This window comes from Bubalus kerabau, chromosome 3 (assembly GCF_029407905.1).
Source record: "Bubalus kerabau isolate K-KA32 ecotype Philippines breed swamp buffalo chromosome 3, PCC_UOA_SB_1v2, whole genome shotgun sequence".
In the NCBI taxonomy this organism is placed as follows: domain Eukaryota; kingdom Metazoa; phylum Chordata; class Mammalia; order Artiodactyla; family Bovidae; genus Bubalus; species Bubalus kerabau.
Window position 1 is genome coordinate 28,892,003 of NC_073626.1, and position 64,286 is coordinate 28,956,288.

General features: G+C 43.4%; 1 protein-coding gene and 1 long non-coding RNA gene across 3 annotated transcripts; one reads left to right on the top strand and one right to left on the bottom strand.

The window, feature by feature from the left end:
- Positions 1 to 33,794: 33,794 nt before the first annotated feature.
- On the bottom strand, positions 33,795 to 58,483 carry TFAP2B (transcription factor AP-2 beta). 2 transcript variants are annotated; one of them, XM_055571238.1, is made up of 7 exons: positions 58,388 to 58,483; positions 53,653 to 54,111; positions 48,823 to 48,883; positions 40,908 to 41,127; positions 39,257 to 39,375; positions 36,994 to 37,135; positions 33,795 to 34,099 (listed from the first exon to the last, which is right to left on the bottom strand). In XM_055571238.1, the coding sequence occupies exons 1-7, from the start codon at positions 58,466 to 58,468 to the stop codon at positions 33,799 to 33,801; spliced, it is 1,383 nt and encodes a 460-aa protein (XP_055427213.1). In that variant the 5' UTR covers positions 58,469 to 58,483; the 3' UTR covers positions 33,795 to 33,798. The 2 variants fall into 2 exon arrangements, with proteins under 2 accessions (XP_055427213.1, XP_055427214.1); XM_055571239.1 differs by lacking the exon at positions 58,388 to 58,483 and adding an exon at positions 55,306 to 55,347.
- LOC129645817 (uncharacterized) lies at positions 41,127 to 47,234 on the top strand. Its single transcript, XR_008711512.1, has 2 exons — positions 41,127 to 44,081; positions 44,481 to 47,234. It is a non-coding gene; the product is annotated as an uncharacterized LOC129645817 (long non-coding RNA).
- Positions 58,484 to 64,286: the final 5,803 nt, after the last annotated feature.

The window sequence follows — 64,286 nt, forward strand, 5'->3', positions numbered from 1 at the left end:
ATAATCTAGAGGGGTGAGACTGGGCGGGAGGTGGGAGGGAGATTCAAGAGGCAGAGGACATATGTACACCTATGGTTAATTCATGTTGATGTATGACAGAAATCAAACCAATATTGTAAACCAATCATCAATCAATTAAAAATAATAAATATTTTTTAAAAATAAAGCATTTTTAATCTTACATACAGTACCTTAAAAAGTACAGTAATACAGTACAGCAGCTGGCATACAGGGGCCAGCATCAAACAAACAGGCAGGAAGAGTTACTGACTGGAGAAAGGAGAGGGGGTGGGGAGATGGTAGAGGTGAAGGGTCACTGGCAATAGGAGACGGAAACCAAGCTGCCATTTCACTCAGGCCTGACTTTGGTAGAACACGTGTTCACATCTTTGAAAGTTCGCAACTTGAAGGTAGGGCACTGACTGTGAAACAGAGGACCACTGCAGGACTTAGAACAAAGAAGGATCACTATCTGACTTATATTTCAAAAGAGCCACTCTGACTGCTGTACTGAAAATAGATCCCGAGAGGCAAGAGTAGATACAGGCAGCCAGAGGAGGCCACTGCAGGAATTCAGGTAAAAGACGGCAGTGCCTTGGACCAAAGTCACAGCATTAGTGTTGGTAAGAGGGGTTAGAGTCTAAGTATATTTGGAGGTTGGAGCAAACAAGGTCTCCTGTTCTTCTCAGAGTCTTTGATGCTGCTAAAAGTCAAAGACCCAAAACATCTTGCAAGGACTCTGCCCAGGAAGGCTACCTGGCGGACTACAGAAGCGCCTAGCTAGAGGACAAGAGGTCAGTCTTAAAATGGCACCTACACAACACTCCCAGAGGGGACTCTTGAAAGAACTCATGGGCCCCTGTAGGAGAGTGACTGCATCAGACTCTTGAAGTGACAGAGGGTATCCAGCATCCAAGAGAGTCTGTAGCCACAGGACTCATGAATTAAAAGGCATCTGCCCCTCACCTATCATCCCTTCCGTCAGCTCCACAGAAGTCAGAAACAGTGTAAGGAATGGAGAAAGACAAATGGATAAACAAGGTGGAACAACAGTAGAAGAAAACAATTTCTGGATCGGTCCTGAATTGGAAGGCAGTCTTGTAGGTCTGAGCTCTTAACCTGCGGAATCTGATGCTATCTCTGGGTCGTGTCAGAAGTGAACTGAATCGATTGGAATTCTCCAACACCTTGCTGGTGTCTGAAATTGTGTGCGTATGGTGGGGGTGGGGGGGACACAGAGGGAACCCTTCTCCCTGCAGAAACTGATCTTAGAACTTAATGGTATTCTGTTGTAGCAGCCTGAGCTGATTAAGGCAGACATCAATCAAAAGCATCTATTATAGAGAATGTGACTTTCTAGATGTGTGACCATGGGCAAATTATTTACTTTCTCTGTTCTGAAATTTTCTCATTTGTAAAGTAGGAAGAGTAATAGCACCCACTGGACAGGTTAAAATAATTAGCACATGAAAGTGCTTAATAGTAATTATTATGGCTCATGGTAATTATCGAGGATGTGTTAGTTGTTATTGGTCTTAATATATTATGTATATAAACAACTTTTTTAGTAAACCTGGTTGAATTGATAAAGGGTATGAATAAAAATGCTTTCACGCCTTCCACCATTGTTTTCAAACATGCCCTGATAAAGGCCATCAGCCTTTTCACCCATTAGTAGTGGTCCTGGTTATGAGATTACTGTCATTGCCTCACAATGCTTGTGTTCAAGGAACTTATTTTACTCAATAATGATCCCAAAGTGCAAAAGTGGTGATGCCAGCAATTTAGATGTGCCAAAGAGAAGCCCTAACGTGCTTCCCTTAAGTGAAAAAGTGAAAGTTCTCTACTTAATAAGGAAAGTAAAAAAAAAAAAAAATGTATGCTGCTCTATGGTACAAAATAATTTTCTATCCATGAAATTGTGAAGAAGGAAAAAGAAATTCATGCTAGCTTTGCTGTTACACCTCAAGCCATCACACCTCAAAGTTACAGCCAGAATATCTGGTAAGTACTTAGTTAAGATGAAAAAGGCATGAAATTTATAAAAAGAGAGAGACCACATTCACATAATTTTTATTACAATAAATTGTTATAATTGTTCTACTTTATTATTATTGTTGTGCTTAAATTAAACTTCATCAGAGGTACATATGTACAGGGAAAAATATAGTGTATGTTTCAGGTATCTACTAGCAGTCTTGGAACACATCTCATATGGTTAAGGGGAAAGTACTACATATATCTATATGTATTTGGTCATCTAATATTTAGATGCCCAAATGATCAAACATATATTTCTTACAAATCACAATACTGGCACTATAGACAGGGTGGTTTATGAACAACAGAAATGTATTTCTCACGGTCCTTAAGGCTGGAAATCCAAGATCATGACAGACTCAGTGCATGGTGAGAACCCAGTTTGTGGTTTGCAAGTGGCCTTCTTCTGGCTACCTTCACATAGTAGAGGAGACAAGGGAGTTCTCTAGGGTCTGTTTTATAATGGCATTAATCCCATTCATGAGGGCTCAACCCTCATGACCTAATCACCTCCCAAAGTTGCCACCTCCAAATACAGGTAGAGGGAGGGAACATTTTCATTCTATAGCAACACCTCCAGCATACTTGTTTGACTCAAACAATGCTTTTTGTCTGTTTTCATTTGAATGACTTTAAACTAGGTATGACTTTTCAGGTCAGCACAGTCCCATCACTCCTGACTGCCTCACGTGCCTGCCCACTTCATTAATTTACATTACCTACCAAGTTCATGGACTTCCCTGGTGGCTTAGAAGGCAAAGACTCTGCCCGCAATATGCAAGACCGAGGTTCCATCCCTGGGTTGGGAAGATCCTCTGGAGAAGGGAGTGGCAACCCACTCGATTCCTGGGTTGGGAAGATACACTGGAGAAAGGTTAGGCTATGCACTCCAGTATTCTGGCCTGGAAAATTCCATGGACTGTATAGTCCATGGGATCGCAAAGAGTCAGACATGACTGAGCAACTTTCACTTTCACCAGCACTCTTGCCTGGAGAATCCCATGGAGAGAGGAGCATAGCAGGCTACAGTACATGAGGTCACAAAGACAGACACAACTGAGTGACTAACAGTTTCACTTTGACCAAGTTCATAGAGATTTTTGGGTCTGCAACTCCTGCCAATCAATCTAATCTCATTCCTGTCCCTGACCCTCATCCTTTAACCAATGACTATATCCATCTTTCTTAATCTGGTACATTCTCCATAGCCTCTTTTCTAGGTCAACTGTCATACTCAAATCTAGCTCAAGTCCTAGCTTGAAGCCTTCCCAGGTTAATGTCAGTGAACAATAGTTTTTCACATCCTTTGCATTCCAATGGCACTTGCTAGCTGTGGATTATCCGCTTGCTCAGATGCTTCATTAAAGTATACCTTGTCTCTCCTTCTTCCTAAGCAAAGCGTTAAGTGTAGTGTGATTGCTTGTTTGATATTTCGGCTTTGCTAGTCTATAGTCCCCAGTTATTCAATCAAATGCTGATTATTGCAAAGGGATTTTGCAGATGTATTTGACATCCCTAAACAACTGACTTTAAGTAAAGAAAGTACGCTGGAAAATCTGTTAGGAAATGGGTCTGAGTTAACCATTTGGGAGGCCTGAAAATAGGAGTTAAAGATTCAGAGATAGAGTAATTGAGTCTGCCTATGGACACAGCTCTGGCCTATGTCCACTGAGTACCACCCTGACCATAATCTTTCCTTCATGACTGCCTCCCCTGCAGATTCTGAAATTGCTTAAGTCAACCTTCACAATCATGCAGGCCAATTCTTTATATTACACACACACACACTCATCCTACTAATTCTATTTCTCTGTGTGAATCCTGATACACACAGAAAATGTAAAGAACCATCTCTTCTTTTTTAAACTCCCACCATATGTAACATACAAACACATATACACTTAAACTCCTATTTAGGAACCCATTTGATACCACTGAATAAACCTAACACATTTAAATTGTGACAAGTATCACATGCACAGAAAAATATGTAAGATAAACTAGATAAACAAACGCTGAGTAATAGAAAAAAATATAGGAGTAAGCCATTAAATCACAAACCACTTGGGAAAAAAAATTTTTTTAATAAAGTCACTGAGTAAGACTTGAAAATGGGCTGGTAGTGATAGGGGGCTTCCCTGGTGGCTCAGATGGTAAAGAATCTGCTTGCAATGCAGGAGCCCCAGGCTCAATCCCTGGGTCAGAAAGATCCTCTGGATAAGGGAATGGCTACCCACTCCAGTATTTGTGCCTAGAGAACTCCATAGACAGAGGAGCTTGGCAGGCTACAGTCCATGGAGTCACAAAGAGTCAGACACTTCTGAATGACTAACACTTTCACTTTCACTCTAGTAGTGCTACCAGTTTGAAGAGGCCTTACAAATAGCTGAGAAAAGAAATGAAAGGCAAAGGAGAAAAAGAAAGATATACCCATTTGACTGCAGAGTTCCAAAGAATAGCAAGGAGAGATAGGAAAGCCTTCCTAAGTGAACAATCCAAAGAAATCCTGAATATTCATTGGAAGGACTGATGCTGAAGCTGAAACTCCAGTACTTTGGCCACCTTATGGGAAGAGCCAACTCAATGGAAAAGACCCTGATGCTGGGAAAGATTGAAGGCAGGAGGAGAAGGGGACATCAGAGGGCAGATGGTTGGATGGCATCACAGACTCAATGGAGGTGAGTTTAAGCGAGCTCCAGGAGATGGTGAAGGACAGGGAGGCCTGGTGTGCTGCAGTCCATGAGGTCACAAAGAGTCGGACATGACTGAGCGACTGAACAACAACAACAAAACCAGTAGAGGATGAAATGAGAAAAATGTGTATATCCATGTTATTTATTTGAAAAATTTTAAATAATTAAAATGCAACAAAACACATATTTTATCTATCTAGGTTCCTGACTTTTTAGTTCATTCCACCAAGCTGTCATTGTGATGGCAATAATTGATGTTTACCATTTCAATATTAAAGTTTTTTCACTAAGAGTATTAGATATGAATGACTTTGATTTGTGATTTTACCCCCAACACTGTTCTTTTAGAATGCATGACATGATTATTTATGAAATGGGAATTGAAAACTCCCTTAAAATCCATAAGCATGTATTTATGCAGTCCTTAAAATTTAGTTATGTAGGCTGCCTAAGCACTAAATTCGAACATTCAAATATAAGCAATTACATATATATATATATATATAGTAATGGTCCCATAAATGAAGGAATTGCAAGGAGCAGGGAAGGAACAGTGAATATAGAAGTTCAAGGTTACAACTTTATGGATATCCCACCATCTACAGAGTATAGACATTTTTTAAATATTCTAAAGCTTCCAGTTAGCCAGGCAATGACTCAGAATTGGCATACATCATTACTAAAACCAGAGGATATGCTTTTGGTTTGAAAATTCGTTTCTTGTGTCAGTTAAAATTCAGAAACACATTTGCTACTCCATGCCAACCTCATTCTACGGCACCACTATAATTTAAAATTATTTTAATCAAATGAAACTATGTGCATCAAGCTTAACTTTTCACCAAGTTCAGTTCAGTCACTCATTCGTGTCTGACTCTTTGCGTTCCCACAGACTGCAGCACGCCAGGCTTCCCTGTCCTTCACCAACTCCTGGAGTTTATTCAAACTCATGTCCATACAGTTGGTGATGCCATCCAACCATCTCATCCTCTGTTGTCCCCTTCTCCTCCTGCCTTCAGTCTTTCCAAGCATCAGGGTCTTTTCCAATGAGTCAGTTCTTCACATCAGGTGGCCAAAGTATTGGAGTTTCAGCTTCAGCATCAGTCCTTCCAATGAATATTCAGGACTGATTTCCTTTAGGATGGACTGGTTGGACCTCCTTGCAGTCCAAGGGACTCTCAAGAGTCTTCTCCAACACTACAGTTCAAAAGCATCAATTCCTTTTTTTCTTTTTTGTAAATTAATTTATTTATTTTAATTAGAGGCTAATTACTTTACAATATTGTAGTGGTTTTTGCCATACATTCACATAAATCAGCTATGAGTGTACATGTGTCCCCTATCCTGAACCCCCCTCCCACCAAAAGCATCAATTCTTCAGTGTTCAGCTTTCTTTATAGTCCAACTCTCACATCCATACATGACTACTGGAAAAACCATAGCTTTGACTAGACAGACCTTTGTTGGCAAAGCAATGTCTCTGCTTTTTAATATGCTGTCTAGTTTGGTCATAGCTTTTCTTCCAAGGAGCAAGCATCTTTAAATTTCATGGCTGCAGTCACCATCTACAGTGATTTTGGAGCCCAAGAAAATAAAGTCTGTCACTGTTTCCATTGTTTCCCCATCTATTTGTCATAAAATGACAGGACCAGATGTCATGATCTTAGTTTTCTGAATGTTGAGTTTTAAGCCAACTTTTTCACTCTCTTCACTTTCATCAAGAGGCTCTAAAGTTCTTCTTCACTTTCTGCCATAAGGGTGGTGTCATCTGCATATCTGAGCTTGTTGATATTTCTCCCGGCAATCTTGATTCCAGCTTGTGCTTCGTCCAGCCCAACATTTCTCATGATGTACCCTGCATATAAGTTAAATAAGCAGGTAACAATATACAGCCTTGATGTTTGCTGGCATATTGAGTGAAGCACTTCACCAAGTTATAAACCCTGAATGCAAGATGTTGTAGAATGGAAATATTGATACTGCACCAGGGAAAGAAGAGGCAGTCTTATATTATTTTAGGAGCTACAGAAAGAGCTCCTACCCTAAAATATTAAATTTAAGTTCAAATTTGATTTAGCAAACATATAAGTGTCTATTATTTACCAGATTCTGAGTTGACAAATATGAATAAACACCACTGTTGCCCTCAAGACAGTCACTGTGTAATGGAAACAACAGCCATGAAACGTGTGATAAGTATAATAATAGAGATCTATACAGAGGATTTTAGGGCCAGAAAAAAGGGTCTCCTAACCTTCTGGAAAGGACAGGAGTATCTAGGATGACTTCCTAATGAGGTTACCCCCAAGCTGAGTCTCAGAAGATGAGCTGAGATAACCAGTAAAGAGCAGAGATGACAGCCTTACAAAGGGGGCCTCCGGAGTACAGCAAAGAGCGGAGCCAGCATTCTGGGTTTAGGTTACCATCCATAACTCAGGGTTGTTGGAGCCTACGGAGCAAGAATAGGAGGGGCAAAGGGTAATAATACCAATACACTGATTTAAGTCCATAGTGGACTATACATCTGATGAGTAACAAAGACTTTCTAGACCGAGTAGCTGTATTTGGCATCTGAGAGTGTGGAGAAAGGGAAAACCATACCAAAGAGAAGCTTAAGACATTAAAGACAAACATTGCTCCTTTGTAATTTTGGTTAGGCAGATCCTAAGCAGTTGTAGAGACAGATAAACAACTTCCCCACTAACATCAAAAAACCCCATCCACAGATGGTTAAGCTTGCCTACAACATAAACAACGAAGCCACAAACACACTCAGACAATCTCAAAAATATTGGCAATGTTATGATTAATCAAAACATTATTTTGACAGCTGTATTCATTCTCATTACAGAAAAAATGTCCAAGGCGTATAACATCTCACATACTCTATAATGACACATATCTCCCTAGAAATTAGGTTTGCTAATTGTTTTCCATGTAAACAAACAAAAACAATGACAATGCACATACCAAGTAATGCTTTCCTCCAAGAGACATTAACTGTTACATTATGTCTAATAGCCTGGGAATTAGCCCAGACAGGACATAATGACATTACAGTCTTTATAAAAGATGCCATTAGAGATCAAAACTATGCCCAATAACTAAAAATGTGTGATAGTTTTACTCTTACCTATCTGCTAACTATCCTCTAGCGAGGTGGGTTTTGCATAAACATTTGATTATCATAAGGAAAATATGCAATATAAGCGAGCACTACAGCCTTACATTTAAGAGATAAAGGCCTTGGGAATCAGCTAGACCTGGATTAAAATTTGTTTTCAGTCTCTAATAGCCCTGTGACCTAAAGAGATAGACCAAACTTCCCTTCGTAAACCTGGAAAATAATGAAAGAGAGACATTTCACAAGGTCCCTCAAAAGCCCCGGCAGGATGAGGCCCACATCATCCCTGGGTAACCAAACTGTAATGCAATCTACTGCATTCTTGGGGCTTCCCTGGTGGCTCAGCTGATAAAGAATCTGCCTGCAATGTGGGAGGTTTGACACCCAAGTTGGGCAGATCCCCTGGAGAAGGGAACAGCTACCCACTCCAGTATTCTGGCCTGGAGAACTCTGTAGACTGTATAGTCCAAGGGGTCGCAAAGAGTCGGACACGACTGACCCACTTTCACTTTCACTGCATTCTTGAGTTCACTCTCCCAGTTCCCTACATTGGCCTTCCCCAGTGGCTTAGTGATAAGGAATCCTGCTGCAATGCGGGAGCCGCAGGAGACGTGGTTCCATCCCTGGGTTGGGAAGATCCCCTAGAGAAGGGCATGGCAAACCACTCCAGTATTCTTGCCTGGAGAATCCCATGGATAGACGAACCTGGTGGGCTAGTCATGGGGTCGCAAAGAGTCGGACACAACTGAAGTGACTTAGCAAGCAAAGTACACACGTTGCGTATATTAAATCCTTCTCCTGAACTCTGGATCCTTATGATGAAAATGCCCAAATAAAAGACCGCCACCCAAATGCCACCCAAACATCTGTCACAGGCTCTGCTCTCAGGGGAACCCAGGACAGTACCCTAAGGTGACTAAAGCTTAGCTTAGGACCTTAACTGTAAGAGTGAAGTCAGAAGTTTGCAGTTTCTCACCAAATCAGACAGTTTCCCGAGGAAACAGGGTCATTCTATGACTGGCTGGAAAGGAGAGCGCAATTCTGGATTAGAGACTTCTTATTCCTTTCAGGGTATTTCTTTTCCTCCAGACATTTTGTAGGGGCCAGGAAGAGCCTCTTCCAGCAGCACCTCCAGGCATTCTCATCCCCGCTGCTCCCCACAAGGGGTGTTCAGGAAACACGCAGCCTCCCAGACATGCGTGCCCCTCAAAGTACACGGCAATTACCACTCCACAGGCAACTTCAGATCCATGGGGTAGGGAGCTAGAGGGCACACACTGCTCTCTCACCTCTCGGATGCACACGGTTGTGATCACGATCGGTTCCATTACGCACCCTTTGGCTTTTCTGTCTTCCTGATTTCTCACCTCAGAGTCCCCCGCTCCTTTTCCTTGGGTTCACTTCCCCAGAGAATGACCTCAATCAAGTCCTTTCTCAGTCTCTTTAAGGGAGATCTAGGCTAAAGAAGGAGAAGGCAATGGCAACCCACTCCAGTACTCTTGCCTGGAAAACCCCATGGATGGAGGAGCCTAGTGGCCTGCAGTCCATGGGGTTGCTAAGAGTAGGACATGACTGAGTGACTTCACTTTCATCTTTCACTTTCATACATTGGAGAAGGAAATGGCAACCCACTCCAGTGTTCTTGCCTGGAGAATCTCAGGGACGGGGGAGCCTGGTGGGCTGCCATCTATGGGGTCGCACAGAGTCGGATACGACTGAAGCAACTTAGCAGCAGCAGCAGGCTAAGGAAATAAATGTCTGTCAGTGGATTGGAGGGCAGCAAACACACCATGGGAGCAAGTCGTGGCCTTAGGTTGTCCTGGGGGAGATGGAGGGGATTTGACCTGTTGGTTGGTTGGAGCCCTAAATGGACAGGCCCATGAAGTGTCATTATTTCTTTAAAATACATAGCAAAAAGCCACATATAGCAAAAATCACAAATTCATTTCAAGCACAGCATGGGAACCATATTCAAACAGTTTATAATCGAATTATGTCAGCCAGATTTATACTGAAGGCCTCCAGTCTTCATCTATGTTAGGGGCAATCTGTTGACCAAAGTAAAAAAGTCCCATCATAGGTAGCTTTAATTTGGAAAACACGTGCCTGCCTCAGTGAGATGTCATCCATCCCACCAATCACCACATCAAACCCCTACCCAGAGGCCTGTGTTTAAAAGGAGGAAACAAAAAACATAAAATTTAAAAAGAAATGGTACCAATATAATTCTATAGATATTATAGTTTGTACATAGTTTTATGTATTTATAGTTATTAATATAAAAATTAAAGACTAATAAAATCTTTAATTAAACAAATTAGACAACAGAGTGAAGTTTAAATACAGAAAAAGTACAAAAAAGGTTATAGTTTAGCAGGTAGTGGGTTCTATGTTAACCCTCCAAACCATTCATTGAAGGCCACTTGGAAAGAGTAACCTTGCTGTATAACCAACAAGAGTTGAGTTAGTTTACACTCAGCACAGAGATATGTGGCCTGAGTAGTAAAAGTAGAAGAGGCAGGTGCTAATAAGAAACAAAACAGGTGGGAGACATTAGGGGCCCTGCCCATGAACTTGGGAGTACCAAACTTCAGAGCCAAATACAGCTGCATTGCTTACACACTACTAGAGTCAACTACTGTAGAGGGAACACAACCCTGTTAATGTGAGTACAGTTCTTACTCGGGCAAGGAGGGATCCGAGTAGGGGGATCTTGCTAAACTACCAATGATTTGAATCCTGTAATTTGCCAGGCATTGTGCCAAGTAATTTATGCTGCCTACTCACTAAACTGTTCAGAATATTTCTATTAAGTAAATATTATAAACCCATTTTGCAGATGAGAAAGTTGAAGCATGTGTTTTATGCACTTTTTTCCAAGATCTAACAATTAGTAAGTGGTAGAGCCTGACATGCCTCTCTGACTCCAGGGTCACTGTTCTTTTACACTACCCAATGCTGCTCATCTTTCTTTTTGTGTGAGTCAGAACAAATTATTGCCAAACTTTTAATCTACAGTTTTCATTTCCGGAGAAGGACGGTTTTTTTTTTCTCTACAAGATGCCTTAAGTGTTATATGTAACATCTTAGCTAGCTTAGGAACAGAAGAACAATTCTTGTCGGTTCCAATACTGACACCAACGTTAAGAAATGTAGGCTGTCTTTCAGAATTGAATTACGCAGAAACTGTCTACAATAGGTCTTACTTGACTTTTGAATATAAAAAATTTGAAATTAGAGAATTACAATTTTTAATTTTATAAATTAAAGAAACTCTTTGAAGAGGAATTAATAGCCAGGGCTGAAATCTTTCCTTGAAAAGAGAAAAAGCAAACACAGAAAAGAGAAGAGCCACTTCCAGAGAGAAACTAAGCAGGGAAGGATGCTTAAGCACCAAGTCTTCAACACTTCCGACTCTAAGACCACTCTCCAGAAGATAATATGGAGAACTGTGGCCATATCTCTTCTGAGACCACTCTGCATCTTACTGCTCAGCTTCTTCCCTTTATAAAAATGTCTCAGCTTGTCTTTGAAATACATGATGTCAAGATGCTATTCTGTCTTTTCTCTTGCCTTTTCTCTGAACAGCAGTCCATAATTACTCCCTCTACCACCACCCATAAACCCCTAGAATGTCTGCATGTATAATATATCATGCATGTGTTCAACAGAATATGGTTTTTTCTGCAGAGACAAAGTCTTGGAAATCTGACAAAGTCTTCAAGTTTCTATAACAGAATTTTAAGTACAGTATCTTTTTTTTCTACATTTAACATCGACCCCAGGCATCCTTCTGTGGCTTTAAAGTCTACAGAATTATTATTCAATTTACATTCTTTGGGTTACATGAACGCAGTTCCTTGCAGGCATTGTGGTTGGCTTGTCCTGAGATACTCGACTTGCTTTTTCCCCATTTCTCTTGCAAACTTAGTCAAGATTTTAAAAGTCATTTTGATTAGAATTGGGGATGTCATGTCTCATGGAGTGCCTCGCCCATGGTCTGGAGTTTCAAAGAATATGCACCATCGCCTGCATCACCAGAAGCTACTCTGCTTAGGGTGTTGACCACTTGGGAAAGCTCTAGGTAGAGAAGAATCTACCACAATAGTAATACAGTGTGAAAAGTGAAAAGTGAAGGTGTTAGTCTCTGTCATGTCTGACTCTTTGTGACCCCATGGATTGTGACCCACCAAGGCTCCTCTGGTCATGGAATTCTCCAGGCAAGAATACTAGAATGGGTAGCCATTCTCTTCTCCAGGGAATCTTCCTGACCCAGGGATCAAACCTGGGTCTCCTGCATTGCAGGTAGATTCTTTACCACCTGAAGCATCAGGGAATATAGCATGAAGTTATTTGCAAAAAAATATATATTACCAGATAAATACCTACCATGGCTTTCAGGGTAGATTAGCACTGTATGCCATTTAAAGAAAGAAAACCACTTTGTAATAGGAAAATTATTTTTATATCTCTAATCTCACCTGCTGCATTTCCCTTCCATTCTGCTGATAATTTCATACACTTTTATGAAGAGCAATTCCAGACTCCATTATTGTTTCAAGCTCTGACAATCTTGTAGAAAATGAAAAACTGCCATAACCTTCCCGCCTGCTCATAAAGACTTCGAAGAGGTGGCTCAGACCAGAGAATCTTCCAACTTAGGGTAAATTTTTTATTCTTTTACATAAATCCCCCAGGCAGGAAAAAGGAAGAAGTATTTCAAACCCAATTCCAAATATTTCACTTGGAATCACTCCCTGAGAAGAATGGAGCAGCTGCCAATTAGCATATCTGTAGATCTTCTGAACAAACTCAGTAATATTTTCATTAATAAGTTGACAGAACAGAGCCCCCAGCTGTCACCTGGGTACATACCCCAACAGGAGAACTAAAAAGTTAAATCAAATAAAGAAGGTCAGATGATTATTATTTCTTAAAATGCCTTTGTAAGGCATAGAGAGGCAGGGTGCACAGTCCAACTGGTCAAACCCAGCTCTCACATTTTATAGGTGAAGAAACTAAGGCCTGAGGAAGTTAGTAGAGCTTTACCAGGTCAAGTAGCTACTTAGTGACAGAGCCAGAAGTATCTTGACCACTAATCTAGTGTTCTTCTCACACTGACAGAAAAAATCTCTGATGTGCTGTTTACCTATTTTCATAGCTTAGAGAGATAACACAGCAATTTGTTCTGGTTTTTTCAAAAGCTCCATATCTAGTTATCACATATCATGGTTCTTTCTGATGTTCATTGAAACAACTGTTATGTTGTGCTCAGCATGTGTACTCAGTTGTGTCTGACTCTTTGCAACCCTGTGGACTCTAGCCCGCCACGTTCCTCTGTTCATGGAATTTTCCAGGCAAGAATACTGGAGTAGGTTGCCATTTCCTACTCCAGGGGATCTTTCCAACCCAGAGATCGAACCTAGGTCTCCTGTGTCTCCTGCATTGGCAGGTAGATTCTATACCACTGTGCCACCTGGTAAGCCCCCATAAAATAAACATGTTTTTGTCCCATTTCCTTTTTCATTTTTATCCAAAATATATTAGGATGGTTTTCTACTCATGTGATTCAGGATACTTTCAGTGTCTTTTACCCTAGCTAGTCATAAAATGGTCCTCTCTGGAGTTGCCCAGGGCACAGTGAATGGCCAAAGCTCCCTACTTCCAGAATGCCCCATGACAACAGGGAGAAACCAACAAACCAGAGTATTCACGTGGCTCTTTCAGGTACCCTCAAAAATAGTACCAGCTTTAAACTCTGGTATTCCTAGGACATCTGAAACTTGGGTTGAGATCAAAACAAGCCAGTAACCAGGGGTGGTCTTTCTGAGCCCCTTACATGAGCCAGGGAGTTAGGCACAAGCTGGTGAGATACAACGTCTGAGGTACAATTTACCCATATTAGAAGGAAACATTGATTTGGGCCCCAGGTTAAAAAGTAAAGGGATTTCTCAGAGAGTGTCTTAGCTCAGTCAGATACAGCCAAAAATATCATGGATGGCTGTATGGCTTTATAAACAACAGAAATTTAGTTCTGGAGGCTAGAAATCCAAACTGGATGCCAGCATGGTCAGGTTCTGGTGAGATTCTTTTTTGTGTTTCAGGCTCCTGGCTTCTCCTTATATTCTCGGAGAGCAGAGAGGGGAAGCAAGTTCTCTCTCATCACATGTATAAAGGCACTAATTCCATTCATAAGGTCTCTACTCTCACAATCCCATGTAATCCCAATATCTGTCAAAGACTTCACTTCCGAATAATATCACTGGGGGTGTAGATAGAGTTACAATAAATGAATCTGGGAAGTGGAGATACACAAATGTTCAGTCCACAGAGGGAATGTTCACTCAGTTATGCATAATACAATGTGAAAGTTAAAATGCTTCTGATGAACTTCACCTTATTAGTCACTTAAGTTCTTTAGGGGAAAAGGAAAATCTCAGGAATTTAATTATCCGTTTCAGGAAAAGAATGTAGTATTTCTTTGGGTTTCAGTAGATTTCTGTTTGCCCTCTGCACTTCAGTTTTAAAACATGGCCAGATACATCATTATTAGCAACTTCAATCGTATGAAATTGCCCATCATCTGCTCCAATTTTAAATGCTCTTACATGTCAGCATAGACAGAACTTTTTATCAATAGAAGTTTTCCTTTCTTTTTTTAAATGCATTTGTACCTCTAGGACAGAATCTCTAACATATTCTATGAATCCCATAGAATTAAAATACGATATGGCCATTACCAAAATCTAGAAAAAGGAAATAACATTGCACAAAATTTCAACCATTTGACCATGATATGTATTTTCAGATTTAAAAAAATTGTATCTGTGAATTCTAATAGTTTCCAAATTACCCTTTGATGACAGACTTCAGAGACTGAATCAATTGGGTTTTAGTAGGAGTAGGTACTGAGATGCTGTGTTAACAGGAAGAGTAAAGTGGTCCCTTCTTTTAACAACATCCTCTCCTTTTAACTTAGTGCCAAATAAACACAACTCCTGGAATGAAGATTTAATAGGGGAAAAAAAAGGAAAAATTTCTCAACAAATAATAGCAGCAGCACTTAAAGCACATGAGGAATTAAGATACATCTCTGCCACCAGATTAGTAATGAATAAATAGGGCCCACTAATTTTTACTGTGCTTGCAGTAAAACAGACCACACAGGCCTTCTCTTCTGGAATCTGTAAGTAGTGCTTTAAAATCCTTACATGACTTCAGCACCTGTAATGACTTAGGATGTTCAGGGATGTCTAAAGGAAAAGGTACTCAGCATTTTCTTACACACACACACACAGTTAAAAAAAAATTTCCTGACTGTTAGCTACTGTGACTCAGAGACAACTTTAGGCCCAAACATCAGGGGCATTATTTTCTACTCACCTATTATCTATATTGCCCCCCCTTTTTTTAATGTGACTCATCAATTACCCAAGTATAAACTCATCCTCCAGCCCTAATGATTGATATAAATGTTTCCCATCCATGATAACATAATTGACAGTACTAGCTCCTTTCATCTATGATTCTACATAGGTTTTTGACTGGTACTAAGATCCCACATCACTTTTATTTTTCATATTGAATTCATTTCAAGAGCCACACCCCAGGAACCCCTCACATGACATCTCATTTTCAGGACAATCTATAAACACTTCGACAATCTGTAAGCCAACCTGATAGCAGGCTATGTTTATAGAGACCCCAAGGACCTGCTGCTGCTGAAGGAAGAATCGCTCTCACTGTGTTGCTGCCCCCACATTTGTGACAGTTCCTGCTAATGGTGACTGATGCTGGCACAGAGCTAACTCAGAGATAGCAGAAATCACTCAGGTGGAAGCTTCAATAGTTGTACCTCCGTTAGTTGTCTGAGAGCAAGGCAGGGCTCAGAATGTTTATAGAGAGGCAGAAACATTCCACATTCCTCCTTTCTAATCCCCAAATTCCCATTGTCATTGTACTACCCCGGTGCACCCTTAGTTATGGCGGAAATTTGACAGTAAAAAAAATGTCAGGAAAGCCCCACAGATTCTGTGCACTTGCCACGTTTCATTTCTTATAACTCAATTCTAAACCTGCTAGTTTTATAAACAGGCCTGTCTTTAAAGATTAAGACTTCGATCTAGAACCTATGCCATGGGAAAACTCACTGAGAGCACTTGGAAGTGTGGGTATATGACATTTTCAAGTGGGCATGAAACAGTTAAATAGTAAAAGCCTGTCAAGGGAGCCAGTGAACAGCTTTTAACCAAAGGCTGCTGATGTCATGGGGGGTCGTTGATAGCAAAACACAGGAAGTAACAATAAAGTAAATGACTTCTGAGTAGTGGGGGAGACCTTTTTTTTAAATAGTGCTCAGCCTGAAGTTTGTTCTATTTCCCACTCTTACATCCAAGAGAATTTTCAAAACTTTTCCATTACTATTGCAAAGAAAACACATTTATTTCCAGTCAGCTATAGAATAACTAAATAAATATCAAATGAGAGGCTAATCATATGTCTAGGATTAACATGAATCCATACAGTAGGAGATGGGCTTCCCTTGTGGCTCAGCTGGTAAAGAATCCGCCTGCAATGCCGAAGACCTGGGTTCAATCTCTGGGTTGGGAAGAGCCCCTGGAGAAGGCAAAGGCTACCCACTCCAGTATTCTGGCCTGGAGAACTCCATGGACTGTGTTGCAAAGAGTCGGACACGACTGAGCGACTTTCACTTTCACTATACAGTGGGAGATAGGAAGCAAATAGCTAAAGCCATGAAAATCAGTAGATGAGGAGTTTGCACTTCAAATGCTAAACTTTGTTGTAGAGGAGCTAAGCATTCTCCATAATTCATGTATCAGTTCTGACACAAATAAGTGACCACGTCTATATGGGCCACTGTAATATGGAATGCATTAACATGGGGCATGGATCAATGTGACACCAGGTGATAACAAAAAACAACAAGTGACCAGACTTGAAACAGGGCAATTTGGTGTTTTTCAGGAGTACAGACCACTTCTCATGCATATTATCCTTAGATTTGGGTTTATCTGATGTTTCCTTGTGATCAAAATCAGATTATGCACTTTTTGCAAGATATCAAAGTCCACAGTAACGATATGACATTTTCTTCTTCTCAGAGTATCACAACAGGAGGCTCATGCTCCCTGGTTAAGACAGTTAAGGCTAGGTTTCTCCACTGATGTATTAAGAGGCTCCCTGACTTCCTCCACTCATTTTCAGTTCAATAGCAACTCCATCCCATTGTCAAAGGCACAAAGGATATTTATAAATATTGGGTTAGCCAAAAAGTTTGTTCAGGTTTTTCCATAAGACATTACGGAAGATCCCAGAGAACTTTTTCGCCAACCCAATGCTCCTCTTATATCCAAACAGGAAATAAGTTGAAATCATCCTTTATACTTTGATTGAAAATCATCCATACTATATACTCTTTTACGTGTACATTGTCATTAAAATTTTTAAATTTGTAGTAGAGAACTGAAAAACTGTCTGATAACAAGGAAATTTCTGGCATCAAAAACCAAGTAAAAGAGATCTTAAAAGGGGAGGAAGTCTTTTCTTTTCTCAAAGTCTTATTAAATATCTGGCCAACTCGAAGTTAAACATAATATTTTAGTAATCTAAATATCAGGCTTTCCATGAGAAAGAACAGTGGTGTTATTAGCATTTCACTAGCCCATTCCTGAATCCAGTCTTTCCTTTTTTTCTTACTTCTGTCCTGACATCTTGCTTTTCTTTTTATCCTATATTCCTTTAATTTCTTCTTTCTGTGGATAATCATTTAATCTACCTTTTGTCCTCCTGTGCACAAAGCCCTGATGATTAGAGGCCAGAAAGCACAGATATTTCTCAAAAATCAGAGCCCTCTCTTTCTCTTTGTACCACCGCCCTTGACCTGGACATCTCTCTCCTTAGGTACTAGATAATTGGAAACACATACATACACACTGAAAATTCATCTAATTCATTCTTTCATTATTCACTTATATTATTGTAGTTGAACTGATAAGTGATTTTCTGTTGTAATTTAAAGGCCTCTGGTGTGGCAGTCTCGAAGAAGACTACCAGAGAATCAGCTGAAAATCTCTTCATTTCTTGTCACTGGACAAAGCCTATTCTCTCTCACTGACTTCCCTTTACTGAGCCAGCTCTGTGCAGTTTGTAATATTCCAGACAACTTACTGTGGAGAGTTAAATGAAACACAACATAAACTGTAAAAACCTAAATAAATAAAAACTACTACTTTCATTATACTTTGCCACAAAAAGCTTTCCTTTGAATTTGCTTAAGTCACCAGTCTAACACATGTGTTATGCAATGGTTTTGAGGATACCAGTTAGAAGAAAAAGACATAGTCTCTCAACTGGAATGGTAAAACTTCAAGACGGAGAAGTACATGAGATTTCCCCTACATATATCCTGAGAGTCCTATATCTGAAAATGAAGAGTTGGTTGTGCAGACTCAGTGATCTAGTCACAGGAGAAGAGGAAGAAGGAAAAGAAGATCATTTGGTTCTTCTATATTTATGTCTATCTGAGATGAGGAAAGAAAGAGCAAGAGAGGAAAAGAGAAAGAGGGAGATTGAAAGAGAGAAAGAGTGCAGATCTAGGCTTCACTTATCAAATCTCTCTCAAAAAAGAAAGAAAGAAAGAAAAGAAAAGAAGATGGAAGAGGAACACCACCATGAAACAGAATATCCCTGAATCTGGCAGGTCTGACTAAACACTGAGGATTTCTCACTGGTGGACCTGATTCTAATGCTACTTCTACAGGATAGCTGGTGACCAGTGTCTACTGATGAAGGTTAATTGTTAAATTGTTTTTTCTTCCCTAAACAAAGAGGCAAATGCATTGCCTGTGCTGTGGTTTCCTTAATACCACTCTTGTGTGGGTATTCTCTCAGCAAGCAAGGGAAATGGCGTGTGGATATTGAATACAAAGAGACAGTAGGTTCCAAACACAGCCTCCAAAAGACAAGACCGTCCCTGCACCCTGCATGGGATGGAATGAAACTGTGTTTTGTCCAAAATTAAAAAGCCTGACCTGCGGGTCCTCAAAAGAGAAAAAGATTTCCTATGAAGTGACATCTGGACTCCCTCCTTGCTTCTACTACTACCGCTGTTTTTACCACCATTTTCTATAATCCCATTTCTTTGCTGCAACTGTCAAAAGTTAAGTTTGAAAGTATTTTATGCAGCCCTCTTATACTAAATTCAGGTGAGGGGGGAAGTTCACGATTTCTCCAGTGGATGTATTTTAAAAGGGTTTAAAGGCTCCACCATTTCTTCCAGAAATTTTAATAAGCATATAGAAATAGCCAGCTGGCTAATCCTGGGAATATCCCTTCTCCCTGTTCATTTTATAGAAAGATCCTGTGGTCAGGAAATATAAAGCTTTCAACACATTGACCACAGCTAGGATTATAGCCTCATATGGTAGAGCTTTTTCCCACTGTCTTTTTCTGGGTGTTGGCAATATCCAGCCATTCTTTCATGGGTGTCGAAGCCACCTTCACCCTTCACTCACCAGGGAGAACTTCAAGATTGACTGCACTAATGAGGGAGTCTGGAATTGAGACATTACATGTAAATCCATCAGTGTGATTAAACTTAGCATGCACACTGTGTATGCTCGGTATTTTCAAAGAGCCTGGCTATTAAATGGCTTCATATTTTTATACCTTTTGGCACCCTCATAAAAGGACTTAAGGAAACAGAATTTTTCCTCCACTGCTACAGATGGACTAAGGCAAATCTATGCTAAGAAGCTATAAAATAATTTGAAACATCTCAGGTTCATTGGTAAATCAATTTGGTAGCTCTGCAGAATATTTTTACATGTATAAAAATACATATATTAATAAAGTTATAAGTGTATATAAAAGCAGATATATGGTGCAAAACTTGTTAAGTTGCAAGTAAAGTAAAACCTCATTAATTCAGATTCACTTAAATCAGAATTTCTGGCCTGACAAAGGTCTGGCTGAGCAGAAGTTTTCTTTACCATATCAATAGAGAAAAGACGTGCTGAACAAATGGCCAGTGTAAACTACAGATTACAGGGAGAGTACATAAAGTGTATAAGAGAATACACTGTCTTTAGTGCTCTTGAGCACTTGAGGATACCCATTTGCATACAAATAATTGATAGTATAGTTATAAAGCTATATAACTAATCAGTACTCTAAGAATTTCTAAAATGATTCTTTAATTATTGCAGGTCCACTTCTTCTGTATACTTGAAAGAGGTAAACCTGCATCCTTTTAAAATATTCTATAGTTCAAACCTCTCACAAATATATGCAGCTCTTTGTTCAGTCGATATAAATTAGCCTGTGTTGAAATATATATCATGCTGTTATACATTAATATGCTAGCCTTGTTGTTTTTGCATTTCAAGAACTGTAACAAAACAGTATTTGCATATTTCTGCAGATACATCATCAGATTAAGTATGGCAGTATGGAATAATGGAAAGAGCATGGATCTTATCTGTTCTCTGATTCCCTATAAGGACAGCTTCAGTCTCCATCTGAGCCTAGGTTTCTCACCTGGTAGAATCAAAAGAAGTGCCTTTGCATCCATTTTACATCTCAGATTTGTTGAAAGAATCAAATTTCATGATGTTACTTAAGTCAATGAAAATACTTCAGAAGGTAAAATGCAAATGTTATAACTATTTTAGCTATATAAAGGATACTTTGATTTAGAAGGAAATGTTGATGAGGCATACTATATTAAGATATCCAGATATAAACTTCAAATTCATTATTACCTGAAAAATAGACTATGTCCTAACTTGAGGTAAAGCCAGAGTAAAGGAAATTTGAACAATCTATAAACACATGGGCTTTGCTGGTGGCTCATCTGTTAAAGAGTCTGCCTGCCAAAGCAGGAGATGCAAGAGACTCTAGTTTGATCCCTGGGTCAGGAAGATCCCCTAAAGAAGGAAATGACAACCCACTCCAGTATTCTTGCCTGGAAAATTTCATGCACAGAGGAGTCTGGTAGGCTATAGTCCATGGGGGTCACAGAGCTGGACAGAATTGAGCATGTGCATGCAGGCATAAACACTCTTTACCATCTTGCTCGCTGGCTCACCATCTAGAGTGCATCAACAGGGATTGAAACCACAAGCTATTTTAGCAAGGCATCATCTTTCTCTGTCATGAGCTTCAATCACATTCATACTGAGTTATGTTAACTTACTGGCTCACAGGTAAAGAATCCTCCAGACAATGCAGGAGATGTAGGTTCAGTCCCTGGGTCAGGAAGAGCCCCTGGAGAAGGAAATGGCTCCCCAATCCAGTATTCTTGCTTGGAGAATCCTATGGATAGAGGAGCCTGGCAGGCTACAGTCCATGGGGTCACAAAAGAGTCAGACACAGCCTAACAACTAAATAACAACAGAAACACTCACTCTTATTTAAAATAAGTGAGCAACCTGGTCTACCACATTAGGAGGGGAAAACTATGGAGTTCTTTATCTGATGATTCTGACCCTCCAATCCCAACTACTAAGTTGGAGGAACAAATTTCACCCTCTTTTTGAAACTAATATGAAAAATTGTGATGCCAGAAGAGTATCTGTTGTAAGGGATCTACTTTTAAAATACTGTACTTCAGTTCTATGGGATCAGAATTTGTTAAGGCCTCTTCTTCAAAACTACTGAAAGATATGTAGAAAACAATTTGATGCTATTATCTAAACTAAAAACCAAAGTCCTAAGAACTTCTATAGAGGAAAGGGTACTTTGGAACTAAAGTTCTAATGGCAGTTCTGCCAGGAGCTACATGCATGAAACTGAACAAGCCATTCTTGAAGCATCTGTAAAATGAAGTGGTCAGGCTGATGACGTTAAAAGGAACATTAACATGTTAACATCCTGTCCTTCTTTAAATTCAACATATTAACAATAGTTTCCAAATGCATCCAAGTCAGGCAAGAGAATATCCTGAGGTAAGGAAAGGCCAAGTCTCCCCTAGTGTTTTCAACCTTTGTTTACAGATTTTGACATTAAAAATCATTTGAGGTTTGATCTCACCACCTCCACATTTGGACAGGTTCTTTTATGTGGACAGGTTTATAGTTAAGTGGACAGGTTTTTCACCTTAGTACCAAGGCAGTTCTACCCTGACCAAGTTCTGAAGAATCCTGGAGATGATATTTATATTACTTTTATGAGTATAAGCAGCCCATATGGACTTCATTGATCCTTAGAAACTGCTTCCTACACAGCAATTGTTCATCTAAATGAAAGAGTCACAGCTCATGTGCTTTATTTCCCTGTGGAAAGTAGGCTATTTGGGCAGTAGAAGGCAACATTCAAGAAGTACTGTTATCATTACTGTTTTCTGTCTCATCACACTTACTCAGGGACTATAATGCAATGAATAAAAAAGATGCAAGAGTAGAGTGACGGGACGGGTCAGTTCTGAAGACAGTCATATGCTCCAATAAAAATTAAAAATAAATTTAAAAAGACAGCATACTTTCAGACCCACCACCAGCGAATCCAACAAGTATATTCAATACAACTGTGCATTTACAAATCTCACAGAGCTAGAAAGAATTCATGACCTCCCTTGCCTGTGTAAACTCAATAAAGATGTTTCTGGGGAACATAACTTTCCCTTCATATCCATGTATTTCATAGACCTTTCTCTCATATTAATGAGGTTTTAGATATTACCTACAGGATCTCTAAAACCCTTGCTATATGTACTTTTGTGGCCAGGTGCTTATAGAGCCAAAATCTTGTCAAGAAACCAACTGGACAGAAAGGAAACTCAACATGCATTTGATCAGCATCATGAATTATCTTATTAAACCAACCCAGGGTATGAATGATGGCAGGTCCAAAGAAGAATTAAAATCACCCACCTCTTCCCTATAGCTGAGAAGGGCCACAAAGGACCTAACTGATTATGAGGTTAGAAATTATGTTTTCAAGTTCCCATCTGGAGGCATGTTTGTTTCTTGCTGTGTGAGTTTGCTCCTGAGTTCTTCAGTGGTCTGTTTTGAAAGGGTGAGACTGACTGAAACAAATGCCTCTGTCTTCAGGACTTAACAAAAAAAAAATCATTGAAAACAATGTAGGGATATAAATGTCTGTGCCCACAGCCAAGATAAAAAATGCAAAGTCTGGGCCACCTTGCCTTTAATTTTCTAACTGCTGTTTTGTAAGGCTGTGTCATGCTTCTCAGTTCAAACACGCTTTGGCTCTTTATTATTCATGGACCTTTTTCCCAGTCAGTGGTGTTGAATAATAAAACAGCCCAGGATCAAATGGGCCAATTCTCCACGCCTGACACCAACTGCTACTGTTCGCTGGGCTCTGCCAAGCGTTGCCTCTGATAATGAGTGGGATTTGGTTAAACAGTAAATTAATGAATAATGAAATATCCAGGTTGATCAGTTAGAGAGCACGCTTGCTTTGCCCTGGGCTAAACGCTTGGGGCAGAAATTACTCTCAAACGGCACTTGCCTGGCTGCTGGTCTGGATAACTATTTTACAGCCTATTGCTTGACAGAATGCTGGGGAGGGGGAACCAGTGGGGGAGAGGAAAGGAAGAAGGACAGAGTTATTAAGAGCAAAAAAAAAGAGGGGAGAGAAAGAGGAAGAATAACCTAGTTATCACCTTGTAGGTTTCTAAACTGCATGTGTGAGAACAAAGTCACAAATATGATCTGGAGAAGTCTGAGTTCCAAAATTCCCAACACATGTTTAACATCAAGGAGAAATGATGAATGAAAACAGTCTTCTGTGTGTGCCTGTGCACATATGAGATTAAATGCAGAATGATTCCACTGAAGATGCACGTTCCTGTGTACATGTTAGAGCGAGGACATGCAGAGAAGGCATTCAGTGTCTACTTGACCAAAAAACTCTACCCTTATTTTAAGGTTTCATGCTCTGATTCTTGGACGTACCCCCTTGTACGAATTTTAGAATATTAAAAATAGGACTTTCCCAAAGAACTCCCTTAGGAAAAAAGTTTCACTTTAACCGAGCTTTCATATCGCGCACACGTGTGTGTGTGTGTGTGTGTGTAGTTTATCACTTTTCAAGTTTAACTTCACCCAAGAGTCTTAAATTGTTTTGTAGTTTTATGCATGCCTTAGTAATAGGTTTTTCTCATTCAACATCAGCTATTTGTCCTTTATAAGGAACAAACTTTGGATCACGAAAAACCCACAGCAAAGGTGCCATGAGGATACCATGGACTGAGAAAATGTGTGATTTCACTAGACATTTGTTCTGGAGATAACTTTCTCTAATTGGTCATCTCTGGACTATCCTATTCTTTCAGAACTTGAGCCCCTTTCAAATGGCCTCAAGATGGGTGGGCTTTGAAGTTTTACACAGTAGAAGCTGAAATACTTTTCAACAAACTGATTAACATGTGGTGGGTGTTGGTGTTTTGTCAAGTCGTTTAGGTTGGGCTTCGATTTAGTTTGTTCTTAGGTGCAAGAGAGAGAAGGGGCTTCACAAGAGTAGGGGGGAAGTGAGGACGTGTTCAGGAACCTCATTAACTCATTAACCGTTGTCAGTGCTGGAAGCAAACTCAGAGCAAGGCTGGGGAGAGAGAGGTGGACATTGTCTTCTTCTGGTGCATAGGTGACAAATGATGGGACTGTAAGAAAAGACTGCCCCCAGCCTCATCAAGAAAGGAGCAGTATGAACTACCTATAGCTTCAGTGTACATCATTACTAAACTCAACTCCTCAGGGCCTACAAAGCAGCAAGGCCGAGTGACGGCTGCTTCCCTAGTTTCATCCCTAGAGCAGTATCATGAGCAAAGTTTTTACCTCTCTACTCAACACCCAAACCCCTCTCCCTCAAGAAAAAATAAAATGCTCTAATTGTCTTTATTACTTTCAGACACTAGCCACCAAACACAGATGTTCACTATTGAGAATTAAAGGAAGGGCAAAGGTCACAGGGACTCAGATCAACTTGATCCCTCTTTGGATTATTTGACCCCATTGTCTGAAATGGCCCTTATCTTTGAAGAAGAAAAGAATATTTAGATTGCACATAAAAGCAAATGAAATCATTCAGTGGGTCTATTTTGTTGATATGGCTCTGGCCTGTGCTCTCCTCTCTTCCTAAAAACAGCAAAAGGGAAAATGTGTGAAAACAACCCAAGCCAGAGTCAACTGTGCTTCTGCCTCAAATCTTGGTAGTTTCCTATCTTTAGGAATCTCTGGCCAAAAGAAGTCTCTTAAAAGTCCCTAAAACCTAAAAAACAAAAGCAAACAAAAACCACCAAAAAAAAAAAAAAAAACTTTTTGAAAATTCACATTGGTAAATGCTGTTTCGTTGTGACTGTTTTTGTAGTCCTACTATTAGGGGAATTTCCATATTGTGATATTGTGTGTATGGGGCAGTAGGGTATGGGTGTGTGTGTCTGTAACTACAACCTTCCCCCCACCCAGGTCTCACATGTCGTTTCTAGTAGAATTATTTATCAATGAAGATAATGTACACAGAAAATTCAAACTGGTCCAAGATTGATACTTTGTTCTCAAAATTAGCACTACCACCTTTTGACACAGGGGCAGTAAAGAGGAGTTGACTTGTAGAGCACCAAGATTTGGTTTTACACTTGTTTTCTTCACATTGACCGGCATTTTCTCAGTCATTCTGTTCCCCTCCCACCCAACCCTACATGGGTGGTCAGTTTAGCAGTAAAATCCACTGCTGTGTAGAAGCTATCTAGAATCCTATTTCTTTCGACACTCAGATTATAATCGCACTCACTTTGCCCACCTGAACAGCCACCAGCCCTTCCGGCTCACCAGGTTTTTTCAAGCTGCCTGGCCTCAACTGGCACTTCTGGATGCCAGGTTCTAGCATTCAGGACCTGATGGTTCACACGGGGAGTGCTTGAACTCATTGGGTTGACTCGATCCGATCCTCCACCTCTTTCTATGTACTGTCTGATTTGGGTCCGAGTTTTTACCCCAAAGTCTTGCATGCACTCCTTCCACACCCCCATACTCCACTGCTCATGTGCTGGCTTCTTTTCTCCAGTCATTTGATAAAAGTCTGCACAGGAAGGGACATGTGACTGTTACAGAGGGCAGACTCTGACCTCCCCAGAATATTCTACGCATACACGCCATGGTCGTGCCCTCCTTCCAGTAAAACGTGTGGGCTAATGACATTTGACAGCCACATCCTTTAAACGTTTGCAAATACGTCCGCGAACAGGCACGTTTCCGACGTTAACTGGTGGTCCAGTCACAGATGACTGCCAAGGCTGCCCTCCGTGTGGCCCGAGCAAGTCACGCTTTGCCAAGTCCATTGGCTATTATGCGGCTTTTAAAAATTTTTTAAGAAGCATTTTTATGCAGAGGCCTCTCCTGGCAGCAAGTGTGACCCCTATTTGGGTCTGGACGACTCTCGCTCGAGTCAGCTCCAGAGAAGCAGCAGCCCTTCTGAGAGAAGAGAAAAAGCGAAAAGCAGCACGGTGAGCAGGAACAAATTGGTTCCAAACTAGAAGGCCAGAAATCGCGACCTGATCTTGCTGGTTTGGGACGAGCCTAAAATGTGTTGAACTTCTGTGACAAAACGGCCCCCTCAATCTCAGCATAAATAGTATGAAAAAAGAAAAAAGGGTTGCCAACACTGTGGCCGTTCGCGAACTTGACCCCAAGGGCGCGCAGCAGAAAGCCTGACGGGCAGACTGCGCCCTGGGCAGTAGCTAGGCCATGAGATAAGCGCGCTGGGGGGAGGGCCGCGGCGCGTGCGTGCGTGCGCGTGCGTAGGCGTCCGCGCGTGCGTGTTCGTTGACGCTCGGCCCTGGCACTGGTAGAGCGTGCCTAGACGCGGGTTGCGGCGCCGCGTGCTTGCGCTCAACTTGGGCAGCGGCGGCGCAAGCGCGGTACGTGCACACGCTGACTGGGCACGGGGGTGTGACTATCGGAGCGCGGGCGCCCAGTTTCCGCATTGGTGTCTGCGGCTGCGTCCTGGAAATGTGGGATAAAGGCGGTGGGAGAGCGCCGGTCTGTGACCTGGGGGAGGGGCACGGAGGGACCCGAGCCAAGAAAGTGGACCCGGGGAGGCGATTGACTGACCTCCTCCTCTGGAAGCGCTGAGATTATTTATGAGGCCTGATTTAAAAGTAGTGGCTGCTAGGGAAGTGAAAAAGGAGCTCACCCCAAGCTATAAGAGAAGTTATAGTCGCGAGAATGCTGTTTATGACAGTATAAATCAATGTGGAGCTTGTGATGGGAAATATGGAGAAGGTGAGTTTGGGATAGACTCAAGGAAACAAAGTCAAGAAAGAAAAATGAGTTTTCTCCCTCCGTTTTCTGCCCCCGCGCAATTCCTTTCCAAGGAGCCCAGGATTCCTGCCGGGAAGCTGGCGCGGGGAGATCCCACTTCATGGCGAAGTGTCTTCCCCAAGCTGAAACGAGGCTCGATGGAGGACGAGGGCATACATGTAAATAAACAACGTAGAAGATTTATGGGAAGGCGTTCAATTTTATAGGACTGTATTTATAGAGCCAGCGCTGGCTCACTTATAGATTAATGGGAAGCTAAAATTAATGGACTTGTGAGCCGCACGTTTAATTTCTGAGGCTTCGACGTGACAGGTAACCGCCTTCGAAGTCCAGGCATGGAAGGCCGCCTTCGTTGGGAGTCTTGAGCGCCCCCAAGAAGATTACACGTCCCATCCGTGGTGGCTTTAAGCTCTGGTGCCTGGGGTCCCTGGGGAAGGACCCCCATGGGACGTTTTGGCAAATGAAGAAAAAGAACGTGGCCGCATAAAAAAAAAATAATCGGTTCTTCTTCCTCCTAGCATTATTTTTAATGGGCCCATAAGACTTTAATGCGGGCGGGCGGGCGGGCGAGCAGGCTGACTTCTGGGGTGCTGGAAGCCTCGCACCCTGGCTTGCTGCCTCCAGGCAGGCTGGGGCGGCAGAGACACCTCCTTCAAGGTCACCCAGGAACCCCCGCAGGGCCCATGATCAGGGTCCACGGCTTAGCGGTTCCAGTTTCCCTTCATTCCTTACTACTTCCGCGGCCTGGTTAAGGCAGTAACAAAAGCACGGGCAGAGGAGCTGTAACTAGCAGCCCAGGGCCATTTTTGTTATGCAAGGCTCTTTGGCTACCTACCTCGTCCCTTTCTTCCAGTTCTTTCCACACATTCAGGCCCCTCAGGACTTTGAGTTTTGCCTAGAAAAAGTGACTGTCTTATGGTGGTGGGAAGAGAGGATGATTTGGAATTTACCTATGGAATAATAGATGGCCGGTCTGTTTCTCGAGAGCTGGTGTTAACCCTTCAGTAGGTAAGTTTGCGGTAGGATACGGAAATTACTTATCACCGCCTTTGTGTAATCCCAGTAGTAACCAACCCTTTGCTGGCCAAGAAAGCAAAAGAAAACGAAACTCAATATATTTGAGCCAGAGACAAAGGCATATACCTATTTACTTTCTAGATAAATGCATTGCAGGTTCTCTTAATCACGCTTCTCCTGTTTCTTTTTTAATTCCTTCTACTTTCCTTCTCTTTCTTGATTCAGTCATTTATAGTTCTAGCCATGATAATCCCCCCTTTTTAATTAGTAAGGAAGCCAAGAAGTGGAAAATCTCACAGAAAGCAGATTCCATTGTCCCTTCTGTCTTTCCCTATAGGGAAGTCCAAGTGGGAATGAGTCACCTGAAAAACAGAAAATTGATATAGAAGGCATATTATTAATTACCTGAGTACCAACTATATGGAAGCACGCTCCTAATCTGGGTTTACCAGTTATCTAGATTTAACTTTGCTAGTTATCCTTAAATATATATACATGTTGCTGTTCCTGCTTTTTATAATTAAACCTAGACAACGTTGGAAAGGAACTTTACAGATAAAGACTCTGAGGTCCAGAGAGAAACAGTGACTGGTCCAAAGTGTGCAACAGCTTGGACAAATTTACTTTCCAAGCCTTAGGGAAGACACCAAGCCTTGCATGAAATACAGATTGAGACGTTTGATTACTGCAGCCCATTAGGGTTGGGCTGTAGCCCATTAACCCAAATGAGAAATGCTCTGGCTTCTCTGGTCATCCTCTGAGCCTTACGGTAGGAACCTTGTTTCCTCCTCTGGTCAAGGGAGCTTTTCCTCATTTATTTACTGAGGGCCTGGCACTGCTGGTGAGGTCAGGGTGGGGTTCAGTCCTGAAATGAGCCAGTTAACTCCTCCAGATCCCAAGGTGTAAGGCGTAAGAGCCCTGGTCTGGTGGGCTACTCTCTTGCACCATCTCCTTTAAAGAACATCATGCCAGAATGCCATCTCACTGGCAACAAGAGGGGAGCACCTTCTTTGACTTGGACCCAGAGATCCATAGTTCCTGGGACTCAGAGTCTTTTAGTTATCTAGGAAGTAAATAATTTCACACCTTGATTTTTTTAAGGGCAAAATAAACCAAGAGATGCAACTAACATAAGCTTTTATTGCAAATTCGGTGAGAAACAGGAGAGAATAGTGTCAAAATTTGGAATTTTAAAAACACCTTCTAGTGAAAACAAAAGTGTCCATTTTTCTGAGAAGCAAAATTTATTGTATTTATTGTAAGGAAAACACTGCCTGTGTTTATATGATGGAGTGCGGGACAAAAAGGAAACTTCCTTGTCTATACTCTTTCTGTCTGTCGAATTAAACAGTATGTTTGAGAAACTGAAGATGAAAACACAACAAAAACACAACAATCTTTTATTTATGTAAATCAGATCAACACTGGACAATAAACCAATTTCTACCCATTACCATAACAGCTTGTCTATAAAGAACAGAAAAATTCAGAGAGGATTCTACCTAGGGTCAAGCGGTTTTTTTTTTTTTTTAACCACCCATTCACAGAGGTATAGATTCACAGATAAATAATCCCAAACTACTTGCTCGCCATATTTACACATTCCCATTAAATTAAGCATAAATAAATATATACAAACTTAACATGGATACCCTCCAGAGCTCTTCTCCTGAAGAGTCAATAGATTGATATTTCTTGATTGTGTGTCAAAAACAATGTTAGTGAGTGAGAAACCAACTCAACAGAGGAGTTGATTTTGGCATTTCAAGAATGGTGTTCATTCTACTTTTTAAAAGAAAACAAAACAAATTCTGTTATTTTTTTAACCCTATAATTTAACATACATCGGCACAGGAGGGGAAACACTGTTTGGGCTCTTGAGGCAACATCAGATGGTTTAAGGTTATTTCCTTTCCACATAATGTATTATGCATACATATCAGATGTGATGACAAGTTGTCTATAAACACGCTAAGTAGGAATGAGTTGCCCTTTTAGGTAAGGCTTTGTACCGGAGGAACAGGGTGTAGATAAGTTGGGGGTTTCAGGTTTTCCATTCGAACAAAGTTTTAATAGGATCTAAAATAATTGCTTGAGAGAAAGTGGTTTCCTTAGCCAAAGAAAATAAAACAGCCATGTCTTTGAAACTTTGAAAGTGGAGAAAGCTAAGGATGTGGTGCCAGGGAGAAAGAAAAGAAAATGCAAGCTAACTTCGAGGGAGAAAGTTACCTTCCCAGTTTGGGAGAGAAGTTAATGATCACTTGGATGATGAAATCCTCACCCAAAACAGCTCTTCTTTTCTCTCTCTCTTTTCCTCCCAGGAGAGCCACCATACATATAAGAGGAGGCAGGATTGGACATACGATGGTCAGAAGACCTTTAGAACCTCCAAAGGAACTTATAGAGTGGGAAGTGTGAAGGCAGCGCTGCCATATCCTGACTCTTCCTTCCTCCCTTTAGCTCTTACTTTGGGACAGGGCACTTAAGAGGTTTGGATACAGTGTCTTAAAAGGGCAGGGTGCAGGGGAGAGCTGCGACTCACCTGTTTAGTTTGAAAACAAGGCTCAAAGGGGCTTGTTTTAAACGTTTCCCTTGACTTAAAAGACAAACTCTTGCGTTAATCCCACTGTTTATTGATTTATGGGCCCAAGGAAACCAAATCTTTTAATAACTCAATTATCAGATAAACGTAGTAGGCCTAACGAAAGCAAGGGGGCGGGAGTCATACATGAAAGGAGAAATGAGGGAGGGAAAGGGGGCAGTGGGCTCTATTCACGTGTGTGTGGGGTGGGGTGGGGAGTTGCAGGGAAGGGATGCCAAGGGCTCTGTTCAGCTCTGGCGGGAGGAAGGCGCACGGAGAGGGGCGAAGGGCGACGAAGGAGGCTGCGCAGCCTAGTAAGACAATTCCTACCCATGACCCGCCTTTAGGAGCCTGAGGGTGGAGAGTTTTCATCCTGGCAAAGGCGGGGGAAGCTTCCGATCCCCTGGACATTTCTAGGCCACTCGCCCTCGGGGAGCAGGCGCCCCGGGCGGCCGCTGGCAGTTAGGGGCTCGAGCAGCACTGAGACCCCTCTAGCCTGCAGCCTGCGGGGCGCCCCCCCCATTACCTACTGGAGCACCGGGCTTTCTCGGTCGCCTTAGCCCTTAGGGTGAGACCGAGAGCGGGAAGGGCCCGCGCGGCCCGCGGCCCCTCCAGCGGCTGATTCTATGTCCTCAACACGACTGGGCGCGAGTGGCCCCCACGCTCTCGGGACCTGCACAGTAAGAGCAAGGCGCATCCATCGCGTCTCTCGCACGTCACACGCGTGGGGCGCGTTGCCCTGCAAGGAAAGGAGACGATGGTTTTCAGTGCGGTTTCTCCTTTCTGCCTTTGGCAATCAGAATACGTCTTATGCAAGCGGCCAGGCCCTCGGACAAAGGCGCAGGCTTCTAAGCTCGGAAGGGATGGAGCATCTATCTACACGCTCCATGAAGTCCAGCTCCCGGCCTTTGTACTCTTATCAACTCATCTAAGGCTGGGCCCTGCACATCCAGAGGTCCTCGAAGAAGCTGACAGTGGATGGGCTGGGGTCTGACATCAACCGTTGCTTGGGCCCTCCTGGTGACCTAAAACCAGGTCCCTAACTCCCTCCCCCATAAACATGTCAGCGCAAAACTTTCAGCAGGTTCCTAAGTCCCACCCTTCAACCTTCCCCCTCCCCAGGCCAAGGCCCCAGGAGTGCCGGCCTGAGTCCCAGTGGGTCCTAATTGTAAATCCTGCAGAACAGACCTCTGGAGCTTTATCTTCAAGAGATGCTGCAAAGCTCCTAATGCCTACTTTGTTTAAAGAGATGCGTTCATTCACACTCTTTTAGAGATCTATCTCACCCACTTATACCCCTGGGGATTTCCCACTGCTTTGGGGATGGTGGGAACAATGGATTTCAGATCTTATTTCATGATAATGCTCAGGTGAAGCCCAAGAAAGGAGCTGGGCTGCCAGAAGTGAGAGATATTAAGTGCATGAGACTTTATCCACTGGGAATAGCCCCAGTGTATCCAGACGGTAACATTCAAAGCTGAAGTACATCTCCTTTCACTTTGCATTATTTTACCATTATTGTCAAAACAAGTGCATGTCTGGTGGCAGGGGTTGGGGGGAGGCCCCATTTATAAAGCATCTTGTAAGAAAGTAATTGCTGCTGAAACACAGGAGCTTGCACCACCCTTCTTCCCAGGACCACTCAACCACTCGCAAAGCTGCTGCTTTTCCCAAAATTGCCAAAGAGCCCAAGGAAATGGAATCCATTTTAAAGGCGAGTCAATAATGCTAAAATATTGGGCTCCAAGAACCCTTACTCCTCCCCCCTAAAATTCACTTAGCAGCTCCCCACTCCTCCGGAATTCCTTGTTGAAGTATCTGTTAACAACTAGACTCAAAGCTGCTTCAGTCTCTTATTGGCCACTTTCTAAATTATTCCCTTTGAGCTTCTTTAAAGAAGTGCACCTGCAGAATTCTGACACACAGGCTTTGATTAAAAAGGGATCAGATTTTTTTTTTTCTCTGTACCTTATAGATTGTGTAGGAAGCCCAAGTCCTCTTTGAAGAAGCTCATAAACCATGCGGGCAAAGCTTTGGGAAACAGAAGAGAATGAAATGGTACATACCCCTCCGAAGGAATTACATACTAATCAACGTATTCATATTGTGTTTTGGTTTTACTATAGTTCTTAAAATTGGTAGATGACAAATAGGATAACAAATGCAAGATGCTCGGTAGGCAGATGCCGGCAAGGCTGGGAACTAGTAAGGTTTCTGAAAGCAACTGATGATGAGTCTCAATCAACTTATTGGTCCGGATTTTCCTCGGCCGCGGGAGCCTCCGCTCGGCCGGCCGGCCGGCCCCAGAGCTGCAGCCACCGCCTGCGTCCCCGAGGGCCTCCCGCCCCTCCCGCCCTCGCCCTCCCTAATTATGCAAACGGCCCGGGAGCTGGGGCACCGGTGAGTTAAGGACGCGGGGCGGGGCGGGGGCATCGAGGGGACCGCAGTCACCGTGCCTGAGGGCTAACCACACGCCTTTTCATCCCGGAAGATTCCCGTGACAGCCAGAGGGAGGAAGGGCAACGTAGAAAAGGGTGGCTGGGAGAGGGGTGAGGTGAGGTGGAAAGGCGGGGACTGCCAGTTTCCTAAAAATATATTAAAAATTTAAAAAGTTCGTGCGTCTCAGTCAACCAGCTCTCAAAGCACTGACACCGACAAGGTTTCTCCGATTTTCTTCCAATAAGTTAGCGTTTTCTCATGTTTAGTCTTATGTTTATTTTCCAAAGGGAAAAAATCATGTTTTTATTATTATTATTATCAGTATTACTAAGCTCGAAAGAACCGAAGTGGAAAATCCGGACGGTGGTCTCCAAGTGTATCTTGAAATAGACACTGAGAACCGATACTGTTGCTCCGTGGTACGCCTCAGTTTTTTTTTAAGTTATTTAGTTTTGTTTTTTAAAATTTTGATTGTATGTGTATCTACCTAATATAATTCTTCCAAAGCCAATCCAATATTTTTAAAGCTAAAATTAAAATTTGTTTCTGTTTTCCTTTTGTATTTAAAACATTTTTCCTTTTTTTTTTTTTTAAAATTTTTCATTTCCTGTGTTTCTCCTCCTTGTCGCCAGTTTTACTACCTGGGCCTTCCCCAGACGTGTGCCTGTTAGTGGTGGTGTTGTTCAAGAACATCTTGTCCATGCCTTTGAGCGCCTCGGTGAGATAGTTCTGCAGGGCCGTGAGCGCGGCGCAAATGGCCGGGGCGCCGAAGCCATGCGTGATGAGGCTGAAGTGCGTGAGGCAACTCTGGATCCCCGGCTCCAGGATGGGGCTGGGCCGGCTGTTCCCAATCGGAGTCCGGTCCTGAGCCAGCAGATCCGTAAATTCTTTACAAAGTTGCCTGCAAATGGGGCGGAAGAGGAACAACAACCACAATAACAAACAAACACACACCACCCTCAGTGTCGTTGTCATTGGCATTAGAAAGGAGACTGCTCACACAAGCCCAGAGGCGCCCGGTCACCGGAGAGCCGGGGAGCGAGGCTAATGTGGGCGATTCCGCTCTGTTTCCCTTCCCAGCGCCCGGCCGGCCTTCTCGAGCAGCTGGGACTGGAAGGAAAGCGGGGGTGGGGAGGTGAGGCACCCCTTCCATCCCAAAGCCTGGCCTTTTTGGCAGCCCCTTCCCCTGCCCATTTCCCGCTCTCCCCCGGCCCCCCGCACCGCCCCCCCCCCATCCCGCCCCCGCCGCCTTCATTATGCAGGAAACTGCATAAACCTCGCTTTGGGAAAATCGCTAGGCTTTTAGCATTTGATTTGGAATATTCAGTCATTTTTAGCTCTTACCTGACAGTTCTTTTTAAAGCCCTTTCCCCCTCCTCTCTCCTGCCTCTCCAACCTCTTGGCGATCAGGCTCAGAAAGCCCAGAAAGATTTAGGGCCTTGGGCCACAAGCCTGTCCCTCTCACAGAAGCAGATTGCTGGAGCTGTGCATGGCCCAGGGCAAGCAACTGTTTATTCCAGGAGAGAATGCTGATTCCATTCAAAGCAAAAAGCTGTCTACCTGCAGTATTTGAGAAGGGAGGTATTCCCACCACCACCATCTCCCCTTTTTTCCCCCTTTCTTTTAAAGTGTAGCTACGAAAGATCTTTATACAACAGGATTGTTGTCCATATAAAAGGAGTCCCACATTGTTTAAATAAAACCTAAAGGTAGATGGTTAAGACTCCAGGGAGGGGAGATTTTTATTTGTTGAAGGTTTTTAATTCCTCAAGGCACCCAAATCTCCCAGCCTTAGAAATCCTGCATACCTAACTACGGACTGAACTTACTTGAGAAATTTTTAATATAAGAGATGGACAAAAGGATTTTAGCCCTCAAGGCCCAAAGGCTTGGTTCGCTATGGTCAGAGGCATGGCATCCCAAAGGTCAAAGCCTTTCATAGACTGGCAGGCTTCTGTCAGCCTGCCTCCACCTGGTCTCCAGGGTGGTGAAAAAAGAAAAACTACAGGACTCCAATCCCAGGCCTCCCTGGGATGGTCTGACACTTGGTGACACCTGGCCTGGCCAACAGATGAATAGGGCCAGTGCCTGGAGGCTCATGTGAGTGACTCTGAGGCACCTATTCCAAGGGGATTACTCCCAGGAGAAGTAACAGCCAGAGGAGATGGAAAACACCTCCTCCCCCACCTGCAACAGCCAGAAAGGGTTTTTGGTTTTAAGACTGATGGGTAGAAGACACTACCAGGCATACTCTCACTGGTTTCTCTGTTCAAAATGCAGGCATATATCATCCCAACCAGGAAGAAACAGGTAACAGTTTTGACCTAAATAGGGCTGTTTCTTAAGTCAGAGGTTCCTCAGAATCACCTGTGGGGTTCAAACAAACACATCCAGGCCTCCACCCTCACCCTCACCCTCCCTGGGTTCCCATTCAGGGAGCCTGGGGCTAGGTCCACGAATAATTATCTTGGAAATGCTCCCCAGACAATCCTGATGCTCACCTCAGGTTAAGAAATGCTGGCCTAAGAGAAGCCACAAGCACTCCTCAGGGAAACCACAGAGTTGTTTGTGGAATCCTGTTATCTAATTTATCCAGTTTGGCTTTATTTTTTCCCCAAAGTACCTTTAGTCTTTTATAAAGCACCAACAGTTCCCCTGCCGCTAGCCACCAAGGGCAAGGGGTGGGAGGGCAATTTACTGACAAAGATCTATTATATTGCTAGTTAGTACATCAAGGAAAACCTTCTAAAAAGAGGTGGGTGCCAGGTTTTGATCGTTGGAAAGGATGGTTAAAGGCTTTCCTGAAGTTTGTACTCATTACCAAAGTGCCAAAAAGGAAATTCTGAACTGCGGAGAACAAATGCTTAGAGTCAAACATTTTAAATCTTCAAAGCCCAAACTGGGGTCTGTAAGCAATTAAAGTTCTGGGACATTAATATTTTTTGACCCTGCGGAAAGGGGCAATCAAATTCCAATCACGTCTCAAAAACATCTGGACAAATTTGAGCAAATGATTTTTCAGCCTTCCATATATTTCTTTAAATTACGCTGTCAACGGAACAAACCGCGTCCTGGAGCACTAAATAAATGAGCGCCGCTGCTTGGGCCGCGCCTGCGAGAGAAACGTGCGGGCGCACGCAGCGCCGCCCACCGAAGGCCTGAGCCGGCCATAAAACACCAGCAATATGACATCGAAGCCAAAGACAGGAGTAAATCAAATAAATAGAAAACCCACTGTAAAAGTTCAAATGAGCTCTAGACCTAAATTTAGCCAGAGATTTACTAGTTTCCCCTCTGGAGTTGTAGTAAATTCTACTTCTGTGGAAGATGCCAAACAGCAACGTTGGAAAGAGAGTAATTAGAGCTGAGGGTAGAGATGGGTACACGTGGGTGACATATAGACACCCTGAGCAAGCACACGTGGCTGTGTGGGGAGGACAGGAAGATGTGCAACCTGGGCAGAAACAAGCATCCAGGGATGCAGGAAGAACTGGAATAAGGCTCCACCCCGCCAAGGTCTGCCTGTCACCCCCAGGGCTGGGGATGTGAATTGTTAAAAAGCCTGGATTCCTATTAATAAAGCCATTCTTCTCAGAATCTAGGAAACAGAGAAGACTGATACGCACACAGCCCGTAATCAACGCTGAGGGGTGGGCACGCGCAGGGGGGCGGAGCTGGGAGGGCTCCCTACCAGCAATCCACCGGCTTTCGCCACTGAGTTGGGAGCTCCCACCGCCTCCTCCCAAAAGAGGTGGCTGCGCAGGTTGGGAGTAGGGATGAGTTTAGGACACTCACTTGGTGGCCAGCAGCATGTTCTTCCGGGAGTGCAGGTCACTGGGGTCCGTGTGCTGCCGGTTTAAATATTCAGAAACAGCTTTGGCGGGAAACTCCGTTTCGCAAATATACCCAAAATCCCGAGCTAAATGAACAGCTTCTCCTGAAAAGACAGCCGCAGAGGAAATAATCAGCACCCATGACCATCCCAAGATCAGGAGGTGTTCCCTGGTCTATTGTTATTGTTCACAAAACAGGTCAACTCTTGGGGCAGTACTAAAGGTGGTACGGACGCCCAAATGAACATGGTTCTCAGGCCATGATTAAAGCTGATGGAACAAACTTTGTTCCTGCTGCTCCTTCCAGCCTCTCCCTGATCACGCTTCCAGTCAAATCCTAGCTAGGCAACCCCTGAATAGTTTCAGGTCTCCCACACCCCAGCCCTAAGGGAAAGGTGGGCCACTTTTGGGATCCACCTTGCAATTGCATCTAGACAGACAGTGAACTGAACATTCAAGCCAGATCTGCCCCCCACCCCCTTTTATAAGCATCTAATGTGTTAACTCCTGCTTTAAATAAAATTTAAGTCTTCCTAACTTTTGTATCTTCCTATAATTAATATATACAAATATAGATCACTGTGTGCCTATGTCCACATATATTAAAGAATATGTAAATCATATATGGATCAGTGTCTATCCAGCAATGAAATGTTTATTCTCCTTGTCAGTTTCCTGCTAGTTAGGTTTCAGGTTTCTCCTCTTCAGAGGTTCCTGCCATCATTCTCCTAGTTAAGAAGGACTTTCTACTGCACAAAGATGACACAGCAGCTATAGAAAACCTGGACAGCTGAGAGACTCCTCAGTTTATGTGGAAACCCCTTTTGAATAAAGCATTGTTACCCTTTAAAAACACAGCCTTAGGGGTTCAAGGGAAGATCTTAACATAAAAAAGAGATGTGCTGAATTATCCCATAGCCACATTATTTCTAAGGAGCACGACTACTTTTAATCATCATTAGCATAGTAACCAAACACTTCCAGCTTACAACAACTCATAACACTGAAAACTGCCAATGGAATATTGGCATTTCAGTGGGTTTTCCAGTTCCTTTCCTTTCCCACCCAAATCCCTGTCTTGGGCTGAAATTACCTTGACTGCTTTTCAAAATGAAGATTGTGATTTTTTAGCAATATGCTAAAGGGCAAAAAGTAAAACCCCCAGGCTGAGAGGCAACCAGTAATAAGTGTGGTCTGGACATTTGGTCACCTCTGCCTCTAGAGGGTAAGTTTGTGCCAGACAACTTTGCCTGAAAGATGGCAAAGTGCAATGCCTATCAATGTGATGACTTTATGGTTGCTGCCTAAATATTCTAAGATCCCCTGCTCCAAAAACTAACTCCCCAAAGTAGTGTCATAATATCGTATCCATAAAAATAGAAGAAAAACCCAAAACCTACATGTTAGACTCTAGAGAAGATTCTACAACTTTTTCTATTAGGCCCTTCTGGCTGTATTTCCTGTGTCTTCCACAACCCACAAATTCAAATGCAGATCCACTTATTCTAGACTCTGGAGAAGATCCTGTTTATTACATACCATAAATATCATCTCCAATCCCAAAATGATGAGCAAATTAGAATGTGCTTGTTATAAGTATGGGCCTTTACATTTACAACTGAAGATCATACATGATTCCCCTCCATGTTTCCTAACTCCCCCCTCCCATTCCCCTCATCCCCAACCCGCATTTCTCCTAGGTCACTGGTCTTATGAAGCTCTATTTCAATAAATCCCAGGTAATCAGCGGGAGATAGGGGCCCTGGAAGTGACATGAGTTTTAAAATAACCATTAGAGATCATGAATGCAACAATAATTTCACAAATCAACAGTGTGTTTAGTACTACTGACAATTCAGAGGTAAAATTTGGGAAGGAGAAGGGGTATAGAAGGGATTGCTGGTTACAGAGTTATTCTTGAGTTTGTTAGAGGTTGCTTCAGGCACCATGTCCTGCACCTGGAGGCACCTGCACTGGCTTGGAGGCCAGACCTGAGCACTCTCCAGAGCTCGGGGACCCTTGCACACATCCCTTGGCCTCCGGACAATTGCCACTCCCTCTAAGTAAAAAGACCTTTGAACTTTTCAAGCAAATGCTTGACATCCAACTCATAAGGGCACAACAAGTGCAATGATTTCCAGTTAATCATGAAACGTGTAAAATGTCAGCTTTCAGCCAACAGTTAAACTCTGCCACTTCATGAAATGGCCACACGTCTTGCTTACCTTCCACCAGGGAGGTGAGTAACGTGACATTTGCTGCTTTGCGTCTGCCGGCGGGTAAATTCAAACCGATTTTCTCTAGCCTTTCTCTCAAAGATCTCCCCCCATTTTTCGATTTGGCTCTGAAATTGCAAGAATTAACATTCTGATTAACCTCAGAGTGTTCCTGAAACAAAGTTTAGATTTAGCAATCTAAAGCCCAGTGGAGCTTGAAGAGGTTTTAACTTGAGGTTAGCACTTTTTTTTTCTTCCTTTTGGTTATTTGCTGATAGTTTGCTGAGGTTTGCTTAATTTCTGCAATACAGAGCATAAAAAAATCGAGTCGTTCTTTTATCTCATAAGAATAAAAAATGACACCAGATGGGAATAATTAGGGTGTAGGTTGTGGGTCCAGAGAAGGTAGAAGTTGCATGTGCACAAGCCCAGCTCTTTCCTGGTCATGGAGCCAGAGAGGTGAGCCAAAGCCGGCAAGTACAACCTTGCCGAAAGACGGGAAGAACTGGGTGGTTCAGAAAGGAGAAGGCTCAGCCTGAAACAGGTGGGCTTTGAGAGTAAGAGGTCAAGAGTCACAATAAAATAGAGTTGGGTTAAAAGGGGAAGGAAGACTGAAGCATGAATCTAACGATGATATTAGCAATCATAATAACAGTAAAACTAGCACCAGAGGAGTTTAGTTACATGATAAGTGCTTTATACTGATCATCTCACTTAATCTCATAGTAAGTTTCATACACACACACCCTCAATTCCTAGGGGTGATTGAAAGAAACTTCTACACTGTAGAGATCAAAGGACTCCTGTGAAACTGAATTACAAAGCAGAGCAGAGCAAAAGGACTCAAAATGAAAAAGTCTGTGGGTCACACCCTTACTTCTTCCCAATGATCCCCCTTTATGTGCTAAAAATACAAGAAAAAACCTACTCTGACTTCTCTTGCTGTGCTGTTCACCCGGCCACTTTTAGGGAAGAAGGGGAGTTTCAACTCCCAAGATAGGCTAACTTGAAAAGTTCATGTCATGCAATGTCACACCTTCATATCGGAGGCACTAACGGAAGAGTTCAGGTGTTGGCAGGGACTTTTGGGGAGGCTTTGAATCTTTAAGATAAAAGCCAACTCCTCCCCCAGTTTCCACAAGGAGTCTATGGATTGTCTTTCTCCAACACTGGGGAGCATATGAAAGGCCCCAAGGAATACCTGTCTATACTTCTAAAATGGTGTCATTGTTATTTTTGGTAGTGGTACTGAGGAAAGGAAGTCACACAAGTCTAGAACAAAGCTTTTCAAAGCGCGGGGCACGATGCATTAGTGGGACAGGATCAACTTAGTCGGCGCCAAACTTTAAAACAAAATAAGAGATAGGAGCACACTGCAGGTGAGAAGGGGGTTGCTCCATGATACTCCTGTTTTAGGTAAGTGTGTGCAGATTTGGGGTCCCACTCAAGATAGAGAATGCCCCGAAGGGTCCTGGGAGTGGGAAGAGGGGCGCCGGGTACAGGGCGGGGAAAGTGGAAGGTCCCCAGGCCCGCAAGGCTGGCGGGAGGGCAAGGAAGCTCGAGCTGGGCGGGGAGCACGTGGTGGCGGCGGCTGTAAGCTACAGAATTCGGTTGCTAGGCAACCGCGCGGCATTAAAAAGTGGTTGGGGTGGTGGGTTACCTTCTGAGGACGCCGCCGAGGAGAGACGCATTGAGGCATTCGGGGGGCGACAGCCGTCTCTGAACTTCTCCCACAGTTACTTTGTATTTTGAAGTTGAACTAAGCAGAGACAAACGGCCTGGGACCGAGCAAAACACCTCGCCGGTGTTGACGGACATGCCTCCTAAGAAGCCATCTTTATTCATCATCAGAGAAGTCACAGATTTGGGAGGAACCGGAACTAGAGAGAGAAAAAAAAATGCCATAAAGGTGACCGGGTTTTGATCCTAGTGACCGCCGATAGAATGAATGTGTCGCTGCCTGCGCAGGGGCGAGGCCACAGGCCAGGCGCCAAGAGGAAAGCTGCAGGAGGAGGTGTTCGTTCCCATGGTTCCGCGGTGCGTTCCGAGCTCTGAGCTCTGTGTACAAACAAAATGCAAAAGCTATCACCTCTGGAAACTTACCCCAAGAGTGTGGACATGTGAGAGTGGCTTGCCACAGTCCCGCTCACTACACGAATCAGGAAAAGCACGCAACCCAGAGTTTGGATTGTGCTGTGAAGCCAGACAAGTCCGATTCCATCACGTGTTGGCTGTGTGACCTTAGACATCTCACTAAAGCTCTCTGAATCTTAATGTCCTCATCTGTCTCCTGATAATCACATTTGGTGCTGAAACCTGAAGGCGATGCTCCCTATCAGTGATATAAAATAGTAATACCAATGGTCCTTATGGGAACCCTTCCCTCCTCTCCTATTTGTTACAAATCTATGGTCATCACTGGCAAATATCAGGATGGTGAGCCCCATCAGTCACTCTGCCCAAGAACAGCCAAGTAATAATACCATTAAATTGGGGCAGTTGGGCCCAAAAGAGCTGCTTATTTCTCTACAGTGGATCCCATTCTTTGCTATATCCTAACAACAGATTCATTTAGAAATGAACCCAAATGCTCCTCTCCAGTGAAAGCAATTCTGCGGTGACATGAATTTTGTTTACAAATTAACGTAAAGCACCCGGCTGGTGATTGTTTGGAGCAGTTATGATTTACAACAGGTGCCCTGATCAATCAACCAATCACTCTAATTCATGTGAGCGGCGGTCTTGCCTTGCCCCAGTTGTTTCATTTCGGCAAGTAATTGATAACAAACCGCACTCAAGGTATGTTTTATGCAGAAGTTAATAAGAGCTGACAGCTGGTTGCCACTGCTACCCAGGCGCATTCAGTCTCTCCAGCCTGTATTTCTGTTTAATTGTGTTTCAGTGTCATCTGCACCTTAGGAAGAGGCGGGGCTCGGTAGAACCAGAGGCTGGGAGCCAGGAACAGTGAACGGTCAGCTTCCCAGTCCCCTGGCAGTTTCCCTCGATTGGACTTCTACACGGCTGATGCCCATTTTCTTTCTGCAGGCCACTGGGCAGGCGACACTCCCTGCTGGCTTGCCTTAAACCTTAGCTTCTTCCATGGGGATCTGAAGCCCCTCAAGCACCTCTCCAGTGATCACCAGGCCAGGGGACTTATTGAAACATGCAATGTTTCTGGCATGAAAAAGGATGCTTCCATTCTTCCTTTTTAATAAAGACTCTGTCTCACTCTATAATCCTGGTAAGAGAAAGATATGCTTTTTCTACTCCCTGGAACCTAGAACCCCATATGTCAAGCAAGTTATATAACCTCCCTTTACTAGAACAGACTAACCGCCCTGAGTGTTCTCGAAACAGCTTATTCTCTCTACCACAGATCCCAGCATTCAGACCTTCATGATATTTTAGAGACTCCTAAAAAGTAGGTCTCAAATCTTCTATTTCCTATAAATTGCATTTGGCTCTTTACAAACGCCTGGAGAAAGGGTTTTCTGAGGACAGTGGACAGAGAGACAAGCATTCCCTTTTTCTACTTCTTAGTAGACATTTTAGAGTTTCTGATCTCTCTATATAGTCTCTCCCACGGCTGAATGAATGATGTCAGGTAACCAAGTGAATATTCTGCAATGTCATGGTAGTGGGGCAATTACAAAGTGGGGTTTCTTCTTTCTGATTCCCTTCATCACAGTCAGTGAAGTGCTTCCCATTTGAGGGAAATGTGAGTAAAATATGGATTTAAAGTCACTTAAAAAATAATGATTGGGGTGGGAACACCCTTGTCATTTAATTCTCTTACACAATATCCACATCTATTTCAATATGTCTTTTTTTCCACTACTGTCCTGATTTCTGTATTTCAGATTCATATGCAGGCACTATAAACAAATAATGTACGATCATGGTAACCTTGGAAAACTTTTCTGCAAAATACAGATGGCCCTTTGTAGTTTTAATATGGTATGAACTGTAGAAATAAGTTGTATAAAAAGCTTTGTCTTTGATATTCAGCAACATTTAAAAATTTAAATCCTACTGTATTTAGAAAGAACATTTTAACAGAACCCCCCCATCCCCCACAGCCAAGCAACTTGGAATAGTAAGTTAATTCCTATTTACCATACTAGATAACTGAATATCTGCTGAGAACTGGAATTTTGCCCGCTTTTCACAGTCCCAGGTGCCAAATCTCTTGAAAAGCCAGGCCTTTCGAGACATTTTATAGCCTGCCCTCAATTTCACTATTGTTAATTGCCTGATTTACCTGACAAGAGCAATTTCCTATGGGGAATGTCCATAGCTCCCTCCCAAGGGCTGTACCTTTTGCATATACATTATTACCTAAATATCACCCACCCAGGCAGCATCCCTCAGCACTCTGCTGTCTAGGGGGAGAAGGAAGGGGAGAGTGGTGATGTTTTTTCACTCCCCTTCTCCCCCACCCCCGCCCGACAAGACTGTTTGAGCAGACGCACTTCAGGTTATATTTCTGTTTTTGAATTTAAGTATCAGTCTCGTTCACACCCTCCACTCTCTCATCCTCAGGTGCTAAATGCTGGCCTTTGAATGGTCTCCTAAGCTAGACTCTGCACATGTCTTGTCTCACACTCGTCTAAGTCCAGCATCTACCTTCCCCTCCACTCTCACACCTGCTTTCCTCAGCTGATTAACCCCATATTTTATTCTCTTTGTCTTTTCCCTTCTGCTTTCCTCCAGCTTATCAATAAACCCAGGGAGCAACAGGGCCCGGTTGATTTGTTAGTAATTATGAGCACACTGCTCCTGCTCACGGAACCCAGAGATGACTAAGATAGGTTTAAAGCAACAGCAGGAAATGGTAAGGAAATGGAGCATAGCAAAACTCAGCGTGAAGCTTTCAGTTCTTTACATGTTTACAATTTTCTGTGCATACATTAAAACTGGGTGGGATTTTTTTTTTCCTCTTCAGTTCTCAGTTGGATAGCGTAGCCAACTTCTGGATGTAACACCCACAAAACTTGCCCCCCTCCCTTTTAACTTGCATTATATGGGGGCAGAAGAACAGAGGTTTAAAAATCGATCAATATTTCATTACAGGGACTGGAGTTTAATTTGAAGAGTAGAAGGAAAACTGATTGGATAAAATCTTATTCATTAGTGGACTCTATAGAGCCAAAGTGTTAATAAGGTAGCGTTTCATCTTTACACTTAAGTACGAAATCACAGCTCTGATATCTCTGTGTTTGACTGGAGGCAGGTCTTCTGTGGTTCTGATCTGTTGGTGGGAGAGAAGGAAGAAATGAACCCATCTAATGGACTGAAGCCTAAGTCCCTCTGAAAGGTGCTCGGACTTAAATATGGAAACCTCTGCTATTCGCGGTATCTTTTGGGGCTTCCCTGGTGGCTCAGAGGTTAAAGCCTCTGTCTGCAATGCACGAGACCTGGGTTCGATCCCTGGGTCAGGAAGAACCCCTGGAGAAGGAAATAGCAACCCACTCCAGTATTCTTGCCTGGAGAATCCCATGGACGGAGGAGCCTGGTGGACAATAGTCCACAGGGTTGCAAAGAGTACGACTGAGTGACTTCACTTTCACTTTCACTTGCACACCTGGAAGCAGCAAGAGATGGAGCATTGCTTGAAATAGTTACTTCTCACCAGTAGATCACCCTTTTCCTCATACTTACATTGCTGCTCATCTACCTGAGGGCTAAATGTTTTTCCATATGTGTATAAGAGCATGTGTATAAACATGAGCACTGAAATCCTGAAGAAAAAACATAAAAGGATTCTCACAGAGAAAGCCAGAACAGAAGAAAACTACAAACATCCAGTGTTGGCATCCTTTAGGGGCAAAGCCTAAGAGGCTGGAAACTGGGTTGGATCCCATCATTTAACTCAGTGTGTGGGACCTTGAGAAAGTCATTTGTCTTCTCTCCTTCTCAATTTCCTCACTGGAGGGTGGGGGTGGGAGTTGGAGAAGAGTGTCTAACCTTTCCAGCTTTGAAATTAGATGAACTCGGATTACTCCCTGGGTGGCTGGAATGTAGCTGAGAGTCTCTAGTTGAATAAAGGCCGATGGGGACCCAAGTCAGCTCTGAAAACATGAACCTCTCCCTTTGAGAGGAAACTCATAGCCTTCTCAAAGGTTCTGACAGACTGGGTGCTTTGACCTCCTAGGTCAGAAGGCGGAATCTCAACAGAACCCCTTGTAATAGAAATTGGCAATTTCTCTATCACCCCCCATACCCAGAGAAAATCCACACCAATCAAAGTGTTTATGTGGGGAAGAGGCCAGAACTAACGGAAAAAAGTGGGAGAGAACCAAGAAGCTGAACTGAAACTAACCAAACAGGATATCCCTAAGACCAGTGAAAATGCCCCATAGTTATAACACTTGGACCTTGGCCTCCAGCCATGCCAGTCATTCCAAGAAATCCCAGCATCTTTTTCTGCTGTCTAAGATGTCCAGTCGATTGCATATTGGCCTCTAATTGCACCAAAAACTTTCTAAAAGCCTAGGTGAGCCTTCTTTAGGCTGGTGGAAGAGTGGCAGTGATCATTTATAGGAGCTGGGCACCACCCCACCCCCTGCCCGGCCCAGATTCCTAATCTTAATGGAACTGAGAGTTAAGAATGATTTTTTAATGTCTCGTTGGATTTTTAGACTGTTAATGTACCGAATCCTTCTCATTATTACTTTATTGATTGCTCATTGACCAGCCCCCTTCAAATCGTATTAACCACCCTCTGCCGGTTTAGATTAGGAGAGTTTAAAAAGCACCTTTCATTACTCCCCCCGCCCCCAACTCCTGCCATGGAGTTGAGACTCGCTGGCTTAATGGGAGCTCTAATGGGGCAGCTAAGAGGAGAGGGGCCCCAGTCCCTGCCGATTGCATTAATAGCTCAAAGGGGGCCAATACAGAAAATTAGCCGTAAACGAGCTCTGGAGATCTTCAAATGAAAGAGCCATTTATCACGTTGGCTACCTTCACTCCACTCGTTTGCTCTCTCTACTGGGAACAACTCATTTCCTCTTAACTAAATTACTTCAGAAATGTCAGCTAAGCCCAGATAGCAAACATAACAAGAGAGCTAGCCTACAATCAATGGGGTGATATCAACAGGGGTGAAAAACTGGACAGGGTTAAATTTTAGGACGGAGACCTTGCATAATTAGAGAGACACACGCGCGCGCACACACACAGAGACCTATATCCTTTATGTCTAAGTTTTCTCCCTTAAATATACACAGAGGCAGAGAAACCTGAACCTGGGCCGGTTGCTGCCACTTTATTAATAAGGTAGACCTTTAAAAATCTCTCTAAAAGCCCATTAGAAAGCAAATAAAGCAACCAGGTCCCTTGCCAGTTGTTGAAATTTAGAATATTTCGTCCAGGAAATGTTCTCACCTCTTCTTTCATGAAATTAATCTCTTCCTCATAAAGGTGGGGGAGGGGCAAAGACGGGAGACCAGAGGGCAGGGGAAGAGCTAATGAATCCATAACCTTATTTTAAGTGGTTCATAGTGATCTAGAAAAGTAAATCAACCACTTATTCCACTTTTGCCCATGGCTCTCTAAAGATAAAAATATAATATTAGGATCTTTTCGTCATGTAATAAAGCAAATACCTGAAATATTAAATAATGGACTTGACCTCACACTTCATATTCATACCACACTCCTTAAATCAATAGAATGACTGGGGTGCCACTTAGATGTGTTAGGCTGTGCATTTTTAAAAAGGTTTGCAGGGGGCATAAAAAGTAGTCCATATTTCCAAAACCAGAAACTGCCACGTTAGTCAATATTCTCCTTTTCTTATTCCTGGAGATCCTCATATATACACACATATTCACATTTCACTGACAAACATACACAAGCCCTGAAACCAAAGCATCCACATCTAAGAATATTTTCAGCTCCATTTTGTTAGGCAAGTTCAGTTCCAAATATTTTTATTGACCTATTAATAATATTTCTAATTGGTCATCAGTTGGGCATGCCCCACCGCCAGCCCCGATGCTGTTTCAGCCCCCATAGAGAACTCGGAGCTAAGGGATTCTAGCTTTCCATGAAAAGGGACAGAAACTAGAAAAGAAACCAAGAAAGCCAAAGCCAATGAAGAAGCACCTCTCCTCCTCCCCATACTAACCCCCGCCCCCCGTCCCCATCCCATCAACCAGCAATTAACCAGAAGAGAAGACCCAGGAGGGAACGGTGAAAGTGAGCTGTGAGTGCACGTGCAAATCAAAGCGCAAGCCCAAGTGTCCCAGCGAACCCAAACCCTGGCATTAAAAATCCAAAACGATTCTATCTAAGGAAGAGTCGGAGACATTTGGAGGAACACTTAAATACTTTTACCCCAAACCCTACTAGTCTTCTTCAGGATATTACATTCAAAAGCCAAATGGCATCATTTCAAGTACAGCCTCCCCTCTCCGCCTCCCACCTCTCAAAGTGACTTTTTCTGCTTTTGTAAGAGCAGAAAATTGAACACACCTCATCCTGCTTGCAATCCTTCCTTCACAACCCTCCTACTCTACCGGCTTGACTCGGCATTACTTTTAAACCATCCTTTCCCTTTTAATTGTTTTTGTGAATGTCATCTGGCTCAAATGAATCAAAAGTGACTGCAGCTAGGGATTGTTGACACCAAACAGAAGGACAGGCCTTTATCTCCAGCATCGATAAAAAAAGGGTTACAGTAGTTAAAACTGTAGCTCCAAATACCGGTTCTTGCGATAATTAAAGATTGCACTGTTTACACATTCAAGCTCCTAAATTTGTGGCATGTGAATGACATTCGGGCCTTTTGGCAGCCACACTAATCGCCAGGCATTCTCTCAGTGACTGTCAGAGAAGAGGGGGGGAAAATTAAGCAGCTGCAATACGCCCGAAATGAGTTATTGTAATTACATTTAATTAGTTTAATTAGTTAATTATTTTGCTTACAGCTGTACAAGAGACTGCAAACATTTGTTAATATCACATGCCCTTTACCAGTATGGGGTGATTCCACAGTCACACTAAATCATGAATGCATATGTAGGAAGATTGAGAAATGTTCAGAGGCCAGCTCAGTTTCTCAGGAAGAGCATATTAGCGACACATTTGGCACAATTAAAAAAAAAAAATCTGAAGAAACAACTCGTAAAACACAGAGAACTGGGAACAAAATTACCACCCCAAAATACAAAAGCAAGGAGAGAAGGAGCTGCCCCAATGGCATAGGGTTTGGCTCAACAAACTCCAGTTATCAATGAAATAATTACCTCATATTTTTGAAAGCAGTGTTTCCCAACCATACAGAATGGTAGTTCAATTATTTATGATGTATCTAGGATTGCTAGCGAATGTACTGTGAGAAAAATGGCAATGGTCTCTGTCTCTCTCATCAGGGTTTCTGCCTTCAGTCCCCCACCCCCATCCCTTCTTCCCAAAAAGCATTTTCATCCAGATAGCCACTGTCCTATGACTGTGAACAAACACTGGTGTCTTATAAAACAATGAAGTCCTTCAAAGTGAAAACGCATCATAAAGATGTGAATGCACAGGAAAACTTTGCTTACTTTGGTGGGGGGGAGAAGAATCCATACCTTTTTTTATGACAGACTGGTCCAATAGATTCATGCCGCTGTTATTGGCATCTTCAACTGACTGTGAATATAAAAACATCACTATTCAAATCGACTGGATAATAAAGAATCGCACACATAAATCATGTCATTCCAAACTGGAGTTTCTGTTATTTCCATTTATATTAATTCACAAAGGGAGGTTTTATTATTATTATTATTACCTCCAAATGGACACAGAAATGAAATTCACCCAAATTATAAATTCTTCCAATGGAAGAAGAGGAAAGAGGAAACTGAGAGGCATCTGGGATGCAGGATTGGTTTAGTGATTATATTAAACATAGATATTACATAGACACATAAACTTATATTATTCGCTCTTATGAATTGTGAAAATTTGGCAGCCACTGAAAGATTTCCACCGATATTAGTCAGAGCGATGTCTGTTTTCTATGCTATCCCAGTGCATCTTAACCCCAGAGTCATTTTACAAATACATAATAGTTTACATTATAAGATTTTAATTAAAGTCTGAGCAATTTGGAATGGAATGCAAACAGCAACACATAGGAACACGTTTGCAGGCCGTCAGGACCGCACACCCACTGCGGTTCACACACATCTCAGTGCTGTGTGAGCTTCCTGCTGCAGGACAGTCCCTGCAAGGGACCTGCACAATCTGCTCCCCCTGCCACTGCTGCTGCCCAACAAGAAGCACACCTGTTAGGAAGGCCGTAACTACAGACATGCACACACACACACACACACACACACACACACACACAGGATCTCCCGGTGAGCAGCACCTGGGTCATGGCAAAGAACAGTCACCTTTCTTGCCAGTTGCATTCCAGAGAAGGAAAATTTTGACCCTAGATGTTGGCTGCACTTCAGAGGGGAAATGGCTGTTAGAATGATATTCTTGCTGTCAGGATGCACTAGGCTTCTAGCTGTGCATCCCAGGGCATCCAAAAGCGGTGGATTCCCACCCTCTACTCCCCACTGAAAATCAGTGTTAGCCTTTCCTGCAATGTCCAGCCGCTTTCCTTGATCTTTACAAACCTGTTTGGACCAATCTGTCACCCTCTCTACAGATGAGTAAAAAGCAAAGGGCTTAAGAGGGAGGCTGTGTTTAGACAGTACCTCCCACCCACTCAAGCTGTATCCCCAGACAAGGTGTGTGTTCATCACAAGGAAGAGACTGTCTACCCCAAACAAGCAGCACATTAGAAACGAGATGATCTAATCACGGAGGGGGCATGTTAATTTGTTTCTTTTCGTTTTTAATAGCCACTCCTCTGTTCTCAGAAAGATGAGGAAAATTGTTATTCCCCATAAGAACCATTTTCCATGTTGCAACATGCCATCTCCATCTTAAAGTAAAAAGAAAATGCTTAAAAAAAAATGCTTCATGTAACTTGTTCGGAACTCCCAGGAGACCCCACCATGCACACCGGGCGCGTACACACAAGATTCACGCCTTTCTGTGCTCACGTGTCTACAGTGGCGACGTGTCCACGCAGGACAGAAATATTCGCCTGTGTCTGTGGACGGGCAGACCCGCGATCTTACGGGCCAGGACCGTGCCCCCCCACACCTCACCCTCACGTCGGTACGTAAATATGTATATACGCCTCATCAGCGACGTGGGGTAGTTGTGGTAGTTAATGAGAAGGCTCTTGTCTGATTTTCTATCTAATTACGGCCGCCTGCTGGGTTTTTGTACAGGATATTCACGCAGCATGCTGGCGCTTAATCGTCACAGGGAGGATCGTAAAGATTTAATTAGGACTGCATGCGGAAGCTCGGAAAAACAACTCAGACTCGTAATTACTAGACTTCTTTAGTTAAAAGTGATACCAGGGGTTGCTTTAAGACAGTAGGGTGTGTTTGAGTGTGTATGTGTGTGCGTGTGTGTAGGGGCTTTGACTTAACATCTTCATACACTCAGGTAGGAGAGGTGATGAGAGGTTAGAGAGCAAAGACTAGAAGAAGGAAAGAGGTGTTCACAGCAACTGATCAAACTCCAAACTAAGTATCATCTCCAGCTCTCTTTCTTTCTGATGCTTTTTTTTCTGAGTTTTTAACACTGTCCCCACTCCCTGCGTGCCTGCCCGTGCGCGCGCGCGCACACACACACACACACACACACACACACACACAATGGGTGAAATGTAGCATACCAGAACCCAAACAGCGATTTGCTGGTTTAATAGCCCCTGTGAGTAAATTGAAATAGAAATTGACAGGGTTTTATAGTTTCATTTAAAAAATATTAGAAGCATTTGGTTAATTAGCTCTTCTCCTTTGCTTCTCTCACGATCGGGGCGGTGCCCCGCGTGTGTGTCTGGGTCACACAACATCTTGCCCCGGACCCTGGGCCAGGTGAGGACCCTTGGCTGAGAGGCCACTCCCCGCTCCTTGGCCTGGCAGCTCCCTGGTATCTGCCGGACGGATCACGGCTGGGCTGACGTAGATCCGGGACACACACTAGGCCCCTGAGATGGAACAAGTGACTGGGGTCCAGGCTGAGGCACCTCTGGTCCCTTTTTACAGATGGGGGGGCGCAGCCCACCCATACCGCAGAGGCAGGAAATGGGAAACGCTGAAACCGCCAGACGCTCCTGCCACATAGTCCCCTGCACTCCTGATCCCTAACTCAGAAGGGGAGCCTCTGGGATGGAACAGAGGAGGCGCAGCCTCTGGATTCAGGGGGTCTCATCTTTGGTTCATCTCTTCCCCTGTCTGTCTTTGTCACCTGCCCCATGTCTTGTCAAGCACACCCGGAGTCAGGAGGCCTGTCACCGCGTGGGAGGCAGAGATCCTCCCTTTCTCCTGGGAAGACTCAGGGTGAATTCCTCTTGACCCCTGGCACCGAGCGAGGGTCGACCCTGAGAAAGTCTCCCGGGCCTCCCCACCTTGCCAGGGGACCTGCTGAGATGCTTCCGGGGGAGGGACAGGGAGAGATGGGGTGGGCGGGGAGCAGCCAGGGCCCCGGGCCTTCGCTTTCTCTGCTCTGGGCTCTGTCAGGGCCCGGGCCTTCGATTTCTCTGCTCTGGGCTCTCTCCACCTCCCGGGGCCTGAGCTCCAGCCGCAACTTCCATGAAGGTATTCTCCCAAACACACACCAACCTGACCTGTTTTATTCTCGCCTCTTGCATCTGACCAAACCCTCCAAAGTTCTCACAATTCTGCCTTAAAAATACAATAAAATGACTAAAAGCAAAGAAACCTGTTCCCTCTTTGGGTGCAGTCTCTGGGTTTAGTAGCCTGAGCCACCCCGCCTGCAGAGTGGTAGTGACACAGCCAATGTAGCGTTGCCAACAGCAATGCTGATGAGTTGATCCACTTTCATTATCTAGCACTTTGAACCATACCCACAAAGGTTAATTTAAAAACTTTCCCCCCTAGACAAGTATTACCCCAATGCATTAAACACACACACACACACTATTGAATATTTCCTTTCTCATATGATATTCTGAAATGAGCAATTACCTTCAGGACAGAAACAGTTAAACTTGGTTAAATCAACAAAACTACCACCTATGACTATGGGTAATCCAGCCACAACTCAGGTGATTCCATTATTTCTGGAAATGCTAAATAACTAAATTTCCCCTAAATCAGTAAACCATCATAGACGAGACACAGACAGCATTTAATGCTATCACCACATTTTAACTGTTCAAAATACATTTTCTTCAGCAAGGTAAAGAGAAGAGACTCATGCACCCTTTCTCTTTCCCATTTCACGTTCCTTCGCTTTAGAGGTATGGCTATAATGGTGCGTAATATAGACAACCATGCCAATGAGATTGAAGAATCACTTGAAAACCTTTCAACCATATTTATCTTTTCTAGAGACTAAAAGAGCAAAAGGAGACCTGCTCAGAATCACCCAGTTTTCAGAAATCATTTCTTTGATGTTTCTTTGTTGAATTGAACCAAGTATTCTCCACCAAATCAGGCTCCATTGTGTAGGTTGCAGATGGGATAGTGATGGGGTGGGGGGGTGTTTGGAGCCTTTTGTTTTAAGAAACAAACATGTGATGCCTCTTCAACTGGTGACACTGGGGAGAGGAGGGTGCTAGCAGAAAGAAGGACTGGGGAAGGACGTGGACAATGTTGCTCCACTGCCGTTTCATGGTTCAAAGGGGGGAAAAGAACCTCCAAAATGGTATGTGTCCTCATGAACCCCCTAACAGAATTATGACTTTCTGGGTCTCTCCCCATAAATCTTCCATTGCTCAGATGCTGCCTCTGGAGCTCAATTCTCTTGGAAAAGGGTTCTACAGCTTATGGGACATTCAAAGTAAGACCTGGCTTGAACAAAATAACACATTTTTCTTCCAGTGTGCATTGTCATGCTTAACAGAGTCTTTGCAAATTTAGCAGGAACCTCTATAGAGGTCCCTGCACCTCCATGCTGCAGCTCCAGCCTCCGGGCAGCCAGGATTCCACCTGCCACGTCAGGGGGCCAGACCCAGGGGGGTAGGTTGAGAGGGCACCTGGCCTGGTTACACAATGCCAAGAGAACAGGAAGGAGTACCCTAGCTAAGGCAAGACAAAAACACCTAGCTTTGATTCTAATGACCCCAAACTAGCAAAACACAGTACACTTTTCTCCTTCATTCTTTCATTTCTCACACTTCTAGCTTTCGTCATCGAAACCCCAGAAAATGCCACTAGAGAGTCATACAGGTAATACACAGTTACATACATCGAGTCCAGCTGCTCCTATACAAGCTACCCTCCCTCCACCCCTCCAAAAGACAGAGCTGTCCCTCCCCACCCGTCCCCCCTCCCTGGGCATTTGTTACTTGTTTATTGTTTGTGTGCCGTTACCTGGACGTCCTCCATGCCGGGATGGCCGAGGCCGTGCAGTGAGAGGCTGTCCCCCATGCCCGCATCAAGGCCGTGGTGTGCTGAGTGCAGAAGCACGTCGGGCCGGCGGACCGAATGGTAGTCCCTCCGGGGGTCGAGGCCCGAGAGCTGGGGCAAGGCGGCCCGAGGCTGGGGCAGGAGAGAACCGGCTTCTGAACCCACTTCTTGCCGCTGCCGTTGCCCCCAGGGATGCTGCTGGGGCTGGTGGAGGGGGTTCAGGGAGTAGGGGTCGTTGACGTGGGAGTAGGGGTCCTGGCTCTGGTGGTAAGGGAGCGGCTGGTAGGGGGGCGGGAAGTAGGGCGGCTGGAAATCTGACGACGGGGTGTGCGACAGCGGCGGGGCGCTGGAGTAAGGTCCTTGGGACACCGAGCCCAGCTGGGAGAGCCGCGAGCTGTGACTCGGGACGCCATCGTGCCGGTCCTGGGAGCGGAGAGGAGAGAGAGAGAGAGAAGGGGAAGGAAAAAAACAAAAACAAAAAACACAAGCGACAGATGGAGAAACCCGGCTTGGGCATCCTCTTCCCAGGACAGGGGAAACAAGAGTCTGAAACTTAGCCTCCCAAGCTGACTCAGAGGGTACATGATTTCAGCAATTCCAAACGCGAGGCTTTGGGGGAACATGGGGGCGACTCACCCACTGAACCAACATCTAAGCCTTCTGTTGGGGTGCAAAGCCGGCAAAAGGGATGAGGTAAAGTAACAGTGTGTATGGGGTTGGGGGAGATGATCAATTCCCTAATGAAAAATACAGGAGTCTAATACACTGTATTTGTTCTTCTGGGTGTTTTAGACTATGTTTTTCTAACTCTTCCAGAGGTCCAAAGCATAACAAATAAAACTTCCTACTATTTTCTGTGTTGCTCCTCTCGTTCAAAACCAACTTCTGCCTTTCTGGCAACCCAGCCCGCTGGCCAGGAGTTCCCCAACACCACCTGGTCATTCCAGGACACCTAGGAATCTGCCTGATCTGAGTTTCCTGTCACCCCTTCCTCCCCAAGAGGAATTAAATAATTTATGTAGTGTTGGGTTGAAATGAATCTCATTCAAAAATCATATCCTGAGTCCGTCTTAAATTAAGTTGAACTGCGGTTCAAAGGAGTTCTTTCTAAGGTTGCTTTTCAATATCTAATATTGTCCCTACTCCAGGGTATGAAGATGAAAGACCTGGGGTTGGGAGGGGGGGAAACCAAAAAATAAAAACAAAAGGCCTAGACAACTTAGTGTTGGTCCTAAGTGGACTGCTGAACTCAGTGAAAGGGGAAGGTGTGCCTGAGTGTGTGTGTTTCTACCTCTCCTCTCTGGAAATGCCATGGTAAAGTCCCCATGGTTCTTTCTGGAGAAATAGTCACCTAAATTTCCCAACTGCGATGGCAAATAAAAAGTTTTTCTGTTCGGCCTCCCCCTACTCCCCAGCTGACTCATGGAGCTCAGACAAACACACAATGCAGAGAAGCAGCTGCAGCCTCGTCCAATTATGGTGCTAAATTACCAAGCCAAAGGCGCTCGAAGGAAGACAGACGAGAGCGAGAGTGAGACGCACACACAAGAGACAGAGACAGAGAGACAGTGAGAGGAGAGAGCATGCAATTCTGGTACAACGTGAATCCAGACTCACCATGGATGAATAGGTGTGGACTAACATCTGGAAAAAAAAGCCTGGTTACTGCTCAAAATCAAACAATGATTTTTTAAAAAAAAAATCAAGGAGTCCAGCAGAGAAACGAGCTGGACACAGGAGCCGAGCTTGAGGTGTTTCCAGGACAAGCCATCAAAAAAAAAAAAAAAAAAAAAATCCCCCCCACCCCCAAACGAGATTGGCGACGCCTGTCACACACAGACAGAGCTGTTCATCGGCCTCTTGCTTGTCTTTTTGGCCTTTTTTCTTCTGCGGTTCTTCGGGGCTCCAGGAGCAGTCCTCTTCCGCCCGAAGCTGGGCTCAGACTGCTCGGGCGCCCCTTCCTCCCTCCGCTTGCCTACACCGCCTCATAATAATTGATATTCATGACTATTAATATTACACGAGTACTTTAAAGGGAGAATGGAGGACAAATGGAGCGTGAAGCAGCAGCGGGCGCAGAGCTCCCCTACTATTGTAAATGACGTTCATTCAGTGGAGAATTACTAGATGTAATCAGACGAGGGGGCTGGCAAAGGCAGACCGGGGGAAAAAGTTTAGCAGGAAAGAGGCAGAACTTCAATTAACTGAGCCAGGGACGCGCATAAAGCAGCCCCTGCTCCCCTGGACCAGACGGTGAAGAAGAGAGCATCCTTGGGGTCTTGTGCTGAACCGTAGGTGTCTAGGTTCCTGGAGAGGGACTTTCCTAATGGGAAGAACTGATCGCCCTAGGTGCTTGGCGTGCAGATTACAAAACAAAATAAAAAGGCGTTGCCTCCCCCTTTGGAGGGGAGAGCAAAGGAACCGGTGGGCCCGGCTGTTTACAGAGACGTTTACAGACTTTCACAGTATACTGGAGATGATGCTTATTTATTAAAGGACAGAGGCGAGATGGGGGGCTTTGCATCCCTTGTGTAGCCTTTCCCTCGTTAGTGCTCCTGCAGTCTGTGATTTTTTTAACTTCAATTTAAAATATATGCAATCAATCTTCAAGTACACTAAAGTTATCCTTTCCAGGCAAAGCCAGGGGCAACAGAAAACCTTTTTGGACGTTTCAGGAACCCGTTCAACTGGCCTGACTGCCATTTCTGTTAAAGTTCAACCTTCCTCCAGACTTAAATAGACTCCTTCCACCGGCTTCGCGTTCTCTTATATTTTTTTGAGCAGAAAAATTAGGCAGATAGGAGTACCTGCAGTATCTCTTGTCTCTCTCCGTCGGTCTCTCCTCTCCCCCACCCTCTTTATTCTCCCCTCTTTCCCCCTTCCACTCCACCCCTCCCTCTTCCTCCTTCCTCCCTCCCATTTAGCTAGTCTACTTTTGGACTCTTAGAACGAGTTTTATCCTGCTTACTTTTCGGAACCCAGTGAAGCCCCTCTATATACCCGGAGCTATTTACACCGTGGTCCCATCCCAGCCCGCGCCAAGCCCACTTTGGGCGCTCACATTCTTTAGGACGGTTCTAGCGCCTTCGACTTGACCATTATCCCGGCTCTTAAAGAAAGAAAAGGAGGCCGAACCGAAACAAACCCCACCAGGCGGAGGCGCGGCTCTCTGTTACAGTCAATACACAACCACAAAGAGGAAAGGAAAGCCCCAAGTCATCATTGCGCAGAAAGACGAATCTCCTCTCTCCTCTCTCTCTCTCACTCACACACGCACACACACACACACACACACACACACCCCAAAATCAAGACTTGGGGCTGGGCAGAGCTGGGAGATTCCTGGCGCGGGCGCGGGGCGCTGCCTCTGAAACTCCACCAGTGGCCGTAAGGCGCGCGCCGGCTCCTCGGAGCCGCGGTCTGGGTCGCGGGGCTGGGCCGGCGGAGTCGGGAGGAGCCCACTCCCAGGGACCGCAAGGCGGCTCCCCGTCCGGCTTTCTGGGATCGTCCCGGAGTGGGCGGGGTGGCGTGTCCCCCGCGGGTTGGGGATCCTCTGCGTTCCACCGCGACCGCTTCGTCCGACCCAGCGCTTCCCTCGCCGATCGCCCGAGCCTTGGCTTCTCAACGTCCCCTCTCCGACTCCCTCCCGATCTCCGGCCACCGCCCGCTCGCCAGCTTCCACCTCCCCCTTCCCCAATTCCTCTGCCCCTTTCCTTTCACCTTCCTCCAAGCTTTTCTTTCTCTCTTCCCTCTCTCGACGTCTCCTCGGAATCTTCGCTTTCCCCTTTCCCCCTAGCCCCTAATTCGGGGGCTCCCCGGCTGGTGCGCTCGGAGTGAAGTTCCGCGGGCCTGGGCCGCTGTCCCCGCTCCTTCCTGCCGCCCGTCCCGCGCGCAGCCCAGCCGCCCCGCCGCTCCGTCGGCGCCCGAGACCCGAGCGCACGGCCCGCGCGCCCGGCCCCAAGGAGGCAGACGCCCACCGGGCTGCAGACAGCATCTCCATCCGAGGGGGGCGTCCCCCTGGCCTCAGCGCTAACGAACCGTGCGCACTCAACCCGGGTAGAAAATTTCGTTAAAAATGCCAAGACATGGGGCCGTTTGTACGCCCCGAGTCTCAAAGAAGCGAAACATGAAAGAAAAAAAGAAAATTAAAAAAATTGTCTGCTATGGCTCCTTGGCTTGCGCGCTCTCTACATCCATCTATCCGTCTGTTCGTTGACCACCCTCCTAATTTTTCGTGCTCTACTTGGATCCGTTTGTTATCGATCTCAAAATTTTTATTAAAAATAAAAATTCAAAGCCCGAGTCTGTTGAGAAGGAGGCTTGAAAGTCTAATTCTCTCCCACACTCAAAACGAGGAGCCTCTGCCTTTATTGGTCTCTATTTTCTCTGCCCACATTCACTAGCACCCGTTCCTCATCAGATCCTGAAGGAGTGGGGGGCGAGGAAGAGAGAAAGAAAAATAAAATACGAAAAATCAGAGAAATCTCCTAGGTTAAAGTAGTCAGATTTCCACCTTAAGGTCCCTTTTCAGAATGTCGAAGTCTCCCCAAGCCAGCTTTTCGAAAAGTTAGAGAAAGCTGAGAAAACCGGCCGGAAATCTACAAGCAAATAGCTTAAAAATATAGATGAGTTGGGGTGTCAAGAAGCTCAAATTCTCTATCTGCAAAGCTCTAAGATGCATCTGGGGGTGTCGGCTCACCTCATAGATATCTTCGTACTTGACATTCTCCACGAGCTTCCAGAGCATGATGGCAGCCTGGTCTCTAGGAGGTGAGTGCATTCATGTGAGGAGCAGATGTCTGGCTTCTCAGGACTCCGCTGTCTGTAATGATCCATCTATAATTGGAAATGGGGGATACACACCAAATCCGACGCTCCTCTCCCATCGCAACTTATATCTGTTGTCTCAAACAATAGGCTGGAGAAGTAAGCCTCAGCTGAGAGAAAAACATGATTACACACACTGGAGTTAGATGCAACCCACAGACATATATATTCTAAAAAATCATAAACACGTATTTACACCCAGACACCCACATTTAGTTATATAAGCACCCCTGGGTCACGAAGAGTCTACAGACTCTAAACATGTATTTAAAGGAGAGAGAGAGAGAGTTGGTCAGCATGATTAATATAAATATACACATTTAAAACCTCTATACTGAAAATGATGAATCATTGTACCCACTGATTTAAAATCTTTACAATTCATTTGGGGAAACCAGGGTGCCCACAGTTCCCCCATTTTCTTATGTAGATTTTAAAAGGGGACCATTACTGAGATTTTTAAATACAAAAGCTCCTGTTCTTGTTTGTTCAGCAGGAGGCTTTTGAAAGCTGGATTTGGGGATTTTAAGGGTGATCTCTCTGTGTTGATGGCTACTTTTTTTTTTTTTCACTGTACCTTAGTCTCTGTAGAACAAAAAAGCCGGCTCACCACAATGACCATTTCTTATATTTTCCCAGTCATTCTGCCCAACACATTAAAAAACTTAAATACTATGTAACCACCTAAGTCTGTCCTACTCATCCTTTAAGGGTTGTTTGTATTTTCAACGGATTCTATGTGCCATTCTTTCTTTGGCTGAAGTCTCCATTTTATGAAGTTTTTTGGTGTTTTTTTTTTTTCAGATGTCGGAAGCAACATAGGTGTACAATCTCGCAATGTTATTTTCAAGCCTTCTTTGCAGAGGGATGGGATGTTTTATATCTGCATTTGTTGTCTATAACTTTTAAGTGGTTTTAATCACGGAGAATCAAGAAATGGTCACCTGAACCTTTGGAAGGTTTAAGCAGAATGTTTTTTTCAAGAAGATACTGAAAAATACTTTAAGATATGTGGGGGTTTGTTCGTTTGAGTGTATTTTTTCTTGGTAAGGTGATTTGTATAGCTTTTTTTTTTTTTTAAGAAAAATATAAACATCAACAGGAACAAAGTTAACCGAACCTCGAAAATGGGCGCCCTTTAAGGCACAGGGTTTCCGAATTTCATCGAAGCAAACGCTCACCTCCTTGCCCCCTTTCCCCACCCCCTCTATTTTTCTACTCCCGTCCAGGGTGCAGAAGGATTCCCACTGCCAGAAGGGAAGTCCAGTGGAGGCTCTCTGCCCCTGGGGCAGAAAATAAATGACAGGAGGGAATGAGGAGGGACCAGGGCAATTTGGGGTGGAAGTTATTAAACCTGATAAGAGTGAATCTGCAAAGGGCGATTGTCTCTAAACCTCTGGACTGCCGAGCGCTGCCTTGCGCTCGGAGGAGAGGGCTCCGGACAACCGCGGTGGATATCGATTCGATCAAAACCAGGAGACGCTTCATATCGTGCAGAATGAACAAGTCTGCAGATTTTTAATTTATTTTTTAAAAAGATAAGTCACATGAAAGAAACTCGAAGAAGGTGCATCAGAAGGAACTTCAGAAATGTGCCCTTTCCTCGTTTCCAGTTTAATTTTTACGTTGTCTTGCCCTTCCTTCCTCATCTCTCCTTCCTTTTTCTCTCCATCCAGTCTTCCTTCTACCCTCCCTGACTCCTTCCCCCACTTTCTTTCTCCCTTCTCTTCTCTACTTTAAACATTAACATCTTAAAATTATACAAAATCTGTACAAATCTTCGGCTAGGAGCCTGACCGAAGATTTCCTTCTTTGCTCCCGAACCTAGTCTGGACATGGGCAGGCGTTCTTCCTGATTTTGTTGTGTGGTGGGACTTGAAACGGGCTTTTACCTTCTCTTTCCAGACTTTCCAGAACTAAAACCAATCTCAGATCAATATTGTCCAAGATAAATATTATAGACTTGGAAATTCAAATTCTCTAGACAAAATTTATTAATGGGAATTGCTGTCTTTTCTTTTCAAGTCAGTAATTCCTTTATCCTTTTTACTTAAAGATCATTCCAACCCAAATAAAAAGCACTTGGAAAAAAACTTAACTTTTTTTCTCTAAATGCTTTTAACACCTTTTAATCTCTTTTTGGTGTATCATTGCTTAGTCTAAAATAAATAAACTCTAAAGCTTGAAACAAACAAAAAAGCCTGAGAAGGATACTTTTATATAAACAACTACTTTAAAATACCTAATACGTTGTTAGGGTAACTATTTTACATAGCCGTATATAGAGAATTTCAATTTTTCCGTGTGTAATTTTATTTTGTGGTACAATTGTGTATTTTAAAAATTAGAAATGTCTTGAAATATTTGTTTGAAATTTAAATTCTTCAGAAAAACGGAAATCTGGTTTATTAGGAATGAAGCATAAATTTTAAAATATATACACATATACATATATGTAAGAGATACCCAAAGAAATACATAATTTATCATTAAAGTCCGAGTCAATTTTTCAACGTGGGCATTATTAAAAAAATCCTTGAAATTGCAAGGGAAATTTTTTTAGGAAGCCTTCCCTAAGTCATTGAACGGGCAACAGCGCCCTCTGTCGGGGTTTTGTGTAAGCAAATTCTGCACGAAAGCATGATTTTTTGTTTTTTTCCCGAGAGATTTCTTTCGGTTCTTCAAAACCTGTTATTACTACGGACATTTTAAAAGTTCAAGTCTTATCATATCTACTAATTTTAGAAATGATTTTTCCGCATCTAAACATTCCAAATGCCTCAAGTATGTACAAATAAAAGCTCATTCTCTTCTAAGAAAAATTTCCTAACTTGAGCCAGCTTCTCTCTAACTTTCCATTGCATTTCGCATTAACCTCCAATCACGTGATGCAGGAAAAGCTTCCCACGAGGACTCAATAAATGCAAAACAAAGGCAAAGGCAAAACAAACTCTGGTTTCGAAGGGAAGATAAACGACCCAATGTATGTATTTTCATCATCATTTCATTTTCCATTTCATCATGCCTTACACACACACACACACACACATATATATATTATGTTTTTGTTGCTTTTTCAAGGCTGGCACACCTTGAACCACCCCAGGTTCATATTTTCCGCTCTCACTTAAATTTATTTCCGTTTTTAACAGCAGAAAGGACGGTTGATTATACTCCCCTTTCCTCAGTCTCAGAGAGAGGGACTATTTTCCGATAAATGTAGGAGCCATACACGGAAGTGAATGCTCTTAGCATGGAGCCCTCTGCTGGCGGTTTTCTAGTAGATTTCGAACCCTTTTTTTTTTTTTTTAATATCACCGAAAAATATTTTATTAAATCAACTATTCCCACTCTGATGTCTCACTTCTTTCTTCTAAAAATCTAATTAAGAATTGTCCAAATTTCTCCGACTTCCTTCCTTCCCCTATTACTCACCTTAGCACCTGTGATTTAAGGTTTCATAAACTCTCTCTCCCTGTAGCTCCCTGTGACTGCCTTTTATTTTACACAATACGCTGTCGGCCTGGGTTTCCCTCTTCTGTCATTCCAAGCCACAAAGATAGTAAAATGGGGGAACACCAAGATTTAGGATTACCATGTCACTTTAGGACCCGGATCCCTTTCATCTGGGTGTTGGAGTAAGCTATTTAATAGCGAGCGTACTGAGCTGTGTAATGGGAATGCATGTGAGAATTCGTTAGGATCACACATGGGAAGGAATCCATTCCATACTGTCACTTTGCAAAACAATTTAATTTCCCATCATCAATTCAAGACCCCGAACTGGGTGTAAAGAAAATGAAGGCTTTCATCAGCTGGGGATGTGCATAATTTCCTGCTTGGAAAGTAAGGGTGAGAACCCCAACCTAGATGTCCAGCCTATGCACATACTCAGCACTTTCTCCACACTGCTATGATGCTGTCTTTCTTCCTCCTACCCTTCTTTCCTTCCTTCCTCCCCAAATGAAGGAGACAATATTTTTGGACTATCACTTTTCTCCAGAGTTATTGTTGTCCTGGATTCATAAACAGGCAAAAGAAAGGAAGAAAAAGGAGCACTGACTTATTTTCACATACCCAAATACTACTTCAACCTCTTACCCATCAAAAAGCATAATCGCTCACCAAATCAGGCATTACAGGTCCAAGTTTTATTCTGATAGTCTGACTCTAATATTTTTTGTTTACCACATTTCTATCTGGAAGATTTCTTGTAACCATATTTTGGAGGAATCATGATTATATATTTTTAACATCAATTTGGAAAAATTACTGTCGAATGTGTGAAGCTACAGATCAAGCTCCTGCCCTTAGATGTATAAGACTTTGCTACCACGTAAGTGTCAGTGATCTGGATATGACAGAGCAAAATAGGAGGGACTAATGTTTGCATTAAGGTTTTCTTTTTTTAAAATTAAACGCAGGTGGAATGACCTCTAGAATGATTCTTCATGATTATACAGATGGAGGCAAACACTGGAAAGGAAACAGCTTTTCTTGCTTTAACCATAACGTTTAATCAGTGTCAATATTGTGAATTTCTAAAGTGATGTTTAAACTGAAATCACTTGTAAGGATGAAAATCACTGTGACAACAGAAACTTCTACCTTCTCTTGGACTTTGAGGAGCAGCAGTAATTTTATTGCCTATTTTGGATGTTCAGACGTCCTCAGGCTTTCCTTTTTAATGTAGGGGTGTGAAGTTGCAGAAAGGAACACTTTTCAAATTTCTATCTCCTGGAGATAAAGAGGTTAAGGAATGGAAGAATGGGCTTGGAGTAAATGGTGCAAACAGCCAGAGAACAATTGTTTCCAACACCAGTGGATATTTCACATACAAAATGTGAGAGGTGCTCATTTTCCCTGGCGTGACCAATGCAGGGGGACAGGTATTTCCATCATTGTGAATATTTTCCATATTATTGCTTAAAGAAGGGGCAATCTCAAAGGGTGAGAACACTAAACAATTTGGTTTCAAAATGCAACCAATAGACCAATACACATCTATGAGGAAAAATTTGCAAATAAAGACATGGAAAGATGTAGAGCAGAAATCTAACCTTTAAAGCATGAGTAAACACATATGATGTATAACATCAGAGCTGAAATGTCTCTTAAGTCTAAGGAACATTCAGGAGAAATTAGCATTACATTGGAACTATTTCCTAAAACTCCCATTCATGAACTTTGAGAAAAATGGAGAATTACATGTATTCTATGACTTTTTATTTCTTTAACGTAAGCAGATTCTTTCACTTACCAGCTATGTCATCTTGGGCAAGTCCTTGGATCTTTCCATGCCTCAATTTTCTCATCTACAAAATTAGGTGAATTTAATGAATGATATCAAAGTTCTTTTTCCTTAGAAATGGATTTAATGAGATTTATAAAAGCAACTAGTGGTAATTAATGAAAATTTTAAAACGAAAGTATTTCTTTCTGAACATGTTACAGCAAAATCTGAACTCTCCGGGACCATCTAGGGGAGAGTTTAAGAGAACTGACCCTGATCTTTTGATAAATACTAGTCTCACACATGGGCTTCCCAGATGGTGCTAGTGGTAAAGAACCCATCTGTTCATCAGTGCAGGAGACATAAAAGACATGAGTTTGATCCCTGGGTCGGGAAGATCCCCCAGAAGAGGATATGGCAACTCACTCCAGTATTCTTGCCTGTAGAATCCCATGCACAGGGGAACCTGGCGGTCTACAGTCCATAGGGTCGCAAAGAGTCAGACATGACTGAAGGGACTTAGCTCACATGCACAAAA

Bases quoted from the DNA above. Each gene is read 5' to 3' on its own strand.
- TFAP2B (XM_055571238.1), bottom strand. From the start codon at position 58,468: ATGCACTCACCTCCTAGAGACCAGGCTGCCATCATGCTCTGGAAGCTC. The intron at 54,112-58,387 runs GTGAGCCGACAC...CTCCGCTCCCAG, and splicing joins AGTACGAAGATATCTATGAG to GACCGGCACGATGGCGTCCC. The intron at 41,128-48,822 runs GTATGGATTCTT...TTCTCTCTCTAG, and splicing joins CCAGTCTGTCATAAAAAAAG to TTCCGGTTCCTCCCAAATCT.